This window comes from Pan paniscus, chromosome 12 (assembly GCF_029289425.2).
Source record: "Pan paniscus chromosome 12, NHGRI_mPanPan1-v2.0_pri, whole genome shotgun sequence".
Taxonomy (NCBI): Eukaryota; Metazoa; Chordata; class Mammalia; order Primates; family Hominidae; genus Pan; species Pan paniscus.
This window is the reverse complement of record NC_073261.2, coordinates 78280022-78352110: the sequence shown is the minus strand read 5'-3', so window position 1 is coordinate 78352110 and position 72089 is coordinate 78280022. Positions and strand designations below refer to the sequence as shown.

At 40.4% G+C, this 72089-nt stretch overlaps 1 long non-coding RNA gene across 1 annotated transcript; it reads left to right on the top strand.

Annotated features, from left to right (window-relative positions):
- Positions 1-18497: 18497 nt before the first annotated feature.
- Positions 18498-68652, top strand: LOC106634454 (uncharacterized). The gene is made up of 5 exons (XR_008624361.1): positions 18498-20224; positions 20342-20413; positions 20839-20927; positions 23996-24121; positions 66398-68652. It is a non-coding gene; the product is annotated as an uncharacterized LOC106634454 (long non-coding RNA).
- The last annotated feature ends 3437 nt before the right edge of the window (positions 68653-72089 follow it).

The window sequence follows — 72089 nt, the reverse complement described above, 5'->3', positions numbered from 1 at the left end:
AAAAGAAAATCTTAAAGCTTTATGATGGAAAACACAGATTATCTATTCAGTTAAGCGATACAAAATATAGATCAATTGTAATTTAAAAATGATTGAGTAGGACTTGCACTTATGCGTATGAAGGATTAACTGCTATGGGAATTGCCCTCCCTATGTAAATAGCTAGAAAACCAGATAAAATGTATTAACCCAAATGTTCACTAATTTGTGAACAAATAAACAGATTGTGATTTATCCACACAGTGGAATAATAGTCTGCAATTAAAAGGCACTAAATAACATGAACGAACCTCAAAAGCATTATGCTAAACGAAAGGAACAAGATACAAAAGAGCATATGCTGTATGAGTCCATGTACGTGAAATTCCAGAAAATTCAATCTAATCTTTAGTGACTAAAAGAAGATTAGTGGTTGCCAGGAGTCAGAGGGGAGAAGAGGGACTAGAATATAAAGGGTCAGGAGGGAATATTTTTGGATGATGGAAATATTTTATACCTTGATTATGATGATGGTTACTTTACTGTACATTTATCAAAACTCACTGAATTTTGGCTGGGCGTGGTGGCTCATGCCTGTTGTAATCCCAGCACTTTGGGAGGCCGAGGTGGGTGGATCACTTGAGGCCAGGAGTTGGAGACCACCTTGGCCAACTTGGTGAAACCCTGTCTCTACTAAAATTAGTCGGGCATGATGGTGCACATCTGTAATTGCAGCTACTCAGGAGGCTGAAGCACATTAATTGCTTGAACCCAGGAGGCAGGGGCTGCAGTGAGCCAAGATCCCAGCACTGCACACCAGCCTGGGTGACAGAACGAGACTCCGTCTCAAAAAAAAAGGTAGATTTTATTGTTTGTAAATTTACCTCAATAAAACATGGTCAAATACTAGAAATTTTATATGGTTCAACTGGCTAGAAACACAGAATGACAGCAGACTTTTCATCTGTAACAATAGATGCTGAGAGACCATAAATAATATTTTCAAAGCCCTAAGAAAAAAAATAGTATCCATGTACGAGTCTTTAGCTAGTTAAATGAGGAGTTTTCCAACATTAGTGATTTTGCATCAAAATCATCTGGAGGGTTTATAAAAATGCAGATTGCAGAGGCAATCCCTGGAATTTCTGCTTCAGTAGGTCTTGGGTGGGCTGAGAATATACCTGTCTAATAAGTTCCCATGTATTTCAGATTCTGCTATGAAAGGAACTATACTTGAGAACCACCAAGATAAACCATCACGTGAGGGGGCTAAAAAAGAAAAACTTCAGCCTTACAACAGCTAAGAGAGTTTAGCACCTACACACCCTCTCTGAAAAAACTAGTAAGAGCTTCTTCAGTATAAAAAAGACCAAATCAGAGCCAGTGAAAGGGAGGTAAGAAGCCCTTCTTTAAATATTACCGACACATCTCTCCCACCAAATTGCCGAAACAGCATTCTCTGGAGGAAAGAGAGTCTCTTTTATTCCATCCCGTAGAAGGTTCCCTCCCACTTGCCAAGAATACGTTGAATCACTTCTTATGGCAATAAAAAAGCAGAAAGGAACGGAAGATTTGTTCTCTTACCCTTAATAGACTGAGAATTATCTTCTTGCTATAAATGTAAGAAGCAGTTAGCCATCAGTAGGAGAGACCAATCAGGGTACACGTTATAGAAGCCAGACCTTTTATGTAGTGGCAAAACAAGTGTGGCGTGGTGGGAGTGATCCCTGGGTGCAGGCCATAAAAGGTGCATTTTCTCTAGGGAATCTAAAAACAATAATAGAGTCAAGCTAAAGTAGATATACTTACTATTATCACTACATGTCATCAATTCTAAATAACGTCAGTGATAAAATACCCTTCCCCAATAAAATATTTTGTTTGGTCTAAGTTCTAAACAATTGCTGAAGTTATCTGTTAAATTTTAATAATATATGCAAACTTCAAATTAACACATTTTTATTACTTATCCTTTATCAATATTATATTATACATGATAGCTAATATGGAGAGTTGCCAGTTATACAGTTGGCTCCAAATATATTCAGACTTAGATACGTGCTTTTGTTTTAAGAGTAAGTTAGTAATGGTTCAAAATCATGTGAACTTGCTTTGTGTCTCCAACTCAAGAGATATTACACATTCCTACATTTAAGTAGTAGATTAGAAATAAATGGTCATACCAAAGTGATTATAAAAACAAAGAAACAAACTTGAGTTACTAAAATTGCATCTTTCTATGTAACCATTTAGACTTCTAAATTATTTTGGAAATTTAAATCAGTGGAACGAGATATAAAATTTGGGGTGATATATTTTGTTTAATAAGTGAAAATTTAGTTTACTCATTTTTTTACCAACTAATGTCTTTAAAATGAAAATTTCTGCCTTTTGAATTTTTCTGTTGTTTTAAACTGTGTCATTATTCATTATTGTAAAACACCAATATGTAAGTATAAATTTTTCCAAATCTTTGACTCCAAAAATGTGTTATAATCAAAAAGAGTTAATCTATTACTGATTTCCTTTTATGCATTACAATATTTATATGCAGTATTTACTTTTTTACTGGGATGTATGTGCATACATACATACATATATCCATACACATTTAAATAAAATAAACCCCCGTTATCTGTTTTTTTTTTTCTAGTCATCATGATTATTTGTTCAATTTCATGATTACTACTGAAAGCAATTTTGTCATATAGAGGAGATGTTAAAAATGACCTGCTCTGGTGTGGGCAGACAGGAGTAGGTGTATGTGCCTTCCAGTAATGATCTCCTGGACACTGGGCCCAACTCCTTCAACAAAAAGGACAGAAAAATGGAAATAAATTTAATTTTGTGGTTTTAACTCACTGCATTAAGTGAGAAAGCATCCCTTTAACTCCAGGGAATATGGGGTGGTGGCAGTGATGGGTTGGAAATGGGGAGCTGATACTATAGCAACGGTGGTGAGGTACTGGCCGCTGCACAGGGAGGCTATGCACAGAGAACAGCAACAGGAAACTCGCAAAAACTGAACGAACACCATTTTTACGATGGGGAATTGACTAGATGAGGGCATACGCCACCTATAATCTCTGGAAGAGAAGAGACAGGGAAGTTTGGAGGGAAATCAAAGCCAAATGTTATTTCACTTGTCCTTCAAGCCTATAAATGCCACTAAAGCAGATGAGGCTTCAGTAAACAAAAGGTTATCTTGGCTTGAAAGTAGTCTTCTCTGAGTATAGTCCTATGACAAGAATCAATTATATTTTGAGGAGCAGTAGCATGAAAGATATATTGTATTTAAAAGTATATATGTGTTGACCTATTAAGAAATTATGCAGGCCGGGTGCAGTGGCTTACACCTGTAATCCCAGCACTTTGGGAGGCCGAAGTGGGTGGATCACTTGAGGTTGGGAGTTTGAGACCAGCCTGGCCAATGCGGTGGAACCTTGTCTCTACTAAAAATACAAAAATTAGCCGGGTGTGGTAGCGGGCACCTATAATCCCAGCTACTTGAGAGGCTGAGGCAGGAGAATTGCCTGAACCTGGGAGGCGCAAGTTGTGGTGAGCCGAGATCATGCCACTGTACTCCATACAGCCTGGGAGACAGAGCAAGACTCCAGAAAAAAAAAAAAAAAAAAAAGAAAGAAAGAGAAATTATGCAAAGGAAACTGCCAAAGGCAGCTCTCAACTTAATTTAAAAGTTGGTGAAGTTCAGCTTCTGTATCTGGCCTCATTCTGGTGCTTTTAACCTCTGTTGTGCGTCCACTTTCTTTTCACAAGGCACCCAGGGTCATCCTGTTCTCCCTGAAGGATCGTCCGTCAAAATATTTTTTACACTAAGGTCTAAAAGACTAAAAACAGCCAAATATGATCTCATCTGGTGTATTCATTTTTTTAAAAATAAGCTTTTTATTTTGCAATAATTGTACTTTCACACACAGTTGTAAGAAATAAAACAGAGATCGGGTGTGCCCTCTACTCAATTTCTTGCAAAACTAGAGAACAATATTACAACCAGGTTATTGAAATTGATTATCAAGATACAGAACATTTCCATCAACAAAAATATCCTTCATGCTTGTCCTTTGAGAGCTTCACCCCCTTCCCTCCTGCCCCATCCCTTCCTTAACACCTGGCAACCACAGATCTGTTCTCCATTTCTGTAATTTTTTCACATCAGGAATGTTATATGAATAGAATTATATGGTATGTAGCCTGTGGGGATTGGCTTTTTTCACTCAGTATAATTCTCTGGAGATTCATCCAGGTTGTGTGTGTCAGTAGTTTACTCCTTTTTATTGCTGAGTAGTATCCATGGTATGGATATATCACATTTGGTTGGACTTTTTAAAAAATTTATTTTACTTTAAGTTCTGGGTACATGTGCAGAACGTACAGTTTTGTTAAATAGGTATACATGTGCCATGGTGGTTTGCTGCACCTATCAACCCGTTATCTAGGTTTTAAGCCCCACATGCATTAGGTATTTGTCCTAATGCTCTCCCTTCCCTTGTCCCCTACCCCCCGGCAGGCCCCCATGTGTAATTCTCCCCTCCCTGTGTCCATGTGTTCTCACTGTTTAACTCTCACTTACGAGTGAGAACATGCAGTGTTTGGTTTTCTGTTCCTCTGTTAGTTTGCTGAGAATGATGGTTTCCAGCTTCATCCATGTCCCTAAAAAGGACATGAACTTATTCTTTTTTACAGCTGCACAGTATTCCATGGCATATATGTGCCACATTTTCTTTATCCAGTCTATCATTGATGGGCATTTGGGTGGGTTCCAAGTCTTTGCTATTGTAAATAGTGCTGCAATAAACATACGTGTGTATGTGTCTTTATAGTAGAACGATTTATAATCCTTTGGGTATATACCCAATAATGAGATTGCTGGGTCAAATAATATTTCTGGTTCTAGATCCTTGAGGAATTGCCACACTGTCTCCCACAACGGTTGAACTAATTTACACTCCCACCAACAGTGTAAAAGCATTCCGATTTCTCCACAGCCTCACCAGCATCTGTTGTTGTTGAACTACTTACTTGTTGAAAGACATTTGTGTTCTTCCAGTTTTTGACCATTATGAATACAGTTGTTAGAAACTTTCATGTGCCAGTTTTTATGTAGACATACATTTTCATTTCACCGGAACAAATGAGTAAGAGTTCAGTTTTTTGGTCATGTAACATTTGGGTGTTTTGGTTTTTTTTTTAAGAAACTGCCAAATTATTTTCCAGAGTGGCTGTATCATTGTGCTTTCTCACCAGCAATGTACGAGTAATCCAGTTTCTCCACATTTTTAGCAGAATTTAGTGTTGTCACTTTTTTGTTCCAGACATTCTGATAGATGTGCAATGGTATTTCATTGTGGTTTTAAAATGCACTTAATGGCTAATGTAGTAGAGCATCTTTTCATGCATTTATGTGCCATCTGTATATCCTCTTCTGTGAAATGTCCGTTCAAGTCTTCTCTTCTTTTTTTTTTTTTTTTTTTCTTTTTTTGAGACAGAGTCTCGCTCTGTCGCCCAGGCTGGAGTCCAGTGGTGTGATTTCGGCTCACTGCAACCTCTACCTCCCGGGTTCAAGCGATTATCCTCCTGTCTCAGCCTCCCAAGTAGCTGGAATTACAGGCACCCACCACAATGTCCAGCTAAATTTTGCATTTTTGGTAGAGACGTGGTTTCACCATTGGCCAGGCTGGTCTCAAACTCCTGAGTTGAGATGATCCACCTGCCTTGGCCTCCCAAAGTACCGAGATTACAGGCGTGAGCCACCGCACCCGGCCTCTCCTGCTCATTTTCTGATCAGATTGTTGGTTTATTTACTGTTCAGTTTTGAGAGTTTTTTTTTTATTTTTATTTTTTTGAGGCAGATTTTCCTTCTGTCGCCCAGGCTGGAGTGCAATGGCGCGATCTTGGCTCACTGCAACCTCTGCTTCCGGGGTTCAAGCAATTCTTGTGCCTCAGCCTCCTGAGTAGCTGGGATTACAGGCATGTGCCATGATGCCTGGAAAATTTTTGTATTGTTTTGAGAGTTCTTTATAGTTCTAGATATTAGTCTCTTGTCAGGTATGTGGTTTGCAAATATATTCTCCCAGCATGAGGCCTGCCTTTTCATCCTCGTAACCGTCTTTCACAGAACATATGTGTTAAAATTTTTATGAATTTCAATTTATCACCTTTTCTTTTTATGGATTGTGCTGGTGGGCGCTCTAAGATAGGGCCAAGGTTTTGTTTTTTTCTGAGGTGTTTGGCTGCAGCACAGCAGTTATTGTCTAAAAGTTTTCTGTCTTCCTAGTCCTTAGCTAGGTTTTTCTCCGCACGTCTTAGGTCTGTGCTCATTGGCATTTCCATGTTGCCATTGTCTTTAGTACCCAATCTGGGACATATAAGGCAAAAAGAAAACTGAGGGAACTCACCCCCATGTCACTCCTTGGGTCTTGAGCTCCCTAGTCTCTACCTTCTTCTCTCTACCACTCAGAGTTCTTTTGTTTTTTTATACACTATCTAGAGTTTTAGTTGTACTTAATGGGAAGAATAGGGAAAAGTGTATCTACTCCATCTTCCCCAAAGAAAAAATTCTGCATTTAATTTTTATTAGGAATTTAGAAATAAAGTCAGATATAGGAATTTGGGATGTCAGATTTTTAAAAATAATAAGGCCAGTCTTAGTAAACTCTAAGAACACAGTTCCTTTGAAGTCAAAGTCAGGTTCATGGAGATGGATGTACACACAGAGGATTCACAGATCTAACTTAACACATTAAGACAAGCCACAGATAAGTAGGGAAATGTGTATGTTAATACAGGTCAAGAATAGTTGCTTTTAAGGCAGGCTGAACCAAGTCAAAATAGAGGAAGTAACTATAGGAGTGTCATGAGCAGAGCTCTTTCTTTGCATCAATCTGGGAAGGCTATCTAGAGGAAATAATGTTTCAAGAGTTGCTTTACAGTATGGGAAAAGGATTTGCCAACTGGATGATTAAAAAATCTGCAAGATGTGATATTTTCTAGTGCATTTCAAATTTCAGATATTTTGGGTTTTTGTCTCTTAAAGTTTCACTTATTTTTTTTTCCGTTTTCCACTACTCTTCATTTTATGCATGTTTTCAACTACCTTATTAAATGAATGGAACATATTTATCACAGTGTTTCTCTGTGGAAAAAGCACTGAGTAGAAAATGGGTTGTGGAGGAGCTTTGAGATAAGTTGAAGAAGGTGATTGGGATGTAAAAGGTGAGAGAAAAAAGGTAAAATTAGACTCAGAAGTTTTCAGATGAAAATCCATGTGCATGCACACCTATACATACATTTTTTTGCAGAACGATTTGAGAACATATTATAGACAGCGCCCTTTATCCCTAAATATTTCAGCCTGTCTTTTCTCAGCAAAATGTATAATTACTATCCAATAATCAAATTCAGCAATTTAACACTGATAACAATACTATTATCCAATATTCAGTATATATTCAAAAGTTGAACATTCAAATTTTGCAAATTTCTCCAATAATGCCCTTTATAGTAATTTCCTTTTCCCTCTAATTTACCATCCAATCTATGATTGTGTATTGCATTTAATTATCAGGTTTCTCTAGTCTTTAATCTGTAACAGCTTCTTAACCTTTCTTTGTCTTTTACGACATTAATATTTTTGAAGACTATGAGCAAGTTGTTTTGTAGAGTGTCTTTCAGTTGAGGTTTTATTCCATATGATTACATTCAAGTAATATATCTTTGGCATGAATACTACATAAGTGATGTGTGTCCTTTTTAGTATCAAGAAATGCATAATGTCAATTTATCTCATTATTGGTGATAACTTTGATTACTTGGTTAAGATAATGTCCCCCAGAGGTTTCTCAGCTGTAAAGTTATCATTTCTCTCTTTATAATTAATGAGTACTCATTTCTGGCATGCTTTTCTCTCTTGTGTAAATCCAAATTTCCACCTCTTACCATTTTCCATCTGCCTGAAAATTTTTGTTTATCATTTTTTATAGGAAAGATCTGCTGTAAATAAATTGTCTCAACTTTGTGTAAAAATGTCTTTATTGGCTGGGTGCAGTGGCTCATGCCTGTAATCCCAGCACTTTGGGAGGCTGAGGCAGGTGGATCACTTGAGGTCAAAAGTTCAAGACCAGCCTGGCCAACATGGCGAAATCCTGTCTCTACTAAAAATACAAACATTAGCCAGCTATGGTGGTGCACACCTCTAATTCCAGCTACTTGGGAGGCTGAAGCATGAGAATTGGTTGAACCTGGAAGTGGAGGTTACAGTGAGCTGAGATCGCATGACTGCACTGCAGCCTAGGTGATGGAGTGAGACTCTGTCTCAAAAAAATAAAAATAAAAATAAATTTTAAAACTAAAAATGTCTTTACTTTACCTTCATTTTTGAAATGCAGTTTTGTTGGAGAAAGAATTCTAGGTTTTTAGTTTTCTTCTTTCAGTAAAGATGCTTCTCCATTGTCTTCTGGATTGCATAGTTTCTGATGAGAAATATGTTGTAATTCTTAGTGTGTATCATGCCTTTCCTTTTATTCCTTTTTTTTGAGATGGAGTCTTACTCTGCCACTCAGGCTGGAGTGCGGTAGTGCAATCTCGGCTCACTGCAACCTCCAGTTCTTGGGTTCTTGGGATTACAGGTGTGTGCCACCACACCTGGCAAATTTTTGTATTTTTAGTAGAGACAGGGTTTTGCTGTCTTGGCCAGGCTGGTCTCAAACTTCTGACCTAAAGTGATCTTCTCACCTCTGCCTCCCAAAGTGCTGGAATTATAGGCATGAGCCACCGTTCCTGGCCATATCATGCCTTTTCTTAATTCATTTGAAATTTTCTCTTTATTTCTAGTTTTCAGAAATTTGATTATAATGTTCTTTGGCATGGTTTTCTTTAGGTTTATACTGCTTCTGGAGGTGGTGGCTTAGATTATTTTAGATTTTTCTGCCTTCTAACATAAGTAATGAAAGCCACGAATTTCTCTCTAAGCATTGCTTTGCCTTCATACCATAAATTTTGATATGTTGTGTTTAATTTTCATCAAAACCAAGATGTTTTTGAAGTTCCCTTGTGATTTCTTCAATCACCCATGGGTTATTTAGAAGTATGCTGTTTATTTTCTAACAATTTGAGATTTTCACAATTTCTTTCTGTTGACTTCTAATTGAATTCTGTTGTGATCAAAGAACATACTTCAAATAATTTCAGCCTTTTTAAATTTATTGAAACTTGTTTTATGGCCTAACATATTGTCTATCCTGGAGAATGTTCTATAGGCACTTGAAAAAAAATGTGTTAAAAGATTGAGAAATCGGATGGTTGCTGTGTCTGTGTAGAAAGAGGTAGACATGGGAGACTTTTCATTTTGTTCTGTACTAAGAAAAATTCTTCTGCCTTGGGATCCTGTTGATCTGTGACCTTACCCCCAACCCTGTGCTCTCTGAAACATGTGCTGTATCCACTCAGGGTTGAATGGATTAAGGGCGGTGCAAGATGTGCTTTGTTAAACAGATGCTTGAAGGCAGCATGTTCGTTAAGAGTCATCACCACTCCTTAATCTCAAGTACCCAGGGACACAAACACTGCGGAAGGCCGCAGGGTCCTCTGCCTAGGAAAACCAGAGAACTTTGTTCACTTGTTTATCTGCTGACCTTCCCTCCACTATTGTCCTGTGACCCTGCCAAATCCCCCTCTGCGAGAAACACCCAAGAATGATCAATAAAAAAGAAAAAAAATAAAAAAGAAAAAAAAAATAAAAAATAAAAAATAAAAAAATAAGAAAAAAAGACCAACCTGGCCAAAAAAAAAAAAAAAAAAAAAAAAAAAAAAAAAATGTGTATTCTGCTGTTGTTGGGGTTGTGTTCCACAAATGTCCGTTAGGTAAATTGGTTGATAGTGTTGTTCAAGTATTCTATATTCTTACTTGTTTACTGTTTAGCTCTATCAATTACTGAGAAGGGAGTATTGAAGTCTCTAACTGTAACTGCTGAACTATTTTTCTTTCAATTCTGTTAGTTTTTGCTTCAAGTATTTTAGAGCTCTATTATTAGGTGCATTTATACTTTTATAATTCTTGTATCTTCTTACTGATGTATTTTATCCTAATACAATCTCTTTTCTAGTAATATTTCTTGTCTGAGTGTTTGTTTTGTCTGATATTGATTTGACCACTTAAGTTTCTTGTGTTTACTGTAAGTATGATATGCCTTTCATCATCTGTATTAGCTGGGTTCTCCAGAAAACAGGATATGTATACACATACATATACCTAGATATATGTGCTATATAATACATCTTAATTATCACAATCTACTTCAGATTAATACTGATTAAATTTCAGGAAAATATAACAACTATGCTCAAATATAACTCAATTTTCACCTCTTTTCTTTGTGCTAGTATTGTCATACATTTTAATTTATATGTGTTATAAACCCAGTAATAGTGTTATAATTATTGTTTTATACAATCTTGTATTTTCAAAGAAATTTAGAAAGAGAAAATATATTTATGTAAGTTTTATATTTTATATATTTATATATATTTATTGTAGATTATATTTCTTTATCTTTTTAATTTGTGCACATGTTTACTATTGCTGTGCTCTTTGCCCTGTGGATTTAATTTATCACCTGGTATCATTTTCTTTTAGCCTGAAGGACTTCCTTTGGTATTTCTTGTATGAAAGGTCAGTTAGCAACACATTCCCTGAGTTTTTGATAATCTGGAAATATCCTTATTTTTAGTTTTGATGGATAGAGAATTCTTGATTAAAAAGTTTTTCTTTCAGCATTTTGAATATGTCAGTCTACTGCCTTCTGTCCTCCATTATGTCTGACGAGAAGTCAACTATTAATCATACCTTTTTTCCCATGTAAAAGATGAGTCATTTTGCTATTACTTATTTCAAGATTTGTTTTCTTTGGTTTCAATTTTTTTTTTTTTTTTTTTTTTTTGAGACGGAGTCTCTCTCTGTAGCCCAGGCTGGAGTGCAGTGGTGCGGTCTCGGCTCACTGCAAGCTCCGCCTCCCGGGTTCACGGCATTCTCCTGTCTCAGCCTCCCGAGTACCTGGGACTACAGGCACGTGCCACCATGCCCGGCTAATTTTTTGTATTTTTTTTTTTTTAGTAGAAACGGGGTTTCACCGTGTTAGCCAGGATGGTCTCGATCTCCTGACCTCGTGATCCACCCGCCTCGGCCTCCCAAAGTGCTGGGATTACAGGCGTGAGCCACTGTGCCCGGCGGTTTCAACTTTTTTTACTATGATGTTTCTAGTGGTGGATCTTTTTTATTTTATTGTACGTGGGGTTTGTTGAACTTCTTGGATTTGAAGATTAATATTTATAATCAATCCTGGAGAATTCAGAGTATTGTTAGTTATTTCTTTAAAAGTTTTTTCTGAATATTTCTCTCTCTCCTTACCTTCTGGTGCTCCTATCACAGGTACATGGGTATGCTTGATGCTATCCCACAGGTCTTTGAGACTGGTAATTTTTCATCAATTTTTTTTCTTTTTATTCTTCAGATTAAAAAATTTCTATTAATCTGTCTTCAAGTTGCTCATCGGCTAATTCAATTTTGTTGTTGAGCCCATTTAGGGAATTTTTCATTTTAATTATTGTACTTCTCAACTCTAGAATTTCCATTTGATTCCTTTTTTAATAGATACTATTCTTTAATTGAGAGTTATTTTTAGACATTTTCATATTTTCTTTTAATTTTTTAAATATGTTTTCTTTAATTACTTGAATATATTTACAAAGTCTTCTTAGAAGGCTTTACTCAATACAATATCTGGGCCTATAAAGTTAGTTTCTACTGATTGATTATTTTTCCCCTGAATGTGGGCCACATTTTCTCATTCCCTTGTCTTGTCTTTTTCTTTTTTCTTTCCTTTCCTTTTCTTTCTTTCTTTTCTTCTTCTTTCTTTTTTCTTCTCTTTTCTTTTTCTTTCTTTCCTCTTTCTCTTTCTTTCTCTCTTTCTTTCTTTTTCTTTCTTTCTTCTTTCATCTTCTTCCTCTTTCTTCCTTTCTTCTTTCTTTCTCCCTTCCTTTCTTCCTTTTTTTCCTCCTTTCTTCCTTTCCTCCCCTCCTCCCTTCCTCCCTTTTTCCCTTTCTCTCTTTCCTTTTTTTTGAGACTGGATCTTGCTCTGTCACCCAGGCTGAAGTGCAGTGGCATGATCAGGGCTCACTGCAGCCTTAACCTCCCAGACTCAATTGATCCTCCTGCCTCCGCCTCCCGAGTAGCTGGGACTACAGGTGCATGCCACCATGCCCAGGTCATTTTTGTATTTTCTGTAGAGACGGGGTTTCACCATATTGTCCAGGCCGGGCTCAAGTGATCCAGCCACCTTGGCCTCCCAAAGTGTTGGGATTATAGGTGTGAGCCACCAAGCCCAGTCTTCTTGCATTCTTCTAATTCTTGTCAATGCTATACTGTAGCAACTCTGCATTCTGATTTTTTCCCCTGATTAAAAAGAAATTTGTTTGAACTTAAATGGTGGAATCTTTTTTCCCTGTGGGTTTCAGGCCACTCAGGCTGATGTCTCTGCTCAGATTTTTTATTCTGATTTTTATTCTTTATCGAGGCTAACTAGAGTTCATCACTGTATCAGCATAGCTTAGTGGTCAGCCAATGATTTGAGCAGAGATTTTGCTTAAACACCTTGAGTCCACAGGCATTCACTTACCCTTCTGCTGGCCTATCTATCTGTAGATTGACGAGTGGGTACATTCAAAGTTCAGCTAGTTCTCAAGTGTGCCTTGACTTTTTTCTTTCCCCTGGGGCTCGCTTGGGTTTTCCCTGTGTATGTGTATTGTTTTCTAGTCAGTCAGGGATGGGTGGAGGGCTAATCTAGATCATCTGTGGCTATGGCATTTCTAGGATCTCCTTGTCTACCTTTTCTCACTGATTGACCCAACTGTGATCAGAAACTCAGGCTAACAGGGTTGTGAGTTTTACCTCTTCATTTCCTACCAAACTTGCTTTTTTTTTTTTTTTTTGACTGACAATGCTGCCATGCTTCCAATGCCTTTTGCTTCCTGTCCCAAGTCTAGTCTGCCCTCTCTGGCAGCAAAGCTTCTGATTTTTACAATCTGCCTCACCTTTTTAAGGTTATCATTCTCAGCAACTAAACTGGGAATGGGAGAATGGGAGTGGACCCAGGCAGGAAGACCACAGATTCCTGAGGTTCTGATCTGAGGTCCCAGCAATTAAAAAAAAAATCAATAAATGCCTCATAATTTATTTCCCTTTGGTCATTTTTCAGGGTCCTGAAATAGTTGTTTTTGACAATTTTGTCCAGATTATACTTGTTTTGTGAAAAGAGGACTTACCTACCTCTTAATTCTGCTATAGCCAGAAGCCCTGTCTACATGTTTGACAATTTTTTAATTGGATGCCAGACATTGTGTATTTACCTTGTTTGTTGCTGGATTTTGTTTTATCTCTGTAACTAACAATGGATTTTGTTCTGGTGCACAGCTGTTACTTGGCTTCATTTGGCTTATTTTGAGGCTTACCTTTAAGCTTTGTTAAGGCAGATCTAGAGCAGCCTTTAGGCGAGAGCTAATTTAACGTTACTATTAAGGTGTTGCCCTTTCAAGAACTCTACTCAAGTCCTCACGTACTATGAGTTCTTTTTTTTTTTTTCTTTCAACTTTTAAGTTCCACGGTATATATGCAGGATGTGCAGGTTTGTTACATAGTAGGTAAACATGTGCCATGGTGGTTTGCTCCACAGATCAACCATCACCTAGGTATTAAGCACAGCATCCATTAGCTATTCTTCCCGATGCTCTCCCTCCACCCACCCCTCCAACAGGCCCCTCCATCTGTTCATGTGTTCTCATCGTTCAGCTCCCACTTATGAGTGAGAACATGCAGTGTTTGGTTTTCTGTTCCTGCGTTAGTTTGCTGAGGATAACAACTTCCAGCTCTACCCATGTCCCTGTAAAGGCCATGATCGCATTCCTTTTTATATCTGCAGAGCATTCCATGCTGTTTATGTACCACATTTTCTCTATCTAGTCTTCATCAGTAGGCACTGGGGTGATTCCACGTCTTTGCTATTGTTAATAGTGCTGCAGTGAAGATATGCATGCATGTATCTTTATAATAGAATGATTTATATTCCTTTGGGTATATATACTCAGTAATGGGATTACTTCTAGATCTTTGAGGAATCGCCACAGCGTCTTCCACAATGGTTGAAGTAATTTACATTCCCACCAACAGTGTAAAAGCATTCCTTTTTCTCCTCACCCTCGCCAGCATCTGTTCTTTCTTGACTTTTTAATAATTGCCATTCTGACTGGGTAAGATGGTATCTCATTGTGGTTTGGGGTTGCATTTCTCTAATGATCAGTGATGTTGAGCTTTTTTTCAGTTTTGTTGGCTGCATGAATGTCTTCTTTTGAGAAGTGTCTGTTCATGTCCTTTGCCTATTTTTTAATGCGGTTGTTTTCTTGTAAATTTGTTTAGGTCCCTTGCAGACTCTGGATATCAGACCTTTGTCAGTTGGATAGATTGCAAAAATTATCTCCCATTCTATGGGGTGTTTGTTTGCTCTAGTGATAGTTTCTTTTGCTGCTGAGTTCTTTTTACTCTGAGTAGTAGGAGCATGAACTATTTTAAGATCTATGAATTGTTCTGCCTACTCCTTTCAGTTGGTTCTTTCTCTGGCTTAGGGTAGATTCTCTACACATGTTATAGATCAATACTCAGCGAGAGACTTGATGAGATTTCTCTGCAGACTTTCGGAGCGCACTCTCTCCCTATGCTGCTCACATCTTCTCCAATACTCTACTCCACAAATTCTAGTGATCTTAATCTTGCCTAGCTAGATCTCTATCTGTGAAATTCATGGAGATCTGTTTGGTTTACCCCTCCCAGTAATATGAACTAGAAACTGCCTCCAATTGTAGGGCTCACCTTGTTTGTTTCCCTTCTTCCAGGGACTACAGTCTTGTACTACCTGTCTGAAATAGTTATTTTATATATTTTGTTCATTTTTCTCATCTCTTAGGGAAGGAGAGTAGATCTTATCTCTGTTACTCCATTTTGGCTGAAAATAAAAGCTAAAGATTTTAATTAGGGAAGAGAAGTCAGTTTCTTCATGATTTGAGATTACTGTGGTTGCTTTGTAGATAATGAATTATATGGAAGTAAGATTTGTCAGTTAGGAGGTTTTAAGTAGTAGTCCAGGGCAGAGATGAATGGTTGCCTGGTCTAAAGAAGTTGTGGTTAATGAAAAGTAAAAAAAAAAAGGAAAAAGAACATAGATTGTGAGCAGAAAAGGATGACTCCTGACTAGCCTGAAGCCCAGCCAATTTTTATTTCCTTTAGCCTCTTTTAAACCTGTAACTTGACTTCTTATTCCGCCTTTACCATTCTGTTCTTTGAGCCCAATTTCCTTCCTTATTTCTTGCTTCCTTCTCTGACAACAGAAAATGCTGAATGGTCAATCCTGTAAATATGGAAGAGAATGTATTAGTTATGTATTTGATGGGCATTGAAGCCCCAGTAGAGACAACTGATTCAGTGGCCCATGTCAAATGGCCCCAAAGAGTAGACGAGGACTCAATAGAACCAAATCAGGTAGGACATATAGGATCCACTATTATAATCCAATCAGCAAGATTTCAGGCAAGCAAACAAACATTTAAAATAGGTCCCACTTTAAGGAGTGTTCCAAAAAAGGGAAGCGTTCTTCCATTGATTGAGGCTTTAGCTGGGGAAAGCTCAGAGCCATGTGGTTGGCCCTATCCTGGGGCTGACAGTCATAGCAAGCATAACTTCCCTAGATATGAGGGGTTTTCTTGTTTATCCCAGTAGTCTGTGGCATTTGTGCTCAAAACAAGAGTCACTTCCCCTAAGAAGCCTGGCCTTTAATTACAGGCTTTGTATTGGGAGATCCCAGAGCATGGAGTACAAGAGGCCAGGGAGATATTTTAAACTTTGTGTCAATGCAATGAACAAAAACCAGTCACCCTTGAGGACTGGGCGTGAGTCTGGAGATGGAAATCATGCTGTTCCTGGGAGTCTCTGGAATTCCTCTGCAGGTCTTAGTGCCACATAGTTTAACATGGCATTATTTTGTGCATTATTCTATAACTGCTTTGTTATGTCTCAGTTTTTAAATCCTCAGTTAGTTTCTGAGGGCTGCCAGAACAAAGTACCACAAACTGCGTGGCTTAACATAAATTTATTGTCTCACAGTTCTGGAGGCTGGAAGTTCAAAATCAAGGTGTCAACAGGGCTATATTTTTCTTCCATCAGCAAGAAAGACTACTCAGGGACCGGCATATTTACTTTATTGGACCAGTTATGTCAAGTCTAAAGCTACATTTTCCTATGAAACCTATGGGGAAGAAATCTGCTTTGACTCATTTAGCTTCTGTGTTTGCTGGAATCCTTGGCATTCCTTGGCTGATACCTACGTCATTCCAAACTCTTCCTCTGTTGTCACATAGCTATCTTCTTCCTCTTTGTCTCTGCACCTTTTCTCCTCTTCTTATAAGGACACCAGTTGGTTATATTGGATTAGGGACTCACCCTACTCCAGTATGACTTGTTCTTAACTAACACATCTTCAGTAACCCTATTCTTAAATAAGGTCACATTCCGAGGCACTGGGAGTTAGGACTTTTTTTTTTTTTTTTTTTTTTTTTTTTTTTGAGACGAAGTCTCGCTCTGTCGCCCAGGCTGGAGTGCAGTGGCGCGATCTCGGCTCGCTGCAAGCTCCGCCTCCCGGGTTCACGCCATTCTCCTGCCTCAGCCTCCCGAGTAGGTGGGCTACAGGCGCCAGCCACCACGCCCAGCTAATTTTTTTTTTTGTATTTTTAGTAGAGATAGGGTTTCGCCGTGTTAGCCAGGATGGTCTCGATCTCCTGACCTCGTGATCCGCCCGCCTTGGCCTCCCAAAGTGCTGGGATTACAGGGGTGAGCCACCGCGCCCGGCCGGGAGTTAGGACTTTCACATTTCTTTCTGGGAGACACAATTCAACCTATAAGGTTGAGGACCGTGTCTCGGACTTTCTTCACATCATGGAAACTTAGAGCACTGCTAGGCAGTTTTCTGCTTTGGGTAGAACTGAAGGAAAATTAAGGACTATGATTTCTTTTAAATCAACAGATTTCGGCTGGGCACAGTGGCTCACACCTATAATCCCAGCACTTTGGAAGGTCGAGCTGGGAGGATCTCTTGAGCCCTGGAGTATGAGGTTACAGTAAACTATGATCAACTCCACTGCACTCCAGTCTGGACAACAGAGTGAGACCCTGTCTCTAAAAAATTAAAATAAATTAAAATAAAATGAAACAAATTTTATATAAGGATATCATATGTTTAATTGTAACAGAATAGTACTTTGATATTAACTGATATAAGTTCCCTATGATTCTTTTTATTTATCTTACAGCCCTTCCCTCATTCTTGAGATATAGATTGTCTTAGGAAAGGTTGTTGCAGAAAAATCGGAGAACAAAAGAGTGAAATTTTACCTTTTGAGTTTTAAAAGCTTAGGTCCAGAAAGAAGGCAAAAACATTAAGAATAATACTTGATTAACCAAAGATAGTTCTTTCTCCCTGCTTTCTATCTGAGATTAGATAAAGTGTCCAGAACTGGGGGAGGAATAAGAGGAGCATCTGAGAGAAAGCAGGACCAGTTTTTTGTTCCTCAGCAGGGGTCATGTGGCTTGCCCCCAGGTCAATTCCTGAGGAGTATGAAGGAAGCAAGATCTTCCCCAGATGGGAATAGGGATTTAGAAGAAGAGGAAGATTATATCTTGCTTTCAGGGAAGTTTTAATACTTGTAGAATTTTCCTGTCCAGGTAGGATAGAAGCAGAGTTGAGTGTTTCCTCTATCTCTGAGAGGGGCACAGAAGTACTCAAGGTAGAGCCAGCCTGAAGAGACCTAGTGGTCAGGAGCAAGAGGCTGAGAAGGGCTCTGGGACCAAGGCCCAGCTAAATGATGGACATCTCAACACATGCAGTTACAGAGAGATGACGGTGCCTCCCTTCCTATGCCATAAACTCATGTAATCCCAAAGATAGGTCCCTGGATTGACTCACTAGGTTTCTACTACTATATGGAATGAGGCTCATAAAGTAAATTATGTTTGGTTATTAAAAAATAAAGTTAATTTCTTTCAATCCTTAATTTGTGACCTGAGATTTATTTCAACTCCATAAAGAAAATGATCATTCTACACTTGCAAGCTGCCTCATATTTGTAGGTGGCCAGTGGGAACTGAAACTGTTCTCTGGGCAGCCAAGTGTAACATCAGCATTTTCCCAGACTACAGAAGTTATTTCTGAGATCTCACCGATTCAGTCTCCAGGAAAGAGGGAAAGAGAAAAGCAAGGAGTGGGAGGGGATAAGGGTATGTGATTAAACAACTTAAATCATGTTTTAAAGTTTTGACTTATCGTTCTGAAAGGGACTCTGGCCCTTTTAGAGACGAAGTTCTAAGAAGCTCTGAAACTTGAGGTACCTGCAAAGATAACTTAGCTGTTGTTGCTAAGGAACAAGTGTGTTTGAATTGTAGTATCAATGTCACCAGCTCCTGCTCAAATGGCAAAAAGTAAAGGAAAGATGTAAAATCAGCAGTGGGGAAGGAACAGTTCAGTGTAATAGGCCATGGGTTATTATTTAAAATTGTCTCTTCTCTGAAAAAGTATGGCCTCACATTTGAGGATGTCTCATAATTGTTCCCATAAAGTAAATATACCAGTCTCTGAATAGTTTCTCTTTGATGGAAGAGGAGAGAAAAGTAGGAAGACAGGGAAAGGAGTGGAAGCCAAGCGGCATAACTGACCTAATTAAAGGACATTTTGGAAGAAAGAGGTCATAGTCAGAATGAGCCTTTGGAATTTGACTGAGTTTTAAGTATTGGTTTTGCTATTAACTAAATGACCTGAATGACCTGGGGCAAATAATTTTTAACTATTCCCCCACCTTGAGTTTCCAATCTGTAAAATAGGATGTGTTGTATTAAGATGTCATGAATTTTGCTATTTTGGCTCTTGATATTTATTTCTAAATCATTCATGATTTTTTTTTTTTTTTGAAACAGGGTCTTGCTCTGTGGCCCAGGCTGGAGAGCAGTGGTATGATCATAACTCACCACAGCCTCCAACTCCTGGGCTCAAGTGATCCGTCCACCTCAGCCTCCTGAGTAGCTGGGACTATAGGCATGCACCACCACACCTGGCTAATTTTTAAAAAATTTTTTGGTGGCGTCTTGCTATGTTGCCCAGGTTGGTCTCAAACTTTTGAGCTCAAGTGATCCTCTTGCCTCAACTTCCCAAAGTGCTGGGATTACAAGTGTGAGCCACTGCACTTGACAACTTTCAATTTTATTTCAATAACCCAAGGTGGTAGGCAGCCTCTGAAGTGGTCCCTAAAGATCCCCATTTCCTGGTATTCATGCCTTGTGTAATCTCTTCTCCTTGAGTATGGGGTGGGCCTAATGACTTGCTTCTAATGAACAGACTATGGCAGAAATAATGCAGAAATAATGGGACAACACTTCCTATATTAGGTTTTAAAATGACTATGACTTCTCTGTTTGTTTCATTCTCTTTTTCTTTCTTTCCTTCTCTTGGATCACTTGCACTGAGGGAAGCATGTTGTCATATTGAGAGCAATTCTGTGGAGATACCCATGTGGTATGGTGAGGGACTGAGGCCCTCACACAAACAGAAAGACATTGTGGATCCTTCATCCACAATCACGTTTTGAGAAAACTGCAGCCTCAGGCAACAGCTTAGCTACAATCCTGTCTTTGAGCCAGAGGTACCCAAGTAAGCCACTCCCAGACTCTTGACCCATAGAAACTGGGAGATAATAAATGTTTGGTTTTTTAGCTTCTAAGTTTCAGGATAATTTGTTATACAGCAATAGAGAACTAATACCTGGCTCCGGTCCATCTCACAGTGGGCCCAATGTGTCCTGAAATCATTGTGTGTTTATTTTCCCAGTTCCAGAATGCATAATTAGAATAGACATACTCAGTAACTAGCAGAATCCCCGTAGTGGTTTCCTGACACCTGGAATGAGGGCTATAATGGTAGGAAACACCAAGTGGAAGCCATTTTGTAAGCTGTCTCTACTTACAAAAACACTAAACTAAAAGCAATGCTGCATTCTTGGAGGAATAGCAGAGATTGGTGGCACTAAAAGGAATTGAAAGATGCAGAGGCTATGATTCAGCCAGATTGACAATGGACTACTCAATCAGGTAGTGACTCCCATTGTAGTTGTTTTTCTAGATGTAGTTTTGTTGCTGGAGCAAATTAACAAATCCCTGGTATGCAGCTATTAATCTGGCACATGCTTTTATCTTTATACCTGTTAGTACAGACCATCAAAAGAAGTTGACTTTCATCTGGCAAGATAGCAATAATATGTCTTCACAGTCTTACCTCAGGTATATCAACTTTTTAGCCCGTTGTCATAAACTGGTCTGCAGAGACCTTGATTTACTTTTCCATGGGACATCATTAAATTGATGATACTATGCTTATTGGACATAGTGAGCAGAAGGTAGCAACTACTTACTTTAGACACATCAGTGAGACATTTGGGTGCCAAAGAGTGCAGAAGATAAATCCCAGAGAAATTTGAGGATCTGCTACTTTGGTGAAATTTCTAGGGGTCCAATTATCTGATATATGAAGGGATTTCTCTTCGTCAGTGAAGGTCGAATTGCTGCATCAAGCTTCGGTTACTATTAAGAAAGAGGCGTGATGCCTACTGGGTCTCTTTGGCATTTGAAGGCAATATATTTCTCATTTGCACATATTACTTTTACTCATTTACTCAGTCACCTGAAAAGCTTTCTGTTTTTTGTAGGTTCCAGAGTAAGAGTAAGCTCTACAATGGCCCAACCTGGCATGCAAGCTGTTCTGCCAACTGGACCATGTGATTCAGAAGACCTGAAGGTACTTTTGTAGTATTAGTGGTTCACAGAGATTCTGCTGGGAGCCTTTGGCCGGCTGCTATAGGTGAATCCCAGGAGAGACCCTTAGAAATTTTTAGCAAAGCCATACCATTCTCTGGGGGTGACTATTTTCCTTTTGAGAAACAGCTTTTGACTTGCTACTGGGCCTCAGAGGCTGAACCTATGACCCTGAGCTACAAAGTTACCATGGGGCCTGAGCTGCCTATTGTGGGTACTGTCTGCCCTACTAAGCCATAAAGTTGGACATGGACAGCAGCACTCCATTATCAAATGGAAGTGGTATCAATAAGATCGAATTTAAGCAGGTCTTGGAGGCACAAGTATTTTGCATGAGGAAGTAGCTCAGATGTCCATGTCTTCTATTGATGCTACATTTACTTCTTTCCTTCAACCACACTTATGGCCTCATGAGGATTTCCCCACGATCAGCTGACTGAGGAAGAAAACACTTGAGGTTTGCTTACAGCTCATTCTTCATGATATTCAGGTACCACCTGGAAGTGGATAGCTGTAACACTATAATCCCACTTTGGGACAGCCCTGAAAGACTGTCTTAAAGGGAAATCTTTCCTGTAGGTGGGATTTTGAACAGGATATGTGTTGTTCATTTTGCCTAGGATGATAGATGGCTAGACATATGGGTCTACATTAGTTCATGGGCGTGGCTAATGGTTTGGCTGGATGTTCGGGGACTTGGAAGGCACAATTGGAAAACTGATATGTGGAGAAGAGATACGTGAATAGATCTCTGCAACCGGACACAGAATATGAAGATATTTGTGTCCCACATGAGTGCTCATGAAAAGGTGACTCAGTAAAGGAGGATTTTGATAATCTGTTCTGTGGATGTCAGTCATCCTTCTCCAGTCACTCTTGTTATCGCCCACAGGGTTCATGAACAAATGAAGGTTATTCTGGGCTTCAGCATCATGAACTTTCACTCACCAGGGCCTATTTGCACACAATCTCTGTTAAAGGCAGAGACCAACGCCAGCCCCCAATATGGCACTATTCTTTGGGGCGATCAGCCAGCTACCTGGTGGCTGGTTGATTACATTGGTCTGTTTCCATCACAGAAGGGACAGCACTTTGTTCTTACTCAATATGGAATTGCCTTTTCTGCTTGAAATGCTTCTGCCAAAACTACCATTTTGAACTGTCATAATACTTTATATAAATAGCATCACCATTAACCAAGAAGCTCACTTCACAGCAAATGAAGTGAGGCAATGGACTCATGCTCATGGAATTCACTAGTCGTACCATGTTACCCATTATTCTGAAGCAATCGATGTGTTAAAATGGTAGAATAGTCTTTGAAAGGCTCAGTTATCACACTAGCTGGGGGGCAACACCTTATGGGACTGGGTCAAGGTCCTTGAGGTTGTGGTTAATGTTCTAAATCAATATCCATTCTATAGTGCTATTTCTACCATGGCAAGCTTTACAAGTCTAGGAAGCAAAAGGTGGAAATGGAAGTTGTTGTTCTCATGATCATCCCTAGTGATCCACTAGCACAATTTTATTTTCATCCCCAAAATTTTAGGCTCTACTGCTCTAGAAGTCTTAGTTCCAAAGGAAGAAATGCTTCCACCAGGGACACAATGATTCCATTGAACACTCAGTTGAGAAGACTGCCACTTGGCCACTCTGAGCTCCTAATGCCACTGAATCAATGGCATATCAAGAAAGGGGTTACTACACTGGCTGTGTTGACTGATCTTGACTATCAAGGGAAAATTAAATTGTTACCATGGAATGAATGGCTATGTCTAGAATGCAGGAGACCCTCTAGGGAAACTTTTAGTATACTCATATTTTGTGATTATTAAGTCAGTGTAAAACTACAACAACCTCTAATTCAAGCAGAACTGTCAATGGTCAGACCTTTTAGGAATAAATTTGGAAACAGATAAGGAACTGTGACTAGTTACAGGGCTTGATAAGGAAATATGAATGCTTAGTAGAAGAAGGCAGTTATAAATACCAGCTATGACCACATGAACATTGCAGAAAAGAGGACTACGATAGTTGTGAATACTTACTTCGATGTGCATATTATGTATATATTAACCAAATATTTTTGTTTTCTTCCTTCCTTCTCATCTCCTTATCTAATATAACATATGCTAAGTTAACTTTTTTCTCAATACTTAAGTTACAAGATATCAAAAAGTGACATGTGAATCAATTAGGAGAAGAATAAAAGATCACCCAAATCAAAAAGAGGACTTTTTATTCTCTTTTCATAAAAGAATTAACGCAGGGCTCAACAAACTATGGCTCATGAGCTGGTCATCTATTTTTATAAAAAAGTTTTTCTTGGAACACAGTCATATTCATTCACTTATGCATTTTCTGTGGCTGCTTTCATGATACAATGCTAGCATTGAATAGTTGCAACAGAAACTATGTGACCTATAAAACCTAAAATATTTGCTATCTGGCTCTTTAAGAAAAAGTCTCTGACCCCTGAGTGACCATATTTTTGGTTGCATGGTGATAATTGTATTATGTTAGGCAGAAGCATGACTTTATTATTTCCTTTATTTGGAGGTTAACTATGGAGATATGTATGCCTGCAAACTTGGCAAAGGACAGACTGAAGTGGCTTTGTAACGTGTTGCCTTGACTAGGCTGAACTACATTTCCCAGAATTCCCTTTCTTGAATGTTTCCAGTTAGGCTGTATTACAAGAGAGATTCCCCTGGGGGATTTGGAGACTGTAAATGAAGCAACAGCCATTTTGAAACTCACATACCTTGTCTGTTTCCTTGTTGGTGTGGGCAGTGGCCAGGACTGGAACTGCTCCATCTTCCCCTGGATCCTCCTTCAGCTTCTCTGACTCTTGGGCCAGGAGTGTGTGTGTGTGTGTATCTGTGTGTGTGTGTGTGTGTGTGTGTGTGTGTGTGTGTGTGTGTGTGCGTGCGTGTGCCTAGTTTCATGACAAAGGGCCCTGGCTTCTGCATGACCAAGGTCAGAGGCAACAAGTACAAACACAGGTTTTTGCCTGTCTTATTGGCTCAAGCTTGTGCTTATGGGTTCCAGCTTGTTCTTGCTCTCCCTATTTTACATCTTGACTGCCTGCCCTGAGGACTTCCAGCTCCAGCATCAGATGCAATGACAATACCCTTACAGAGACTAGTATTCAACCAGCAACCACAACTGCATAAGGTAAAATCTCTATAACACATTTATATATTTCTTAAGGGGTGAATATCTTTGATTAAACCCTGACTGATACATGCAATAAACATTTATAAAAAGGCATTTAAATGTTCTAATTAGATCAATTTTTTTTGCTATCCTTTTGTTGTTAATTTCTAAGTTTTTTGCATTTTTTCAATAAATATACTTGTATGAATGCTGCTTTTTGTTTATGAACATTTTCTTTATGGCCTAATACATGGTTAGTTGTAACTCTTTCCACATGTTTCTGAACAATGTGTAATCTCTGTTGAGTGCAAATTTCTATAACTTGTTACCATGTTATTAACTCTTGCTATGCTTAATTTTGTGTTTTCGATATCTTTTATCGAGAAGTGTGTTAACTTTTAACATGATAGTCATTCTGTCGATTTCTCCTTGTAAAATGCTAGAATCTTTTCTCTTCATATTTTTTTGAAACTATATTGTTAGGTGCATGGAAGTTCATGACTAATATAGTTTCTTGGTGGATTGTACATTTTATCAATATGAAATACCATTTTTACCCCTTTTAATGTTTTTATACTGCATTAATATTTGCCATTTCTATTACATAATAATTGAGATAATATATAATGTGCTTGGTCTCCCATGTCTGACAATAGGAAGCAGGCAATAAATAGAGGCTGCTATTATTATTGTCATCCTTGTAATAAACATTATTCTATGTCCCACAGTGTGCAGATTGGTTTCTTTGGGAGACAAAGAGGGAAAGAAAGGACTAAAGGAATTCAGATTAAGAAAGAGAGCAACTGCCTCTCAGGCACTGCATAATGATGCTTAGAGTTTCTTCTCCTCTAAACAAGGTGATGGAAACTCCAGGGAAGAGAGGCCCCAGGCTTGGACAGATCACCAGAAAGCCTGCCAAAAGAGTCTTCCTAGGCAGCCAAGAGAATACAGCAGAAACAGATTTTCTTGTTGGATCTTGGCCTTTTTGCTTTTGAGGCCCAGCTGAAACTAGGAACGGTAAAAGCAAAACAAGGTCAGACCTAATAGTAAACGTGCTCCTGTGGTTGGAAGGTTAGAATTATCTCTTCAGAGATTCCCTTGAATTTACATATATTTATTCTAATTCTGATAATAACCCTCTGACGTAGGACCGATGCACTTCATTTCCAGATGAGGAAACTGGTGTTCACAGAGGCGAGAGATGTGGTCAAAGTCTCAGAGCCAGTAAATGCAGAGCCAGGGTTTGAGTGCAGCTATAGCTCCAGAATCCACTCTTTCCACCCTGTCATGCTGCTCCTCAGAGCAGCTCTCAGTGAGTCATCTTGGTGAGGGGCAATGAATTTGGGGTCAGGGGCAACCTTCAGCAAGAGCTGAGATAAAAGTGCAAAATAGAGAGTAAGCCACAAAAGAAATAGAAGTGTTTGGAAATGTTGGAGAAAGGCTCAGGCCCATGTTGAAGCTACTCCCTGAACTCTGTGCCCTTTTCCAAATGGACAGAACTGTGATGAGAGACACAGCGATAATTCCTCTGAATGATGTTTCTCAGGTCTGAAGAGATGGAATGCACTGAGGATTCTCTCAGCCTTGCCATTTGAGAATGGAGAGTCAGGGAGAAAGCGAAGGGCTGGAATTAGAAATTCAAATGCAATCTGATGAAACCACTTTCGACTCCACAGTTAGTAACTCCAAGCTGGCTCATTCCTTTAAATCTTGAGCCCGTCTCAAATGTAGTATACATTAAGCACCAGAAATTACTGATCTCTCTTTCCATATGGCCAGTGCATCTCCCCACCTCTGGAATGGAAGAAGCAGTAAATGCTGAATAAGACATTTCTTCAGGAAAGACCAAGAGCAAACACATTCTAAAGATGAGGAACTTTGCGAAAAATGTAGACCCAGTGCAGGAAAGAAACAGGTTGCTTGGAAGTATCTGCTAGGGATTTTTTTTTTTAAAACTAGGTAAGTTTGCCCCAGGCACATTCATTCAAATAATAAAATGAGAATGGTGTTTGCAAGAATTTAAAAAGGTGCTTCAACTCCTTTCTAGTTAGAATAGATTATTACAAAATGTTCAAGATAGCTCTTCAGAATTTCATTTGATGACCTTGACATGAATTTAAAGCAAATCTCTGCCTTAAAAGTTGTATTGGTAGAGTAATTAAAAATATGTGATGTTCTTTGCAGAGAGGTGTTCATTTGATGAGAAACTGGAGAAAAGCTTTTTCCTAACAATGTTATTGCAGCTCTTTGCAAGAACTTTAGTAAATTCTGGCTTCTGTCCTAGGTTAAGTTAATTAGTAGTAAGTAATTAGTAGTATAGGTAAAGATAATTAGTGTATATAAGATAATGATTGAAGTTAAATCAACCAAGGATGGGGATGGAAAGGTGCGGGGGGATGGCACAGGCCAAGTTCTGGAATTAATTGCCAGAGGCAAAGTGAGTGAGGCTTCTGAATAGGCTCTGGGCCATATGGTAATCAGAAGGATCTGCTCTAAAGAGATCTTTGATGTTGGTTTATTCTTCATGAGATTCCTGGGATTGAAAGACAAGGGCAGCCTTCTAAAGCCCTACTTGATTTGCAATTTTTTTATAAAATAGGTCTGGTGAATAATACCTAATTTTCATTACTCCCAAATTAAGTTACAGCATTTCACCCAATTCCTACCTGGATGAATTCAGTCCATGAAAAGAGTCAAACTCTGTAAAATATTTGAAGAGAGTTATTCTGAGCCAAGTATGAGTAACTATGGCTGGTGACACAGCCCTCAGGAGATCCTGAGAACACGTGCTCAAGTTGGTAGGGGTGCAGCTTGGCTTTATACATTTTAGGGAGACAGGAGACATCAATCAAATACATTTAAGATATACATTGGTTCAGTCCAGAAAGGCAGCACAACTCCAAACTTCCAGGTTATAGGTAGATTTAAAACTTTTCTGATTGGCAATTGGTTGAGTTATTATCCATAGAAAGGAATTGTCTAGGTTATGATAAGAGGTTGTGGAGATCAAACTTTTATCATGCAGATGAAGCCTCCAGATAGCAGGTTTCAGAGAGAATAAATTGTAAATATTTCTTATCAGACTTAAGGTCTGCCTTGATGTTAATGCTGGAGGGTATAAAAAGGCACGTCAGACCCTCACTTCCCATCAAGGCCTGAACCAGTCTTTCAGGTTAAATTTTAGAGCACACCAGCAGATGAGGAAGTCCATTCAGATGGCTGGGGGTGGCTTAGAATTTTGTTTTTGGTTTTCAATTCACAATGCAGAACTCTTTCATTGAAGAAGTGGTTACACGAATGGGGCCCCGATCCGGACCCCAAGAGAGGGTTCTTGGATCTCATGCAAGAAAGAATTCAGGGTGAGTCCATAGAGTAAAGGGAAAGCAAGTTTATTAAGAAAGTAAAGGAATAAAACAATGGCTACTCTAGACAGAGCCACCCCGAGGGCATCTGGTTGCCCATTTTTATGGTTATTTCTTGATGATATGCTAAACAAGGGGTAGATTATTTATGCCTCTCCTTTTTAGACCATATAGGGCAACTTCCTGATGTTGCCATGGCGTTTGTAAACTGTCATGGCACCAGTGGGAGTGTAGCAGTGAGGACGACCAGAGGACACTCTCATCACCATCTTGGTTTTGGTGGGTTTTAGCTGGCTTCTTTACTGCCGCCTATTTTATCAGCAAGGTCTTTATGATCTGACCTTGTGTTGACCTTCAGTCTCATCCTGTGATTTAGAATGCCTTAACCATCTGGGAATGCAGCCCAGTAGGTTTCAGCCTTAGTTTAGCCAGCTCCTATTTAAGATGGAGTTGTTCTGGTTTACACGCCTCTGACATTTCCCCCATCCCTTTTATAGGAGACCCCTTAATCCTAAGGGTTGCAGAGGGATGAAGATGCATCTTCTGCAACTTCTTCAGGCTGAACAGGGGCAATTATGTTCCTGCCTAACTATTAGGGTCTTTTGTGTTTAGGGTAGAGAGGAGCTCAGTCAGAAAGTGTTGGTATGGCGAGGGCCATTCAAAACTCCGAATTCTGACAAAAGGTGATATCTGGAAGATTAATAAGTGTTCAACTTAAGAAAACATTCAGTAAACTTATCCTGCATCCCTACACAAAGAGTACAACAGCAATATATTTCACAACAGTAAAGCAAAATAAGTAAAATTATTCCAGGTAAACTAAATTAGAAGGCTTTCCATGAACTAGGCAACTGTTGGAACCAAGCTGATATGGGGTTGCTAGAAGATTCCACTGTGTGCCCAGGATTAGAATATTGATCCAGATTTTTACATCACCCATCTGAGCAGCAGCCAGAGATCACTGGTTGGTTCACAGGAATAAACAAGGTTAGTCTAAATTGCAGAAACAATCTTAAAAACAATTGATGATACTAGAATCTAATAACAAGTGTACCATAGTTTTTGAAACATAATTTTTCTCTCCAGTTTCCCATATTTACTAAAGACAAATTATGGTAAGACTGATTTGCTTTCTTATGCTTTGTCTGATTATTTGTATAAAGTGCAGCAGGAATAATTATTTTTTCACATAGGCTTTTTGTAAATTGGCTTTGATGGAACTGTTTCATAGAAGGAATCTCAGATAAGACTTTTTTAAAGCCAAGGCCAGCCATGGGTTTGTGCCCTCAAATACCTAAGAGTTGAGTAAATTCCTCTCCTCTTGGGGTCCCAAGATAACCTGGGGCTCCTGGACCTGTTCAAAAGTGACATTCTTTACTTACAACAGGTCAGAAACCTTGAACAGGGACTGTTGTAGGCGAGGTATGAGGCTAGTTCCCCAAGGGGCTTTTATTGGCTCTATAAGTCAAATTTGAGTTCTTAAAGGAAAGCATGCCATTCCGGACAGTCTTGGTAAAATAACCAATTTTTCCGACTGTGTCCTGTTGCAAAAGAAAACAGATTCTTATTGCACTTATGCAAATAACTATATTGCCATAAATTTAGAATAGTTAGAAATAGTTTCCAAATTCTGGAGAAATCAGGTAGGAGAAACAAATAGGCTCCAAATTTTGTCCACAGGGGTATACTTTACTCAATTGTTGAAAGCTATAAATAGCTTAAAAGAAAAGTTTTCTTAACTCTGCAAAACAAAACAAAGGATCAGTAACTTTTTTATTTTTTATTTTACTTTAAGTTATAGGGTACATGTGCACAACGTGCAGGTTTGTTACATATGTACACATGTGCCATGTTGGTGTGCTGCACTCATTGACTTGTCATTTATATTAGGTATATCTCCTAATGCTATCCCTCCCCCTCCCCCAATCCCACGACAGACCCTGGTGTGTGATGTTCCCCATCCTGTGTCCAAGTGTTCTCATTGTTCAATTCCCACCTATGAGTGAGAACATGCGGTGTTTGGTTTTCTGTCCTTGCGATAGTTTGCTGAGAATGATGGTTTCCAGCTTCATCCATGTCCCTACAAAGGACATGAACTCATCCTTTTTTATGGCTGCATAGTATTCCATGGTGTATATGTGCCACATTTTCTTAATCCAGTCTATCATTGATGGACATTTGGGTTGGTTCCAAGTCTTTGCTATTGTGAATAGTGCCACAATAAATGTACACGTGCATGTGTCTTTATAGCAGTGTGATTTAAAATCCTTTGGGTATATACCCAGTAATGGGATGGCTGGGTCAAATGGTATTTCTAGTTCTAGATCCTTGAGGAATTGCCACACTGTCTTCCACAATGGTTGAACTAGTTTACACTCCCACTAACAGTGTAAAAGTGTTCCTATTTCTCCACATCCTCTCCAGCACCTGTTGTTTCCTGACTTTTTAATGATTGCCATTCTAACTTGTGTGAGATGGTATCTCATTGTGGTTTTGATTTGCATTTCTCTGATGGCCAGTGATGATGAGCATTTTTTCATGTGTCTGTTGGCTGCAATAAATGTCTTCTTTTGAGAAGTGTCTGTTCATATCCTTTGCCCACTTTTTGATGGCGTTATTTGATTTTTTCTTGTAAATTTGTTTAAGTTCTTTGTAGATTCTGGATATTAGCCCTTTGTCAGATGGGTAGATTGCAAAAATGTTCTCCCATTCTGTAGGTTGCCTGTTCACTCTGATGGTAGTTTCTTTTGCTGTGCAGAAGCTGTTTAGTTTAATTAGATCCCATTTGTCAGTGTTGGCTCTTGTTGCCATTGCTTTTGGTGTTTTAGTCATGAAGTCCTTGCCCATGCCTATGTCCTGAATGGTATTGCCTAGGTTTTCTTCTAGGGTTTTTATGGTGTTAGGTCTAACATTTAAGTCTTTAATCCATCTTGAATTAATTTTTGTATAAGGTGTTAGGAAGGGATCCAGTTTCAGCTTTCTACATATGGCTAGTCAGTTTTCCCAGCACCATTTATTAAATAGGGAATCCTTTCCCCATTTCTTGTTTTTGTCAGGTTTGTCAAAGATCAGATGGTTGTAGATGTGTGGTATTATTTCTGAGGGCTCTGTTCTGTTCCATTGCTCTATATCTCTGTTTTGGTAGCAGTACCATGCTGTTTTGGTTACTGTAGCCTTGTAGTACAGATTGAAGTCAGGTAGTGTGATGCCTCCAGCTTTGTTCTTTTGGCTTAGGATTGTCTTGGCAATGTGGGCTCTTTTTTGGTTCCATATGAACTTTAAAGTAGTTTTTTCCAATTGTGTGAAGAAAGTCATTGGTAGCTTGATGGGGATGGCATTGAATGTATAAATTACCTTGGGCAGTATGGCCACTTTCTTGATATTGATTCTTCCTATCCATGAGCATGGAATGTTCTTCCATTTGTTTGTGTCCTCTTTTATTTCATTGAGCAGTGGTTTGTAGTTCTCTTTGAAGAGGTCCTTCACATTCCTTGTAAGTTGGATTCCTAGGTATTTTATTCTCTTTGAAACAATTGTGAATGGGAGTTCACTCATGATATGGCTCTCTGTTTGTCTGTTATTGGTGTATAGGAATGCTTATGATTTTTGCACATTGATTTTGTATCCTGAGACTTTGCTGAAGTTGCTTATCAGCTTAAGGAGATTTTGGGCTGAGATGATGGGGTTTTCTAAATATACAATCATGTCATCTGCAAACAGGGACAATTTGACTTCCTCTTTTCCTAATTGAATACCCTTTATTTCTTTCTCCTGCCTGATTGCCCTGGCCAGAACTTCCAACACTATGTTGAATAGGAGTGGTGAGAGAGGGCATCCCTGTCTTGTGCCAGTTTTCAAAGGCAATGCTTCCAGTTTTTGCCCATTCAGTATGATACTGGCTGTGGGTTTGTCATAAATAGCTCTTATTATTTTGAGATATGTCCCATCTATACCTAATTTATTGAGAGTTTTTAGCATGAAGGGCTGTTGAATTTTGTCGAAGGCCTTTTCTGCATCTATTGAGATAATCATGTGGTTCTTGTCTTTGGTTCTGTTTATGTGATGGATTACGTTTGTTGATTTGCGCATGTTGAACCAGCCTTGCATCCCAGGGATGAAGCCCACTTGATCATGGTGGATAAGCTTTTTGATGTGCTGCTGGATTCAGTTTGCCAGTATTTTATTGAGGATTTTTGCATCAATGTTCATCAGGGATATTGGTCTAAAATTCTCTTTTTTTGTTGTGTCTCTGCCAGGCCTTGGTAGCAGGATGATGCTGGCCTCATAAAATGAGTTAAGGAGGATTCCCTCTTTTTCTATTGATTGGAATAGTTTCAGAAGGAATAGTACCAGCTCCTCCTTGTACCTCTGGTAGAATTCGGCTGTGAATCCGTCCGGTCCTGGCCTTTTTTTGGTTGGTAGGCTATTAATTACTGCCTCAATTTCAGAGCCTGTTATTGGTCTATTCAGAGATTCAACATCTTCCTGGTTTAGTATTGGGAGGGTGTATGTGTCGAGGAATTTATCCATTTCTTCTAGATTTTCTAGTTTATCTGCTTAGAGGTGTTTATAGTATTTTCTGATGGTAGTTTGTATTTCTGTGGGATCAGTGGTGATGTCCCCTTTATCATTTTTTATTGCGTCTATTTGATTCTTCTCTCTTTTCTTCTTTATTAGTCTTGCTAGTGGTCTATGAATTTTGTTGATCTTTTCAAAAACCAGCTCCTGAATTCATTGATTTTTTGAAGGGTTTTTTGTGTCTCTATCTCCTTCAGTTTTGCTCTGATCTTAGTTATTTCTTGCCTTCTGCTAGCTTTTGAATATGTTTGCTCTTACTTCTCTAGTTCTTTTAATTGTGATGTTAGGGTGTCAATTTTGGATCTTTCCTGCTTTCTCTTGTGGGCATTTAGTGCTATAAATTTCCCTCTACACACTGCTTTAAATGTGTCCCAGAGATTCTGGTATGTTGTGTCTTTGTTCTCACTGGTTTCAAAGAACATCTTTATTTCTGCCTTCATTTCATTATGTACCCAGTAGTCATTCAGGAGCAGGTTGTTCAGTTTCCATGCAGTTGAGTGGTTTTGAGTGAGTTTCTTAATCCTGAGTTCTAGTTTGATTGCACTGTGGTCTGAGATACAGTTTGTTATAATTTCTGTTCTTTTCCATTTGCTGAGGAGTGCTTTACTTTCAACTATGTGGTCAATTTTGGAATAAGTGTGATGTGGTGCTGAGAAGAATGTATATTCTGTTGATTTGGGGTGGAGAGTTCTGTAGATATCTATTAGGTCCGCTTGGTGCAGAGCTGAGTTCAAGTCCTGGGTACCCTTGTTAACTTTCTGTCTCATTGATCTAATATTGACAGTGGGGTATTAAAGTCTCCCATTATTATTGTGTGGGAGTCTAGGTCTCTTTGTAGACTTAGACTAAGTACTTGCTTTATGAATCTGGGTGCTCCTGTATTGGGTGCATATATATTTAGGATAGTTAGCTCTTCTTGTTGAATTGATCCCTTTACCATTATGTAATGGCCTTGTCTCTTTTGATCTTTGTTGTTTTAAAGTCTGTTTTATCAGAGACTAGGATTGCAACCCCTGATTTTTTTTTTTTTCCATTTGCTTGGTAGATCTTCCTCCATCCCTTTATTTTGAGCCTATGTGTGTCTCTGCACATAAGATGGGTCTCCTGAATACAGCACACTGATGGGTCTTGACTCTTTATCCAATTTGCCAGTCTGTGTCTTTTAATTGGAGCATTCGGCCCATTTACATTTAAGGTTAATATTGTTATGTGTGAATTTGATGCTGTCATTATGATGTTAGCTGGTTATTTGCTCATTAGTTGATGCAGTTTCTTCCTAGCATCAATGGTCTTTACAATTTGGCATGTTTTTGCAGTGGCTGGTACCAATTGTTCCTTTCCATGTTTAGCACTTCCTTCAGGAGCTCTTGTAAGGCAGGCCTGGTGGTGACAAAATCTCTCAGCATTTGCTTGTCTGTAAAGTATTTTATTTCTCCTTCACTTATGAAGCTTAGTTTGGCTGGATATGAAATTCTGGGTTGAAAATTCTTTTCTTTAAGAATGTTGAATATTGGCCCCCACTCTCTTCTGGCTTGTAGAGTTTCTGCCAAGAGATCTGCTGTTAGTCTGATGGGCTTCCCTTTGTGGGTAACCCGACCTTTCTCTCTGGCTGCCCTTAACATTTTTTCCTTCATTTCAACTTTGGTGAATTTGACAATTATGTGTCTTGGAATTGCTCTTCTCGAGGAGCATCTTTATCGAGGAGTGGCGTTCTCTGTATTTCCTGAATTTGAATGTTGGCCTGCCTTGCTAAGTTAGGGAAGTTCCCCTGGATAACATCCTGAAGAGTGTTTTCCAGCTTGGTTCCATTCTCCCCATCACTTTCAGGTCCACCAATCAGATGTAGATTTGGTCTTTTCACATAGTCCCATATTTCTTGGAGGCTTTGTTCATTTCTTGTTACTCTTTTTTTCCTAAACTTCTCTTCTTACTTCATTTCACTCATTTGATCTTCAATCACTGACACCCTTTCTCCCACTTGATTGAATCGGTTACTGAAGCTTTTGCATGCGTCACGTAGTTCTTGTGCCATGGTTTTCAGCTCCTTCAGGTCATTTAAGGTCTTCTCTACACTGGTTATTCTAGTTAGCCATTCATCTAATCTTTTTTCAAGGTTTTTAGCTTCTTTGCGATGGGTTTGAACATCCTCCTTTAGCTCGGATAAGTTTGATCCTCTGAAGCCCTCTCTCAACTCGTCAAAGTCATTCTCCCTCCAGCTTTGTTCTGTTGCTGGCGAGGAGCTGCATTCCTTTGGAGGAGAAGAAGTGCTCTGATTTTTAGAATTTTCAGCTTTTCTACTGTGGTTTCTCCTCATCTTTGTGGTTTTATCTACCTTTGGTCTTTGATGATGGTGATGTACAGATGGGATTTTGGTGTGGATGTCCTTTCTGTTTGTTAGTTTTCCTTCTAACAGTCAGGACCCTCAGCTGCAGGTCTGTTGGAGTTTGCTGGAGGTCCACTCCAGACCCTGTTTGCCTGGGTATCACCAGTGAAGGCTGCAGAACAGCTAATATTGCAGAACAGCCATTGTTGCTGCCTGATCGTTCCTCTGGAAGCTTTGTCTCAGGGGGCACCCAGCCGTGTGAAGTGTCAGTCAGCCCGTACTGGGAGATGCCTTCCAGTTAGGCTACTCAGGGGTCAGAGACCTGCCTGAGGACGCAGTCTGTCCCTTCTCAGATCTCAAACTCCGTGCTGGGAGAACCACTACTCTCTTCAAAGCTCAGTTGGAAATGCAGAAATCACCCGTCTTCTGTGTTGCTCATGCTGGGAGCTGTAGACGACCTATTCCTATTTGGCCATCTTGGAACCTCCACCACCAATTTTTTTTTTTTTTTTGAGACGGAGTCTCACTCTGTCACCCAGGCTGGAGTGCAGTGGTACGATCTTGGCTCACTGCAAACTCCACCTCCTGGGTTCACGCAATTCTCCTGCCTCTGCCTCCCGAGTAGCTGGGACTACAGGTGCCCGCCACCATGTCAGGCTAATTTTTTGTATTTTTAGTAGAGACAGGGTTTTACCATGTTAGCCAGGATGGTCTCGATCTCCTGACCTTGTGATCCTCCCTCCTTGGCCTCCCAAAGTGCTGGGATTACAGAAGTGAGCCACCACGCCCAGCCTAAGATCAGCATCGTTTTAAGCAAAAAGTTAAAAAGACTACTTCAATTTTTTTATTGGTTCAGTTAATTTAGTTAACTCCTGTTCTGCTTGATATTTATGAACACTTCAGCTCTCTATGAGAGTCCTGAAAGTTTTTTCCTCTATCTTGATGTCACAGTTTCTAAAGTTATCAGAAAACCTGCATTTAAGTGCACTTGTTGAAGTCCTACAGTTGATTTTAAAACCATCTTCGAAAGAGGACTAAATCAAGACAACAATTGTCTGTGGATGAGAAAATGTCTTAGGACAGCCACAGTCAAAAACACAATTGACAAATTTGGTTGTTTCTGTGGCATACAAAATTTTATGTAACAATTATAATTATTAATAACACTAAATCATATTAGAATTATAGTTTTTAAAATAATTTTGGAACACATACCAGTAACATATTTATACAAATACAGCCCAAAGAAAACCAACACCATTTCATATTTGACAATGCTTCCTGTAAGACTTTTAAACCAAATACACCAAATTTCACCTTCACATTAGTATCTTATTGATGTCAAACCCAATTCTTAATGCAACCTTATAGACAAATGTATTCAATCTTAATCAGTTTGATAAGGTAAGATTTTCATAAACCTTTTATAACGCTTTACACATTTTTGTTAAAGAGCAGATAATAAGCAGGTTTTTGCTTTAAGAAAAACCTGTTGTGCTTTTATCCCAATGTCCAAGTTACTGAATTTACTGAATTGAGTGCAAAAACTGAATAATACCCCTTTAATTTTTAATTTTTTTTTTTTTTTTTTGTGATGGAGTCTCGCTGTGTCGCCCAGGCTGGAGTGCAGTGGCACAATCTTGGCTCACTGCAAGCTCTGCCTCCTGGGTTCAAGCCATTCTCCTGCCTCAGCCTCCCGAGTAGCTGTGAATACAGACACCTGCCACCACACCCAGCTAATTTTTTGTATTTTTAGTAGACAGGGTTTCACTGCGTTAGCCAGGATGGTATTACCCCTTTAATTTTAGCCAATATGTTCACACACAGAATTTCTTTTACAATTAATTTTTCACAAACCTTCCACAATTTGTTCAAACCTTTAGATTTTTTTCCTATCTCACTTAAAAAAAATCCTTTAACCCTTTAAACTTAGGCAAGAAATCCACATTCCCATGAGTTCTTATAATTGTGTTTGCCAAAAACACATTCTAGTTTCCTCACACACCTTGCATGTAGAGCTGTTTCTTTGGTAGTCTCATTACAATGTTAACTCTTAGTGACTTTTACTTTTGTTGAAAACCTTGGTAAGCTCAGGATTTTAATTATGTACTAGGTATGGAGCCTAGCATAGGACACACTAGGCAGAAGTGCAGATAAGGGCTGACTGCAGCATAGCTAGGGGCATGGCTAACTCCACATGTCCTAAGCCTTATCTAGAATCTAATGCTCAAAAGTTAAAGAAGCAGTTTGTGGCCTTAAAGCATTTAGCACATTTAATATCTTACCTGCATAATTTAGACCAAGTATTTACACTTTTGAAGACATTTTTATTTTACCAATAATCTTTAAAACTATCTTTATTTCCCAAAGATTACTTAAGTCACATGAACTAAAAGGCATTAAATTTTTAACTTTTCTGACAAAATATTTGGTTTAAGCTCGTATTATTAAACCAATTAATCAAAGTTCTTTTGTGTTACACACACAACACATATAAATACACAGACAGTGGAAGATAAAGAACTCATCCCCTAAGCCAGGAATTGAAGTCTGAACCTCGGTCACCATTGTGATGGTAGAGACCAAGAGAAACGATTGCCACGTGGTTACAAGGTCAAACTCCCAAAGACATGACTGACCAGTTTCCGGGGCCATCTTGAACAGCGGGCTTGCAGGTGTCCTAGGCCCACATTCTATCCTAAGGTACTCCTCTCCATTATAGAACACGGAAAGAAAGACACACAAAGCACACCAGATTCGCTACAGTTTAAGATTAGCCTCACAAGTCCTTTCTTCCTCGAATCAAAACTTTACAGGAGATAAACAATGATATTTACCATTCATTCAACAAGTTTAAGAGAGAGAGGAAAGCACTGCCTGAGGCAGGGTGGGGAAGGCAAGGCACTCAGGGAGGCCAGAGAAAGAACCACCCATTGCAGCTGACACTGAAAAGTTCAGGTGGCCACTTGTCGTCATGAAAGGATCTTTTCCAGCAGTCCCATCAACTCTCAAGTTTCCCCTTTGTGGGGAGGAGAAATCTCCCCATGTCCCATGATCCTGTACATGCCTAATCCTGTCACCCACAGCTGTCAGCAAAGCGTGCAAGGCAGATTAATCCAAAGAGAATAGCAGTTAACATCCCACAGTGCCAAATTCGTTCTTAGCCAAAAGGGACTTTAATGAGAGGGGCCTTTAACCCCTTAAGTCTTAGAAGAGACTCTAACCCTCCTAAGTTGGGCCTCTAACCCAAGGTCAGTCAAGCGTCCTTGCTTTTTATTAAGAGGGTCCTCTAACCCACTCTGTCTTAGGAGAGACTCTAACTCCCCTAAGTTGGGCATCTACCCCAGTCCCATTCTTTACCCAGGTATACGCACCCCACTTACACAAAGTTGTCCAATCAGTGCTGTAGTCTATTTCCTTTGGGTTGGGGGTCACCTCAGTATCACTCATTCAGGTTTCACCAGAAAGATGTTAACAGACCCCACCACTTACCCAAAGTTAGCCTTTGGGTCAGGGGTTTCCACACTATAGTCTCTTCCGTGGTTGCCAGAAAGATGTTAGAGCAAAGGGGTCCTGATCCGGACCCCAAGAGAGGGCTCTTGGATCTCGTGCCAGAAAGAATTCAGGGTGAGTCCATAGAGTAAAGTGAAAGCAAGTTTATTAAGAAAGTAAAGGAATAAAAGAATGGTTACTCCATAGACAGAGCAGCCCTGAGGGTGGCTGGTTGCCCATTTTTATGGTTATTTCTTGATGATATGCTAAACAAGGGGTGGATTATTTATGCCTCCCCTTTTTAGACCGTATAGGGCAACTTCCTGATGTTGCCATGGCATTTGTAAACTGTCATGGCGCCAGTGGGAGTGTAGCAGTGAGGACGACCAGAGGACGCTCTTGTCACCATCTTGCTTTTGTTGGGTTTTAGCTGGCTTGTTTACTGCAGCCTGCTTTATCAGCAAGGTCTTTATGACCTGTATCTTGTGCTGACCTTCAATTTCATCCTGTGACTTAGAATGCTGGGGAATGCAGCCCAGTAGGTTTCAGCCTCATTTTAGCCAGCTCCTATTCAAGTTGGAGTTGTCCTGGTTCACACGCCTCTGACAGAGTGGCTCACTATGCCTTAGGAAGGAGTTTATACCCACATCACAAGAACATACTGTGACTCTTCCTCCTCAGTCTTCTCCAAGGGATCTGAAGCCACTTACTTGATAAGTGTGATTGAGAGAAAGGGAAATATTCAAAACATTTAGGGGCATTTCAACAATGACCATAGACGTACACTAATTTTTTGAAGTCCAGAACCACGTTAATATTGACGCTTGTAAGGAAGAGGTATTAAGTGGAATTTTGACCCAATGCCCTCATGATAGGTCATGTGAGAGCCCAAACTCTCATCTCATGGTTATCTCCCCTTACCTAAGACATACAGAACACAGTCAGAACTAGACAACCTCAGCAACTAGAAGAATCCTTACATTGACTCCTTGACTCATAGAGTAAGTACTATAATAGGAAGGGTCAAGTATAAGTTCTTGGGGCATCTCCTTATTAGCAAAATACTTACAGAAAAGCAGTATTACCTCATGGTACCTATCATACCTGGCAATAGATTGTTCAATTATTTGTTTGTATATGGTCTGTTTCCCTCCCTAGAATGCAGTCTCATTGGGAGCAGATATTTTGTTTGCCTGTTTATTGCTCTATCCCCAGCTCCTAGAACAATGACTGGCACATAATAAGTGCTCAATAAGTATTTATTGCATAGACCGATGAATATGTTTCTGAGGGAAATATCAGAAATCAGTGCCATCCTCAAAGATGTGAAAGATACAGATGTGGCAGTTCCTACCATATTCCTATTCTATTTTCCATTTTAGCCAGTGAATAACATGGTTGAGTCTTGGAGTATGAAAGTGGACTGTCATAAACTTAATCAACTGGTATTTCCCACTGCAACTTTTTTTCCAAATGCAGTGTTCTTACAGGAGCAGATCAATACCACTGACACCTGGAACACAGCTAATAACATGTTAAATGCTTTCATTATTTTCTCCAGCCCAACAAATATAAACACTTTAGACAAGGTGCTTTCACTTGGCAATGATAACAGTACAACACTGGTGTCCTAACTCAGCTATATATAAACCTTTGTCACTGCACCATATTTGCTACACTGGACCTTGACCATCTCATTATCTCTCAGGACATTATTCTGGTTTGCTCTATTGATGAAATCATGCTTATAAGACTGTGTATTTGTTAACTATTCTTGCATATCAAATTACCCCAAAATTTAGTGGCTTAAAGAAAAAGTAATTATTTACTTCTCATGGCTTTTGTGGGTAAAAAATTAAGACAGGGAAAAATGGGAAAGGCTTATCTCTGTTCCCTGATAAATGAGGCCTCAGCTGCAAGACACCAAGCCTGGCTTCTGGAATAATCTGAAGGTTTATTCACTCATATGTCTGGCAATTGATGCTCCCTCTTGGCTAGCTGGGTTCCAAGGGCATGTGGAGGAGAGAGAGAGAAAGACAGAAAGAGAGAGAGAGCATCCTTCTTATGAGTTAGTCTTGGAAGTCACATAGCATCACTTTGCTTATACTTCATTGGTTGGAGGAATCATAAACTCCCACCCAGAATAAAGGAGTGAAAACCTAGATTACATCTATTAGTGGAAGGAGTGACAATAACATTGTAAGAATAGTATGTGGGATGGGATAAATATAAGGTTTGAGTATCTTTGAAAATATACTGAAGCCTCTATCCATACTTCTTTAGTTGTTGTGTATAAAACAAATTCCCAGTTCTTTCTTCTCTTTTCTTCCCACTGTTCTATATAGGTGTATCTGTGGTGTTTAACTTTAAAATTTAGTCCCTAGATTGTGGAATATCAACATGGGATTGTATTGAACCAAAGAAGAAATTAAATTGCCCCAAAATCCTGCATGCAGTGTCTGATGAAACAGTGGATTGTCTCATTTCGGCAAGGATATGAGAACATTTTTGGTTACTATGAAGAAAAGCTGTATTATATTTAGTGGTGTGTGTGTATGTGTGTAAAAGTATAAAAATAAGGGAGCATGGTGTATGTGAATACTGAATACTCAAAGGGCTGGGTGGTGGTACCTGGTATTTTACAGATAAATTTATTTGCAGTTTAAAATAATCTGAATTCATTTCTGTTGCTTGCAACCATGAAACCCAACTGATATTCCTCCCTATGTCAGAGAGACTAACAGCCACCACAGGAATAGAAGCAAACTCCATCAGCCAGACCAATAGCTGTGATAGAAGCAGCAATGGCAGTGGTGACAGAAGTTTTTGCTGCCAACTGAAAACACCAGGAAAATGGCACAGTGGCTATAATAAGGATTAAATGAGCCAACCTTTGAAAAGCACTTAAAGCAGTGACTAGGTAGTGAGAAGCATATTAAGCATTGTTGAACAAAAACAAATTAAGTAGTGCTAGCAAAAAAAGTTAAAGCTAAACAACATACAAGACATTTGGGATTTCTACAAGGAAAGAGAGGGAATCCAGAAGGTAAAATGTCCCAGTTCTTCTATGATGGTGGTTCAGAGACAAAGATGCTTTTGTTACCTTTGACATGGTTATTTGTGTCTAGGTGGCCTTCTGGCAGACAAAGATTCCTCACTCCCACTCTATTGCCACCATCTTAGTCCAACCTACCATTATCTCCTGCCTGGACTGCTGCAATACCCTACTAATTGGTTTCCCCATTTCCATTCTTAACCTGTCTATAATTTATTTTTCACATTGTAATCAGAATTATGAATGGGAAATATGATCCAAATGAAAATCCTCCATTTTCTTTCCATTGCCAATGCCTGTTAATATCTCAGTGTTTATTCAATGTTCCCCCTAATTTTGTAAAGTTTTCCTCAGGTGACCATGCTAAAAGCGTAGCAAGCTCTCAATATCATACATATATCTAGAGAGTTGACTGTTTCTAGTGAAAAATAACATCAACAAAATTAATGTTAAACCAATTTAATGAAATATACAATAGTTACCATGCAGTACGGCAATGAAATATAATCAGTGCATGAGTATATCAGGGTATCAGAGTGTAATCAGGGAAGCCAACCACCTCAAGTATTATGGAATAAAGGATTTGTTATAGAAACAAGACCCTTTACAATTATGGGGAAATTTCAGGATGTAAAGTCCACAACAAGGAAGTTGGAGGATGAGAGAAAATCACTAATCAACCCTCCTGACACACTGGCATGATTGGACAAGTCAGAGCCTGCTAGGGAATTGGGGAAGCCAGGCACATCCAGATACTGAAGTCAGACAATGATGGAGGCCTGGTGGAGAAAACCATGGTGAGCTATTGCCTTTGCATCTGATAGTGGGTGTGGGGTCACTGTCAGTGAACAGATCCAACAATTGGAAAGAAGAGTTAGACACAGAGTGGAAAAAGCCAGGCTAATTTAGGACACATCAGCACCTCTGCATATCTGTCTCTCACTGCACCTAACCACAACAACCTTTAGAGATTGGTAGTCCTGCTTCATTTCTGCCTTCTAAGTCTTTCGTAAATTTTTCTTTTGAATAACTCGAACACAGACGCATACAGGGAAGGAGGTTTTGGGAAAAGGTGTTCTACAACAAATATTTAGAGAAATCACTAATGTGTATTTCTTTTAAACCATTTAACCAAATTGCTAGGTTTTGCCTTCTCACTTTATTGATTCATGGATTCTTTAAGCAAGATTAATTTTTATTTTTTTCTCATTTTACATATTTTTTCTTGATCATCATCACAATCACACAAACATGCAAAGACACACACACAATACACACTGACATACAAATATCAGAAACTATGGGATGCCTTTAAGATGTGTTATAGATTGGGATTCCTAGAAACATCTCCTGAAATGGGGATTCTTGTTCAAGTGATTTATTGCAGGAGCACTCTTGGGAAAGAGGAGTGAGGGTTGCTGGAAAGAGCAGAGGAAGAACATGGTCTCAGCTGGAAATTACCTTAAGTCTAATTCCATGAGAAGCTCTGTAGCATAAATTGCACCAACATTAGTCCCACCTCAAGGCAAAGGCACCAGCTCTTCATACCCCTCTGCCAGTTAGTCATTGACCCAGGTCTGCTGTGGGGGAGGTGGGTGGTTACAGTCCAGTTCTCCAGAGAGAGCAGGCAGCTGTGAGTGTTATCAGCCAACACTCAGATGGTAAAGGGGATAGGGTGGGGCCCAGCAGCATTCATTCTACCATGCTTTAGGAGAAGAAATCTTCATATATGGAGTGTGTGGAAATTCAGTCAGCTGGGGCAGAAGGCCCACAGCGGAACCCCGTTTCTACTTCCTCTCTTTCTGCCGTGATCTCAGACATATCTCTGATTCTGTAGCAGTTTGGTCTTCTGGCGCCCACTTCTAGATATCCTTCTGTAGTTCAGTGTTTGGTTATGGATGCTACATTTGCATACCACCATTGGCCTTATAGTTCTTGCCTCCACTCTTCCGTTACTGGCCTTGGGTTGTCTGGGGCTCATATTTGGGAGCCCACTTCGAATTCAGGCTCCTTTCTGCCCTGGTACCCCCCCTCTCACCTCAGCATTGTCATGTGCAACATAATCACATCCATAAAAAGATAAAGGGTTTCTACACAATAGCTGTTCTTTCCCCCTGTTCCCCATGATCCCATTATATCTCTTTCTTATTCTGTATTAGTTATTTACTGCTGTGTAACAAATTACTGCTCCCCCCCCAAACTTAGCAGCTTAAAACAACAAGCATTAGTTCATAGTTTCTGTGGGTTGGGAACTTGGAAGCACCCTAGCAGGGTGGTTGTGGCCCAGAGTTCTTTCATGGGAGTGCAGTCAAGATGTCAGTTGTGGCTGCAGTCATTTGAAGGCTCAACTGGGCTACAAGATCTCATTCTGAGATGGCTCACTCACATGGCTTGTTGCTAGAAGGCCTCAGTGTCTGGCTGGCTGTTTTGGTAGGAGGAGGCCCCTGTTTCTCACCATGTGGTCCTCTCTTCATAGAGCTACTTAAATGTCCTCATGACATGGCTGCTGACTTCCCCAGAGTGAGGTGATCCAAGTGAGAGTGACAGGTACAGGAGGCAGAGAAATTCAAGGCTGAAAAAGGCAGGGTCCCTGACGAAGCCCCACCCTTAAGTAGAAAAGCCTGAGACTGTGGCCCAAATCACTTACTTCCCTGTTTTCCCGCTTGAATGTCGCCTTTTCCTAAACCACCCTGGCCCACCATGCTTCCCATCCTGTACCCATAAAAACCCCAAACTCCACTGGCAGAAGAGCAGAGCAGCACAGCAGAGTGGTAGAGCGTCTGAACGACGAAGAGGCAGGGACCAGGGAACTCTCCCATCTCAAGAGCAAAGTGGAAGCTCCTATGTCCTTATGATCTAGTCTCGGAAGTTACAGCGGGTCACTTGTGCCAAAATTACTCCTTAGATTTGAGTCACTAAATCCCGTCCACACTCGAGGAAGGGGCTTAAGCTCCATTTCTCACAGAGAGGAGTATCAAAGAATTTGTGGACACACATTAGAGCAAACGCATACCCCACCACACTAGGGGGCCCTTGAGCAGCTCTTCCCTGGTCTTCACATTTGCCTGGGATGCTTGAGGATTGATATAGGGGATTCTCAACCAAAAGGCTGAGATTTACCTCCTCTAAGGGATGACCACATGACTGCCATTTCAGGACATCTAAGAAGTGGTGGGAGGAGGGGAATACACAGTGATGGAAAAAGGTGTAGGGAAAATGGCCTTTGGAGTCAGGCAGATTGGGGCTCAAGTCTTTACTTTGACATTTCCAACCTGGCTTGGACAAACCACTTAATTCAACACAAAACAAAGCATGTGTTAGACACTGCACTGGATACTGAAGATAGAGTGCTGAAAATAATTCACTCTTGGGGTGCTTACAGTCTGGATAAGCAGACGGACATTAAACACGTCATTTTCATAGTGATGAGGATTGTGTGCCATCAGAGCACATCCCAAAGGGAGTTAGCCTTATCTAAAGAATTAGGGAAGATCTCCTTGAGGAAGTGACATTTAAGTTGAGATTCTGAGGATGATTAAGAGTTAGTTGGATGAGAAGAACAGATGATGTAAAGGTCATGGGGTACCAAGACCCTTGAACTTCCAAGAAGTTGAAAGGAAGCCAGAGAAGCAGGAGTGTTGGTGAAAGAGACAGTGGGGTGAGATAAGGCTGGAAAGCTGGGCAGGGACTCATACTGCCCTGAGTCTCAGAGGCCATATTAAAGCTGGGGAGCCATATCTATAGGGCCATGGCCAACTATTGACTGTTATAGCAGGGGTGTGGCTTGATGAGATTTGTATTTTAAAAAAACTTCTCAGGTTATTCTACAGGGAGTGGGTTAAAGAAGGACACAGTGGATGTGGCAGAACCATTTAGGGAGTACTGCAGGAGTCCTAGTGAGGAGGTGATGGTAGCGGTGGAAGTGAGAGGCCATGAGGAGGGGAACAGCAGACAGGGCTTGACCATTGACTGTGGGCTGGGGACAGAGAAATTAAGGACCAAGAGCCAGATTTTTCAGTGGTAATGGCGAGTGGTGGGTGGGTGGGGGTAGAGAAGGCATTCAGCTTTAGACATATGGTATTTCAGGGACCTTTGAGATATCCAAGCACAAGTGTTGTAAAGGCTTGGCTCTCCAAGAGAGGATTGGGCTCAGAAGGTCTTGGTGAGCCTAGACATGCATGCTGCAATTAAAGTTCCTGGATGAATGAGATGGCCTAGGATTCGTGTAGCACAACTCCAGGGCATGTCCTAAGGAACATCAGTATTAAAGGGGCAGGGAGAAATGGAGCCAGCAAAGGTCCTGAGAAGGAGCAGTGAGGGAGGAGGAGGAAAACCTGGAGAGTATAATGTCACTGAGCCAAGGCAATGATGTTTCTAGGGAAAGCAGTAAATGGAATTACTTTTAATTGGGATAATTATAATCTTCTCTCATAGGACTCTTGGGAGGATTAAGTGAGATAACATATAAAAACCATCTCAGTACTTCATAAAGTATTTTCAATGTGAGGTGTTCTCTTTAGCAGGGGAATGGGAGTGTAGGGGGTAAAGGTTGAGGGAGGGGAGAAGTCCAGGATGCCCCTTCTGAAGTAGCTTCTTAGCACCTGACACATCCAAGCCCCTTCTAAAGTAACTAACCAGCATCTAACACATCTAAAGCCAACTTTCAGTCATTTATTGATATTTGGAGCCAGCCAGCCTTTGATATAGTACAGTATAATTTTTAGAAACCAGAAAAGACTCCTGGTTTTTTGTTTGTTTGTTTGTTTGCTTTTGTTTTTGTTTTTGAGTTGGAGTCTCACTCTGTCACCCAGGCTGGAGTGCAGTGGCGCAATCTTGGCTTGCTGCAACCTCCACTTCCTGGATTCAAGTGGTTCTCCTGCCTCAGCCTCCTGAGTAGCTGGGACCACAGGCATGCACCAGCATGCCCAGCTAGTTTTCGTATTTTTAGTAGAGACGAGGCCTCACCATGTTGGACAGGCTGGTGTTGAACTCCTGACCTCAAGTAATCCACCCACCTTGGCCTCCCAAAGTGCTGGGATTACAGGCATGAACCACTGTGCCCAGTCTTTCCCCTGTTAGTAAAAAGAAAAAAAAAATTAACCCTCAAAACAAAAAAACAAATTCTACCTGTTTAATATTGCCTAAAAATTCCTTCCAGGGAAGACCTAAGAAACCATTTTATTCCATAATAAAAGGTTTTAAATAAAAATACCTGGGGCAGTTACTACTGTAATGTGAAAGAGACAGGTATAATGATGTGATCAGATCCTGTGTGTGTGTGTGTGTGTGTGTGTGTGTGTGTGTGTGTTTTAAGGCTCAGGAAGGCATCCAGAATGAGGAAGGAGCAGGGAACAGAGGGGAGGGGAGGCCAGGGTGTGGCCACTGAGGGGAAACAGGAGGGGTTGGAGATACCCAAGGCAAATTTCACTGACTTCCCAGTTTTACAATTTTGCTTCAGGCAGTATTGGTTTCTCTTTACATCTGTACAGAAAAAAATACAACTTTTGTGCAAATGTACATTATGTCCATCTGGGGTGGCTGGTGGCAACCCTTACCTCAGTAGAAACTATGCGCCTCTCCCACGTGTGCCACAGGAATGTATTCCTCTCTGATGGGTGTAGGTGACCTAACGTCTAGAGTCTAAATACAGCAGATTCCCAACCCTGTCCCCGTTAGGGTATGGGTGGTTTGGGTAGACCAGTGAGTTAATGCACTGAACTACTGTGGGAATCACTAAAGCTGGGCCTTTTATATGGTGCACCTGGGTAAATGGTCCTGGGAAACTGACCTCCCATTCACCTTCCCAGTAGGCACTCAGGAATATGCAGGGGTTGTTACTAGTTACTTATACCTAATGAGCAGGCAGGTCCCAAGCTAGAGTCTCCAGAAAAGAATGAAGGGCTAAGAAGGTGATGATCCTTTCTCCCCTTCCATGAGAAAAGTAAAGGGAGCTTCTGATGACTGGCGGCCTTCACAGCCCAGTGTGGTTGCATCATAGCAAGGGCAGCAGTGCTGCTCTTGGACACTGAGGGCTGCTGAGTCTCCATCTGTGTGTAATCGGCTGTGTCAGGGCCTCTGAGGCTATTTCTGTCAATCACTGTAATCTGCACAATCAGGCTTTTATTGTATGAAACTGTTCCTTTTCTGGGTGCCATCTATGCCCTTGCGGTACATTAAACCCGTGAAGTTATCTGCTATAATGGGTTTTGAATGATTAACTGAAGGTGGCCTTTTAATTCACTGAATTTGCACTTACTAAGCACTCACTATGTGCACTCCTATTGGAGGCCAGAGAGGTGGAACAGTCCTTGTTCTCGGGGGCTCATCACAATGACGACTCCTCTCCCAAGGCCATAGTTATCTCCCCTTATTCCTCTCTCCCCATTCCCTCCCTACTCCGCAGCTCCTGGCCTGGAGGCAGAACTGTTGAAGAAGCTCCAAGGGGTCTCAGGCTCACCCTGGCTGGTCTGCTTTCTGTCTGAGCCTTCTTCTGGTAACCAGAGGCTGTCGCCATCTTCTCTGTGTCTTATTATGACCTTCCTTGGATGTTAGCAAGTATCTGCAGGACCAGCCTCTGAGTCTTCCTTGTCAGAAGCAATGCCATCATCTCCCCATACCATTCTGGTACGAACTCCACTCCCCACACCCTACACACATTATATCCTCTGGTCCAATGTCACCCTGCCGCATCATCCTTCCTTTGCCTGCAGACTGAACTTCCAACATCTATAGCTAGGTCTAGACTTCTAGTATATGTGCCTGCCCTCTTTCCCCTAATTCTAGTGAACAGACCTAATTCCAGAATTTTCTGCCCTAATAATCAGTCCTATTCTACTTCAATTAATCATAGATGGGCAGCTGTTTCTCGAGTTATGACACAAGAAAGGAAGTAAGAAAAAAGAAATACAAGACAACATGCATACAACTGTGCAATGGTGTGGTACAGGGGACACACTTACAAAGACAACTGAACAAATTCAAAATAAGAATACAATGGGCATTCTGCTAGACCAGACCTGTGCAGTTGAGTAGAAGAGTTAATGAAGGCATATTGCTTCTCATGATGCAGCAGTAAGGTTAGAAATAAGGGAGGAAGAACAGCAAAAAGCTGATACTCAAGCCAAAGAACAAAAACAAAGTGGCTGGCAAGCTGTACACTAAATTTCAACAAGTAAAAGAAATAGTTTCACCCATTGGTTGGAGGAATTTTGGTCCTATGGACATTTAAAACACAAGGTTAAAGTAAAATTTATTAGCCTTTCTCCAAGTTTCCTTACTTGATTGACTACACTACCCAGTCAGTCAGACCAGAGATCTTGGTATGAAAGCAAAAATGAAGACTAAGAGTCCAAATATTGAGCATGAAATAGAAGGCATTATTTTCAAGCAGAGTGGCTAATCTGGCAGAAAATCTAAGCTCTAGGGAATGAAGTTCCAACAGGTCACAGACCATCCTGTATCATGAATGCACTCTGAGAGTTATGGATCAGTCAGCAGCCGCTGAGCTTATCAAGTGGGGCTGGGCAGAGGCGGATTCTGCCATGTGCATGAAATACCCCCTTTGGGATAATGGCACTGGCTGCTTCTGTTATGTGCATGAGATGCCAAGGGGGGACCATGACCAGCAGGAGCCTGCACTGCTGTCAGCTGTCTAGGCATCTGTTCAAGATGTGTCACTGGGAATCAACATATTGCCTCCCTCTTCCAGAAACCCTACATCCAACTGATTGCCAAGTCATTTGCTCACCTGTGTCTTTTCATTTCTCATATTTGACTTTTCCTGTCCATCCACTTTTACATAGTTTAGTCCTAATCTCTTTAAATTTAATCTCATGCACCTCCTCTTTTAACTCTTAGCCCCCTACCTACTTTTACTCCAGGTGCCTCTGGTAGCTCATTGTCTATACATTATCCCGTCATAGTGCTTGATGTGCTTGTGGCTTGATAATGCTCGTGGTTGTCATTTGTTTATTAGTCTGTCCTCCTCTCTTGGACTGCGAGAGCATGAAGGGTAGTTCTCGTATCTTATTTTTTATATGTCTTTAATAGTATATCAAGATTATACTATTATAATCCTGACCTGCAGCAGGTACTTTAATAAACGAAAGTGAAAAAATGAAGACCTATTAATATTTTTTCAAAAGTTACATCATCTTCATGTCATTCATACATGTGAATAAATGGAGTGTATGTTTTAAACTGAGATCACCTCAAAGCAGTGATCTCAAGTATATGACTCAGCTCGTCAATAATCCTGGATGGCAGTGGTGGGAAGATTTTGCTATAGTGTGAATAAAGATTTTTGTCCCCTCTTTAGCCCTATTTCAGCCTGTCCTTTTTATCAAATAATTGGGCATTCAGTTCTTATAACTCATGAGTTTCTGTATATTCATCTTCTGGGAAAATTCAGAGAACATATTTGCAAATGGAAAATAATTTGCCTGTATTCTTTCTCCTTTTTTTGCACATGAATAAACTAACTGTTCTGAACAACTCAGTATCTCTTGCTTTGCTGACTTCCTTGCCCAATATATTTGTCTTCAGCAATTTCACTGCGGTTATTATTATTATTATTTTTTTGCACAAAGAAATACGTTTCTTCACATTTAAGGGGCACAAACTGTTGATCCCACTTTCAAAAGAGATGTGGTGTTTCTTGATTTTGGAAGATACTTCCAGCTGCCAAGCTCTGTCAGACCCTGCCTTGGCTTAACAAGGAATGTTTCTGTTTTTCTTAGGCACAGAAAAAAATAAAGCCCCCAAATTATTTAAGTATCTTTCAGTTTAATTTAGGGGCCCAAGAGAAGCAGTTATGTGAAAATCTAGAGGAAAGAGCTTGGGTTGAGGACTTGGACTCAACTACCAAATGCTGAGCATGGCTTTGTGTAGATTAGTGAAGCCTCTGGGCCTCTGCTTTTTTGACAGAGGAGGTTTAACAATGTGGTCTTTGGAGTCTGTTCTAGCTCTCAAGTTCTATGACTGCACGTTTTCTTCTCTGCTGTTGCTACCTAATTCTGTTTGTGCATGCCCTCTCTAAGAGCAAGACACTTTGTTTTATTATACTGAAGTGGCCGTGGACAATGGGAATGTATTGTTAGACAGTTTTTGACTTTCTGTTGAGGCCATGGTGGATGACAAGTGGTTAATCCTGGGGCAGGAGATGAAGCAGGCTTGGGCTTGGGAGGGAGGGACTTTCTCTTCTCTCTGGAAACCTGATCTGCCTGCTCATGGAAAAGGTCTGGTTTGGGGTATAGCTTGTGGCTACTGTGAAACCTCTACTGCCTGGTCACCAAGTTTCCATGGCATACCAAGGCAGGAGAACATTTTCAGGTACACAGATGTTTCCCTAAAGATCTTTGGGTCTGAAGTGCCCAAAATTGACGAGGCATTGGGAGGGAAGGGTGTGCTCATCCTCCCTGAACTCTCAGAAACCACTGCCAAACTGGCAGTGAGACACACATTCAGTGGTGATTCCTACAATGCACAAGGCCGGCACTGGACTGTTGGCCGTGGGGGCAAGGTAGGCACAATAACCTCAAGTCTTTCTGCCACGTACCTCTGCCACCATAGCGCTTCTTTTGGCTAAAGAGTCTGATGGACTTCCTGTTTCAGCAGCTCTATAGTGAAGCTGTGCTGCAACAATGGTGGCAGAGGGTAGTTTCTTTGGCAGACAGAATGGGCTTTCTTTGAAGTCATTTGGATAATCACCTGTGGGCTTCTAGAATGTATCACAGGCAGGACACTCCAGGACCAGAGAAGGCCTTTGGAATGGGGGTATAGAATTGTATTAATTTGATTATGAAAAGAGATATCATCTTCTTTTCAGTCTCAAATGGGTGAAGTAGATGTTTCAATTATACCACATTTTTTAGTTTTTCCCACAGAAAACACTGATTCAATAAATGCCTGTGGACTGAATGAATGAATATAAAATAGAAAGTGATGTTAAATAGAAGCTGAGAATACAGGAATTCTATGGCTGTTAGCCATTTGTCTTGATTCCTTCTCTAAGGTGGGGTTGGTGTGGAACAATGGGCGGGGTTTCCAAAAGGTGGGCAAGGATTAGGGCCTTTCTTCATTTGGAGGTTTTAATTTTATTTCTTCCTTTCTGAGTAGATGCTAACCAACCTGAGACCCCTCCATCTTTTTCTTTTTATTTTCTCCCTTTCCCATACTCCATCCTTTCTCTTTCTCCTCTGTACAATCTTATTGTTCCAAATTTTAAAACAATAATCAAGGGGAAAAAATTACAGTTGAAGGAGACTAATCAATTTCAATATTGAGTCTGGTACATTCCTTTGAATATCTCCCATAAACACACCTGGAGACCTGAAATGGTAAGCAGGCAACAAGTTCCAAGATATGCCAAACCTCAGTCTAATAAAGTGTTCAGGGTTCCAAGTCATTTCAAGTCTGTAGGGTTGCCTGGGTACTATACAAAGGGAAGTTCAAGTGCAGATACTTTCTTCAGGGTTATCTACTGCCACATAACAAATGACTACCAAATTTAGTGGCTTAAAACAATCATTTTGCTATATTTCACTATTTGGGGAGTCAGGAATTTGGCAGCTCTCAGATAGGTGATTCTTTTGTTCTACCTGGTGCTGCCTGGGATTGTTCAGTAGAATTCAGCTGCAACTGGTCTGATCTGGAGGGTCCACGATGACTTTCTTCACATTCCTGGAACCTTCACGGTAATGGCTCTGGCTGCAAGGCTGGCTTGGCTGGTCTCTCTCTCCATGTAGTTTCATGCCTCTCCATGTGATCTTTCTAGCAGGACAGCCTGGCTTTCCATGTGGCTACTCAGGGCTCTAAAAGAACAAGGAGGAAGCTGCCTGTTCTCTTAAAGGCTAGTCTTAGAACTAGCAGAGCTTCCCTTCCACTGTATTCTAGTGGACCAGCTCAGAATCAAGGGGAGGGCAAATGAAGCCCACATCTCTATGGGAGGAATGTCGAAGCATTTGCAGCCATTTTTAACCCACTATAGAGGTTTATAGGTACACACAACTGGGATTGCCCTCTGCCAGGAATCAGGAGAGTGAGGGTCTATCACTTTCTGTGCCAAGGGATACCTGGCATGGAAACATCTTGGTCCACTGATCCAATATTTTGACTACCCTGATAGAGCACAGCAGAGGTTTGTGTGCCATGAGATCGTATACTAACATCTGCCAAAGGTTCTGGTTCTAATAGCTGAAGTTAAAAAGAATTTTAAAAGTGCAATCTCTAGTATTGGCTGTTGGATGGTTTCCCTTTGGATCCCTGAACTGTTTCCTCTTGTTGGCAGTGACTGAGAGAACACTGGATCCTTAGCCTGAGTGTTCTTCGATGTCACCTCAACTCCATTTCATTTTATACTGCTAAATTCCGCCTAACTTTTTGATAAAACTAACACAAAAACTCCCAATTATAGAGCGGCTGGCACTCTATACATTTTCTCTAATTTTCCCTGTAACTACACAAGTTCCATATGCTAGCCCAATTTTCAGATGAGGGAACAGCAGCTCAGAAAGGTTAAGGAACCTAAGGTGGAGGTTACATAGAAAGCGATATATTTGCAAATTTGAACCAAGACCTTCTGGGCTCCAAAACCTGTTTCCACTACTCCATGTGATCTTTGGAAAATCACAGAACCTTAGAAAACATCTTTAGTGTACGGTCTGAGAAATCACAGAGCCAGTGAGGCCAGCAGGAACATCCCCAGCTCGGTTTTGCACTCCCCAGTGTTGTCCGCTCCCACTGAGGCTACGGCTGGCCTACAAACTTGTTTTGACATCAGCTGCATTCCTTTTGAGAAATTTTGATATGCATACAAAAAAGTGCAGAGTGATTTGTCCTTTCTCAAAAAAATCTTCTTTTTATAAAATATTGCTCTGCTAAATTCCTTACGACAGATAGCCTTCACATGATATTTAAGGAATGATTCAACATGCAAAGAAGTGTGAAAAAGAATCACCTTGATATTAATTCCCCTCATAATACCTGAGTTAGCCTGGGTCCTCAGAAAAGCCTGTGTGATAGAAACTGAGGTGAGCCAGTAAGGCTGGGATCAGACCCTGAGGGAAGGTGACAGTGAAGGGAGATTGGGTGGAGGTGTCCTAGACCACGGTGCAGTCTAGCGAAGATTTGGCAAGGCTACCAGGAGTCTTCGAGCCAAAACTGTCCAGCCAAAACCATATCATCTAGGAATGGGCCTGCCCAAGAATTCCTGTCCTGCTCAGTCACTGGCCGAGAGTGGCCTCTGGAGTGAGAGTGGCCTCAGCGCCAGGGAAATGGTGGATTTCAGCAGATGTTGGCTTCTTGGACATCTGAGCTCCCTGTAGTAGGTCTCATGGCTGCCACACTGCCACTGTACTGGGCATACATAAAGTGCTGAATAAATGTCTATTCGTAAATGGTCTTCAAAGTAATCTACTACTCTGCATTTCCAACTTCTGTGACTTTGCTCAAATTTTTATCTGCTTTGCTTGCTCTGCTCTCCTGTACCAACATTCAGAAAGCAGTGCAGATCCCACCTCCAAGCAGTTTTCTCCAATCTCCACAGTCAGAACTAATCTTACAAATCCTTTTTCTAGGCATCTGCAGCACACGCTATACTTTTATCATTGAATCCAGTACAGACTAATACATACGGGAATTACTCGTTGCATAGACGTGGTCCTGGGGACTTAGGGTAGTGGCTTATTCACTTTTTGTGCCCCACCAGTACCCCTATAGCATTCTGCACAGGGCTTTGCACATAGTAGGTGCTTAATAACCAGTTGTTGAATTTGTTGAGATTCTTGCAACAAGATGTACTCAAATAAATCTTTAGGGGAAAGGGTAGTACGGTTCTGCCCAGAATCTCTTACAAGAACTTCCAACTCAGCATGTCCCAAGCTGAACCCCATATCTTCTCCCCAAACCTACTTCACATCTGCTCTACCAGTGCCCACCACCCATGCTCCAGTCCCTAAGCCAGAGAACCTCCGCGTCCCCCTGGACTGCTGCTCTGCATCACCTGAATCTTGCTGGTGCTGCTTTGGAAGGGCCCCCCTGATCTTCTCTCCTTCCCTGAAGCCATCATCCTCTTTCACCAGAACTATTGTACTGGCCTCCTTATGGCCTGCTCTGATATATGTCCCCCTCTTCCTCCAGGCCTCTGTATTGTCCTCAGAGTTATGGCTGAGATAGGGTGGGGTAAGTGAGGTGCCAAGGGCACACAATTTAAGGAGGCCCTACTTCCAGGATTGCGCAAGCGCTGAAAGTGAAGGCCTTACATTTTGTTTCTTAAGGCTGGCGCAGTGGCTCACGCCTGTAATCCCAGAACTTTGGGAGGCCTAGGTGGGCAGATCACCTAAGGTCAGGAGTTCAAGACCCGCCTGGCCAATATGGTAAAACCCCATCTCTACTAGAAATAAAAAAAATTAGCCAGGTATGGTGGCATATGCCCGTAATCCCAGCTACTCAAGAGGCTGAGGCAGGAGAATCGCTTGAACCTGGAAGGCAGAGGTTGCAGTGAGCTGAGATCAGGCACTGCACTCCAGCCTGGACGACAGAGCGAGACTCGATCTCAAAAAAAAATGTGCTTCTTAAGTGCCTGTCTAATCACCTGGGTTCCCACGCTGCCCAGAGCCCAACTGCGATAATGACTTTCCTTTACTGGAACTCCTAGCAATCTTTGTTTCAGTGGGTCCCAACCATGGCTGTGCATTAGCGGTACCTGAAGAGCTTGGTGAAAATACAGACTCCTAGGTCCCACCCAGATTGAATCAGATCGGAAGTGGATAGGGCTTAAGAATCTGCACAGTTGCACAGTCAGGTTTGGGAACTGCTGGCTCATAGGACCAAGTTCAGACTCCAGAATAACATTCAAGGTTCCTCTCAATCCAGCACCTGCTTGAGTTTCTGGCTTCATTTTCAGCTGGTTTCCTCCTGGCAGGCACCCCACAGGCAGATCACACCAGACCACTCATTGGACCTCACATATGCCTGGCATCTTTATGTCTCTGTGCCTTTTTTTTGTTTTTGAGACGGAGTTTTGATCTGTCACCAGGCTGGAGAGCAGTGGCACGATCTCGGCTCACTGCAACCTCTGCCTCCCATGTTCAAGCTATTATCCTGCCTCATCCTCCCAAGTAGCTGGGACTACAGGCGCCCGCCACCACAACCAGCTAATTTTTGTATTTTTAGTACAGATGGGGTTTCACCGTGTTGGCCAGGATGGTCTCGATCTCTTGACCTCGTGATCCACCCACCTCAACCTCCGAAACTGCTGGGATTACAGGCATGAGCCACCACGCCCGGCCTGTCTCTGTGCCTTTTCTTGGGCTGCTCCCTCTGAAAGAATGCTCTTCTTCTCCCTGCTCCTTCCAAGAGGCAAGATTCCACTAAGGACCTACTTCAAATGCCATCTCATTTCCGAAACCCTTTTGAATCTTCATTTCTACCCTTCGATATAACTCTTTCCCCATCTAGACTCTGCTGTATTTTATTCATAACATCAGCAGCACTTCTCATGCTGTGTCACATTGGTTCTATGAGGGTCCTCCTCCCTGCTCAGCTCAGAAACTAATAGTCAGAAACTATTAGGTTGGTGCAAAAGTAATTGCACAATTAGTACCTATTCACATTGGATCTGCGGCACCTTGTGCGTTGCCTAGAAAACTGTGAGAATGGATTAACTGTGAATTGAATAGAAATAAGTGCTAACTAGTTAAATTTAACTTTTCACAGCACCTAACACAATGCCTTGAGCACAAAATCTTTAAAATTATTTGTTGAGTGAGTAAATGAACAAAGGAGTGAGTATGGGCCAGAGTTTGTCATCACCACTTAGCCACTTCCCGGGAACTTGTATGTGTTTGGGGTTACCTGGTAGAACTCAAACGTCAGTGTGCATAAATAAGAATCACCTGAGACATTATTAAACATGCAGACTCCCAGCCACCCTCCCAGAGATGCTGATTCAGTAGTTCTGGGTGGGGTCTAGAAATTTGCATTTTTAACAAGCATCTTGGGTAATTCTGAGACAGGTGGTCCACAGACAGAGTCTGAAAAGTACTTCAGGAGGCATTTGGTGTTCAGCAGGTGGTGTTTACTCTGTGGATGGATTCTTAGACCAGCTGCCTAGGAGTTCAACCCTTAAAGTCAAAGATATTGTGTAGTCCTATCAGGAGGAGCTGGTAAAAGTAGCAGGTCTAATGTGGCATCTGATGGGCCTTCAGATTCTGGGAAGCCCATTCCTGGGAAAGCCACAGTGTCCTGCAACAGCAGGAAGAATGAAAGAATGACAAGCCAGGCAAGCTTCACCTTGGATACAGAGTCTCTTGCTTCTAGCTCATTTCTGCTGCTAGGCTGCCCTGGTCTGACAAATGGCCTTGTTTGAAGCCCCGATTCCTGATACTCACTGGGCCTGGGTGACTCCTTGGCTTACTCCTATTCTTTAGGCTTAGCTTCTGGTGGTTCCCATGGGGCCACTGTTTTCATCACTATCATTCTTTGTCCAGCCTCACCTCCATTGGGGTGAATTGGTGTTGGTCGGGTGGAAGGAGTCCAGGTGGATGAGCCTGCAACCCTACATCCTGGTCGGAACTCTGCCACTAACTGCTCACCAGACTTGCCAAAGGCCACTTACACAAAGTAAGCAGGCATTTACTAAATACTTGCGTTATTTGTCTGGGTTCTGCAGAGAAACAAAGCCAGCTAGAAAGAGATTTACTATAAAGATTGGCTTACAAGATATGCAGGCTGAGAAGTCTATGATCTGAAGTTATTAAGCTGGAGACCCTGGGGATCTGATGGTGTGGTTCCAGTCTGATTCTGAAGGCCTGAGAACTGGGTGAGTTGATGGTGTAAATTCAAGCCTGAGTCTCAGTATGAAGGCAAGAGAAGACTTATGTCCCAGCTTGAAGACAGTCAGGCAGAAAAAGAGAATTCTTTCTTACTCAGCTTTATATTTTTTTTTAATTCAGAACTTCAGTGGATTGGATGAAACGGATCCAACCTGCTTTACTGAGTCTACCAATTAATTCAAACATTAATGCCATTCAGGGACCCTCCCAGACACACCCAGAGTAATGTTTAACCAAAGAGCTAGGCTCCCTGTGGCCCAGTGAAGTTGACACATAAAATGGAACTATCACAATCTGCTATGTGCACAGCACCGTCAGCTGAACCTCTGGGGCCCCAGATTCCTCAAGTGTGGTGTCTCTTGCAGTTCTAATTGTGCCAATTGAAGGCAAAGCCAACCAAATAAAACCTATTTCCTTTGAGGAGCAGGAACAGAAACATTCTCTCAGAATAAAAACAGGAACTAGAAGGTCAATATTGAGAGTGGAGAGTCTGTTTCCCTCTGAAAGATCGCTTGAGGGAGTTAACGATGGGTCTTCATCTTCCCTTCTGTCCCTAGTGTTCTTCTAGGTTCTATATGGTGATGGAAGAAGCAGCTGACTGGACTAGAGAGAGGAACTTCTGGGTGTTGGAGCCCAGGAGCAGAGCTGCATTCTGGGAAAACTTCAGCCACAGAAGCGGCATCTGGAAACTGAGGAGTCAGCACCCTTAGGGAGTGGAAAAGGGGTTGGGGAGGCTGGAGACAGAATGCTTGTACACCTCTGCAGTTCAGCTACATGTCTCTAGGCCATCTAACTGAGCATGCTAACTTAGCACCCTCTTCTCAAGTCTAGGTGGAAAGAAGGGAAGTGGGTACAAACACAGATAAGCTTCCAGTAAGGACAAGAGCCCGTGAACAACACCATGGGTCACTCCAGCTTGGTACATCGTAACCAAGTCTCACTAGTCTCAGAGCCTGCACTTTCCACGCCAGCAGGCATGTCCCTCGACCCAGGGTTTTGATCCTTGCCTGCACTTCTTACTGAGAGTCAGTGGCTGCAGGTGCCCACTGCTGGAGCTTCCGTCTGACCCATAAGTGTCCTAGCAGGCCTCTCCCTAAAATGCTTTTGGTATTTTCCTCAAGGGCTACCACATTTGGAAGAATTTAGTCCACTGATTACATTTATTTTGTAGGTATTAAGTTGGTGCAAAAGTAATTGAGGTTAAAAGTAATAGCAAAAGTTAAAAGTAGTAGCAAAAACCTCAATTACTTTTGCACCAACCTAATATTTATTTACTACTTATCTAGTCATGGTAAATAAGTCAGTCACGCATTTCTCCATTTTTATTACTCAAAGATGATCCAGCTCAGAGGCAGTCTGTCTTTCCCTCTTGGCTATCCCTGTAGTGTTCTTTGTGCCAAAATGACTTCTCAACTGCTCTTATTTTTCTTTTCATACTAAATGTCAGAAAAGCTTTAGAATTAGACTGAGCTATTATTTGATGTCATATCCAAAATAGCTATTTCTCTATTCTCTAATAAATGGAAATGAATGGATGATTTTCAAAGAAATTCTTATCAAAATAGACTCAGAGATCTTCCAAAAACCAAGCCATGGAAAAAGTGGATAATGCTACCACAAGCTTCCAAGGCCCAGGTCATTTAACAAGTTGCTCATTTTAAACCTTTAAGGGAGAGATGATTTTGTTGCTATTTAACTCATCCAGAGCTTAAAGGAAAAATTCTCCTACCTATTTTAGGAAGCCAACGTATCATTGGTACCAAAACCTCATAGAGATAACACTTATGTACCACACACTATGCACAAACATTGTTCCCCCACCAGACACACACACACAAACACTACACGAATACAAACATCCACACAATTCATGCACACATCACACATACCACACTCTACCCAAATAAAAATGTGCCTCACATACATAAACACACAACACATATACCACACCACACAGATTCACCTTATATCCACACCACCCACACCCCAACAAACATGCACTGCACAGATACAAACATACTGCACACACACAGCCCATGCCACACACCTATACCCATCATACACACACACACATACACACATATCTCAGGGTAATCTTCCTTTTAAATACAATGTAAAAGCTCTAATAAAGATATTAGGAAATAGCCAGGCATGGTGGCTCATGCCTATAATCCCAGCACTTTGGGAGGCTGAGGCAGGCAGATCACTTGAGGTCAGGAGTTTGAGACCAGCCTGGCCAACAGGGTGAAACCTTGTTTCTACTAAAATTACAAAAATTAGCCAGGCATGGTGGTACACGCCTGTAGTCCCAGCTACACCAGAGGCTGAGGCACAAGAATCACTTGAACCCGGGAGGTGGAGGTTGCAGTGAGCCGAGATCATACCACTGCAGTCCAGCCTGGGTGACAGAGCGAGCTATCTCAAAAAAAAAAAAAAAAAAGGAAACTAGCAAATAGAATTCAGTAGTCCATTTTAAAATACCAAAGTGGGACTCATATCAGCTGGATTCAATTTTAGGAAATCTATTACTATAATTAACCCTGTTAATAGTCAAAGGAGAAAAGTCATGATTACTTTCAAAGGTATAGAAAATAAATGTAACAAATTTCAGTGTTCATTCACGTAAAAAAAATAATAAGAGCTAACATTTATTTTTCCTTTATTATGTATTGGGCACTATCTGATATGCTTTGTGTGCGTTTTCTTATTTAGTCCTCAACCATCACATAATGAGGGAGGTACTACCTTTCCCATTCCGTCTGTAGATAAGGACACTAAAGCCTAGCAAGGTTAAGAGTCTTGCCTCAGGTCACATATTAGGAAGTGGGTTGCATACAGCTAGTAAGTGGCATGTTCTTATGTTCTTAATGACTGTGTCAAAATAGGAATATAGGAATACTTCCATAATACAATAGACAGATGTATCCTAAATCATAAACCAACATCACAGTTGACAGACAAACAACAGAAAGGTTTCTGCTTAAATCAGGAATAAGACAAGCATGTTCACTATTACTGCTATTAACTAACATTTTTTCTGGAAAAACTTTATAATTAGATAAGATAACCAATAAAAAATATAAATATTGTAAGAGAGGGAACAAAATTATAGTTACTGCAGATGATGTGACAATACACTTGAAATCCCAAGAGAAACAACTGCAAAGCCATTAGAAACAATGTAATTCAGGGAAGTAACCAGTTACCTATTTAATATTTTAAAAACTCATAATTTTCCTGCATACTGAATAACAATCAGGTAGAAAATTAAACTGGAAGAAAAGATCTTATTCCTAGTAGTAATTTAAAAACACTTCAGGCCGGGCATGGTGGCTCACTCCTGTAATCCCAGCACTTTGGGAGGCCAAGGAAGGTGGATCACCTAAGGTCAGAAGTTTGAGACCAGCTGGGCCAACATAGCAAAACCCCAACTCTACCAAAAATACAAAAATTAGCCGGGCATGGTGGCACACACCTGTAGCCCCAGCTACTTGGGAGGCTGATGCAAGAGAATCACTTGAATCCAAGAGGCAGAGGTTACAGTGAGCTGAGATCATGCCATTGCACTCCAGCCTGAGTGACAGAGGGAGTGTGTGTGTTTCAAAACACACACAGACACACACACACACACACTTAAGAATAAGTTAACAAAACTATATAACCTGTGCTATATGAAGAAAAAAGGCATAATATTGAGAGACATAAAAGATTTGAATTCATAGAGAGGTCTATTTTTTGAGTAGAAAAAATATATGAAGTGCCAATTCTCTCCTCATTATAAATTTAATGCCATTCTATCAAAATATTTGCAGAAATTTTGTAAAGAACTTGCCAAAATTTAGACTTAATCTAGAGGAATAAACTCCTGAGAACAGTCAGGAAAACTATGGAAAGTAAGGGAGGGAAAAAAACCACATGGGATATTAGGCTGTATTACAAAGTTACAGTAACTCTAACACTGGTTCCAGCTCAGCAGGAGACTGGCAGGACAATGAAACAGAATAGGGTGGCCTAGAACTGGACCTCCAAGCTTCTGGCAATTTACACAGAAAGCAGGATATAATACAAGTGTTATTTCCAATCTATGGGGAAAATGCATCAATAAACAGCCTGTGACAACCATGTGATCACCATTTGGAAAAATAAGAATACTGGATTGTCACCTGACCCTTATACTAAAATACATATCAATGGGATAAAAAAATTAAATGTATAAATGAAGCCATAATTGTATTAGAAGAAAACATTGGCATCTATTTCTATAATTTGGGGGTGGATAAGGTCTTTCTAAGAATGAAAATTCCTGGTTTCTGAAAAGAGAAAGGTAACCACATAAAATAATAAGCTTCCAGCCTGGCCAACATGAAAACCTCGTCTCTACTAAAAACATGAAAATTAGTTGGGTATGGTGCTGCACGCCTATAATCCCAGCTACTCAGGAGGCTGAGGCACGAAAATCACTTGAATCCAGAGGTGGAAGCTGCAGTGAGCTGAGATCTCATCACTGCACTCCATCCTGGGCAACAGAGTGAGACGCTGTCTCAATAATAATAATAATAAGCTTCTATGGAGCAAGAACAGAAATAAAGGACAAATTGAGAGGAAAGTACAATATATATAATAAGCAAAGAGTTTATAGATTCCTCTAGTAAAGAAAAAGCCCTTATAAATCAATAAGAAAAAGATGAATAGTACAACAGAAAAATTGGGCAAAGGACATTAGAGGCAAATCACAAAAGAAATTAGTGAAGCGAGTGAAAAATTCTTAATGTTTTTTCCTTTTTTTTAGTTCTTTATAGTAGTCAGTACAGCAAGTGAAAATTTGCTCTATTTCACTAATAAAAAATACAAAATAAAATAACAATGAGTTATAAATTTTGCCTATCAGATTAGAAAATAATAGAAAATTTATAATATCCACTGTCCATGAGAAACTGGTACTCTCATAAATTGTTGATGAGAATATACATTGGCATAATGTTTTTGAAGAAAATGGCAGCATCTATTAAATGTTTAAAGCCTTTATCCTTTGAAAGATGTTATGAGTTAAACTGTGTCCCTTCCTTCCCCTACTTCACCTGCTCCCCACACAGAAAAGATATGTTGAAGTTCTAACTCTCAGTTCTCAGAATGTGACTTTATTTGGAAATAAGGTCATTGTGGATGTAATTAGTTCAGCTGATAGTGGAGTGGGGTTGGTCCCTAATCCAATGTGACTGGTGACCTTATAAGAAGATGGCCATGTGGAAACAGAGACACACAGGAAGAGACACCATGTGATGTAGAAGGCAGGGACTAGAGTTACACAGCTGCAAACTGAGATTGCCAGCAAACCACCAGAGGCTAGGAAGAAGCACATAAGAATTTCCCCACAGGTTTCAGAGGGAGTATGGCCCTGCTGACACCTCTATTTTGGACTTCTAGCCTCCAGAACTGTGAGAGAATGCATTTCCATAGTTTTGAACTCCCCTGGTTGTGGTATTTATATAACAGCTCTAAGTGCAAGTTCAAAGGTCAAATTCCATATCTATATTAGTCTATTTTCATACTGCTATGAAGAAATACCCAAGGCTGGGTAATTTATAAAAAAAGAGAGATTTAATGGATTCACAGTTCCACATGGTTGGGGAGGCCTCACAGTCATGATGGAAGGTGAAGGAGGAGCAAAGGCACATCTTACATGGTTGCAGGCAAGAGAGCAGGTGGAGGGGAGCTCCCCTTCATAAAATCATCAGATCTCGTGAGACTTCTTCATTATCATGAGAACAGCATGGGAAAACCTGCCTCCGTGATTCAATTACCTCCCACAGGGTCCTTCCCATGACACTATTATGGGAGCTACAATTCAAGATGAGATTTGAGTGGGGACACAGCAAAATCATATCAACATCTAAGAATTTATTCTACCCAAATACTCACTCAATTATACATATTCAAAGATGTTCACTTCACTATTGATTTTAATGTTGAAAAATTAAACACTATCTAAATATTCATCAGCAGAGAACTGTTTCAATACTTATGGGATATCCTTGTGATGGTTAATACTGAGTGTCAACTTGATAGGATTGAAGGATACAAAGTATTGATCCTGGGTATATCTGTCAGGGTGATTCCAAAAGAGATAAACGTTTGAGTCTGTGGGCTGGGGAAGGCAGATCCACTCTTAATCTGGCAGGCACAATCTAATCAGCTGTCAGCAAATATAAAGCAGGCAGTAAAACGTGAAAAAGAGACTGGCCTAGCCTCCCAGCCTACATCTTTTTCCTGTACTGGATGCTTCCTGCCCTCAAACATCAGATTCCAAGTTCTTCAGTTTTGGGACTCAAACTGGTTCGCCTTGCTCCTCAGCTTGCAGACAGCCTATTGTGGGACCTTGTGATCTTATAAGTTAGTAAACTCCTTTTGATATATCTATATCTATATCATCTGTATCTATATCTATATCTATAAATCTATATCTATATCTATATCTCCCATTAGTTCTGTCCCTCTAGAGAAATGTGACTAATACAATCCTTAATAGAATACTAAGGTGTGGTTAAAAAAGCAATGAAATAACTAAAAATGGACTAATTCATGAGACATTCAAGATAAATTAGTAAGTTCAAAGATCAAGTTGTAAGGTACAGATCTTAAATTTATGTTTTTAAAAATTCATAATAACATGCTAGTATGTAAACATAAAAAGCATTGATGTACTTTTCATAAGTAGTTATTTGGGGTTGGGGGATGGCGAGAAAATGAAGAACTTTTCTGTATTATATACATATATATTTATAAGATTTGACTATATTTTTAAAATTGGCATGCATTAGTTTTGTCATCAGAAAAGTAAAATCTTTCTTGTTTAATTTTGACATGGGGTCTTTCTGTGTCACCCAGATTAGAGTGTAGTGGTGAAATCATAGCTTACTGCAGCCTTGCACTCCTGGGCACAAGTGATCTTCCTACCTCAGCCTCTTGAGTAGCTGGGACTACAGGCATGTGCTGCCAAGCCCAGCTAATTTTCTTATTTTTTGTAGGGATAGGGTCTTGCTTATTGCTAAGTCTGGTCTCAAATTCCTGGTCTCAGATGATCCCCCCTACCTTGGCCTCTCAAAGTGCTGGGATTATAGGCATGAGCCACCGCACCTAGCCTAAAATCATTTTTATTATACATTCTATGAAGGGAGATTCACATCTCACCTTGCCTTCTTAGCCCATTTTGTGTTACCATAAAGAATACCACAGACTGGATAAACAACAGAAATTTATTTGGCTCACGGGTCTTGAGGCTGGGAAATCCAAGACTGAAGGATTATCTCTGGTAAGGACCTTCTTGCTGTGCCATCACATGGCAAGAGGCACCATGAGGCAAAGGGCATGCATGAGAGGCAAGAGATTGCAGACTCAAGCCCTTTTTATAATTGGCATTAATGCATTTATGAGAGTGGAGTCCTTGTGACATACACACTTCCCATAAGGCCCCACCTCCCAATACTATTGTATTGGGGATTAAATTTCTAACACAAGCATTTTGGGGGACACATTCAAACCATAGCACCCTCCTTCTGAGTTTTTGAGTCAGTTTCCTTAGAACAGCCACAATAATTTCTTAACTTTCCAGAATTCATCCTTCTGACAATCTCTCTATCCAGAAAGTTGGCAAGAACAAGGAAATTCAGCAGGACACATAAAAGTCCTATTTGCTCCCTCAGAGATACTCCCTTAGAAACTATTTATCTCTACTTTACACTCAATGTGGAGACCTGTTATTCTAATTTTTATGAATATTTTAATATTCATACTTATATTCATAGTTCTTATGAATATAGCAGTTTAAAAGAGGGAAATGGAATTGCTAGTGGTAGGTACACTGACAACAGAAAAGAATGTTTTCAGAAAAATTATAGATATAAAAAAACTAACATTGCAAACCAGCCTGGGCAACAGAGCAAGAGACCCTGTCTCCACAGAAAAAATTGTTTTAATTAGCTGGGCAAGATGGTGCATGCCTGTAGTCCTTGTTACTTGTGGGGTGGAGGCAGGAGGATTGCTTGAGCCCAGAACTCGGAGGCTGCAGGGAGCTGTGATTGTGCCACTGCACTCTAGCCTGGAGACCTTGTCTTTAAAAAACAAAACAAAACAAACAAACAAAAAACCATTACAAGGACTTACATGTATATAAGTCTGGATCATTTAATAGAATAAACATCTTACATGTCTCAACAACCTCTGAGGTGATTTTTCTATGTAATAAACTATCATTTTTTATAACTTGGTGAAGACAATTTTAAATTGTGTCTATTGTTTAAGAGCTCAGGGAAGAGTATGATATGTTTAATTTAGATTTCCATTTGAAATGGTTAAAATTAAAAGTCTGGAGCTTAAAGGAAAAACGCTCAGTTATCTGAGAAATTTTACTGCCCGGAAAGACTCATTATCCAAAAATTCCGGATAACCAGGATTTTTCTTCTCTCTTCTTTTCTTCCTAGAGCATTTAATCAAGGCCACCCACAGTCTAGAGATTTTAGAAATTCCCAGTTGAGTAATTTACTCACTAGCAAAGTGAACCGGGAGGAGAATGAGTCTGGGAGCATGGGGTGCTAGGTGCAGCTCCATTTGCAGCCCCTCTTCTGAGATAGGATAAACAGTGAGGGGGCAGCAGGGGTGGGGGCTTCACACTGGCATTTCTCTACCCTCTTTCAATCTTCCTTCCCTTAGCTAAGCTCAAAAATGGTTGGTTAGGCTGTAAAATAAATAATGCTTATTAAGCCTAATTATATGTAGCAAAAAAAAAAAAAAAAAACAATTATGCAAGTCATTAAAAGAGTCAGATCAACTTTGCTGTAAGTATTTCTTTAGAAATGGCTCTGCAGTTTACGTTTTCTCAGCTTTCAGAACTCATTGTTTTCTAGCAAGCTAGGCTGCTTTAACCACCTCCCATTAGGGAGGAGAGGAAGGGAGAGAAGGGAAGAGGAAAAGAGATACATAACACTTACACACATACTTAAACACACACACACACACACATACACACACACACACAGAGAGACAGAGAGAGAGACAGAGAGAATTGTCCATGAGAACATTTTAAAAATCAGGATAGATCTACACAAAGTAGGGCTGTGGCAGCATGGTTGCAATCACTGTACTTAGGAGAAAATGTATGTGCTACATTCACCAATTTCCCCTTGTTCTATAACTAGAGCTAAGATTTAAGTTAAGCTGAGATTTAATGTGCAATTCACTTTTGGTTTTCTTTCTCTCTCCTCTTTTAAAAAAGCTGGTAACCAACATTAAAGACATTGTGGTTGGTATCTTTATAACTAAAATATAGCTTCATTTCTGCTCATGGAAATATGTAGTCAATTAGCCACAATGTGGTCCAGACTCTCTTTGATATTCTAAAATAAAAACATTCCAAGTTATTTAGTTGAGAACAGTTGTTTCTAAGCACGCCCAGTAGCTGCTGTTTTTAATAATACTGCTTTTAATGGGTGTGGGGCATTCTGACTGAAAGGGGGTAGGGAATGTGTAGCTCAAAGTTCTGAACTATAATCACTGGATTTTTGGAATAATAACCATGAGGGGTTATATTTAGATTCAACTATTATTGAAGTTCATTCACAGACATTTAACAATTCTTGTACTCCTTTCTCTTTTCAGGCAAGTTGAATGGGGAGTGAGGAGTAACCAGGGAAAAGAAGCAGATGAGGACACCATTTACAAGGATGCCTTGCCCTGGGAATCCTCCCCACAGGAGTAAGAAGGGAGCTACACTTTACATAGCATGTCTGAAGAGTAGTTCCCAAATACTTGTTCTTGGACATGGCAGAGCTGGATGCCCAAGAATCTCCTGGGAAACATTAATTACAAAAACCAAGCAAAACAGAACCCCTGGCTCCACGTTGATTTGGAGGGGGTAAGATGGGATGCACCAAGGGTGTGGGTGGTAACCACCAATATGGAAAGCATTGGTTTGCATTGGTAGTTAGATCATTTGGGCTTTCTGGCAATTCCCTGCTGTGTGACCTCAAGCAAATCAATCAATTCCTCTGAGCTTCATGTTGATTATTTAGAAAGTGATGATGCTATCAATAAGTCCCACATTAAAGAGTTATCCTGAGAATCAAATGAGATTAGGTATGCAAAAGCACTTATCAATCTGTCAGTTGCTCTCCAATTTTGGCTAAGCTTAGATATTTAAATCCTAGTAATATTTGTGCTAAGTGGTGTGGGAGATTAAAAAAAGAATCAGAATCTAGTTTGGGAGAAGTTTTCAACCTAGCTGGAGAGAAAAGGTATAAATGAAATGGTATGCATACTAAGCCACTAAAAAGCATTTTCAGTGTGCACCATGGGCTCTGCACTAGGGTAGATTATGTGGGTGATTGAGAAGTATAGTATACAACATGGATACTCTTCTGAAAGGGCTCCCAGTTTTGGTGGAGAAAAGAGACTCCTCTATAACAGCAAATAACAAAAAGATAATATAATCAAAGTAACTGCTAAATGTTATGGTACAGCCTCTAAAAGGTTACTAAGGGAAGTTCTGAAGAAAGAACAATAGGAATTGCTGTAGTCCAGGAAAGGAGAGAACTTTAGCTGGGTCTAGAAGTTAAAACAGCAAAAGGAACAGAAAGAAGCTCATTTGTCAGGGGAACAGCAAAAGCCAAGCATAGAAGCAGGAATGATCAGGGTGTATGCAGTACCACAAAGGAGATCAAACTGGCTAGAATGGTGGGACAGACTACAGAGGGCCTTAAAAGCTCAGCTGAGAAGTTTGTACTTGATACATCAATGCATATTTTGTATGTTTGTTGCTAGAATTCCAGACAGTAGACTGTTTATACACTTACCCTTGAAACTCTAGAATTGTGTTGTCCAATATGACAGCAACTAGTCACTGTGGCTATGAAGCACTTGAAATGTGGCTAGTCTGAACTGAGATGTGCTATAAGTATAAAACACATACTAGATTTCAAAGATTTAGTGCAAAAAAAAATTTACATTATTTGTTGAAATGATACTATTTTGATATATTGAGCTAAATTTTAGATATTATTAAAATTAATTTATCTGTTTCTTTTCCTTTTTAAAATAAGGCTACTAAAAACTTAAAGTTACATAAGGGGCTTGCATTGCATTTCTTTCAACAGTACTGTTCTAGAATGTCAAGATGGGTATTAAAGAATTTTATTTGCACAAGGAGCCTGGGAGAAAGAAACAGATAGACATTTAGGTAGATAGCTATGAAGATGCCTAGGAGGCCAGAATTAACAGTATTGTATATTGTATCCCCCTCACCACACACAGACACACACCTGGGATATACATTGAAGTCAAGGCAGTGGAACCTGGTCCTGGGCCAATGAGTAAAGAATGATATAAAGCATTATTTTTGTGTGCAATACTGAGGGATATCCTTCCACGAGAAGAGCCACTAAGAAACTGAGAGAGCAAGTAATGTACAAGAACTGTAATAGGATTCATGTTTAAGCATCAGAGCAATAAAAGTCATAAATCTGAATGAGAGAAAGAGACCTGTCCCACTTCAGAAGAATATCACTAGTGGCTCCATGGGCCGCATGCTTTACCACTGGGTAGGGCCAGAGGAGCAGAATAGCCACGGCCAGAAGAAAAAGGGGGTAGAAATGGCTCCAGCTACTAGGCAGCTGAGTGGAGACCAGCAGTTCTGACAAAAGAAGAGCAACCTTCTCCAAGGAGAACAACGTGCCCACAAGAGACTTAGCCAGGAGGTTTCCTGGCTAAGAGGAAAAAGTGTTTGGGCTTAGAGTCAAAAGTGATTTCTATTGTTACCCACACATTTTGAGAGAAGTATATATTTCCTTATATCAGAGGGAAAGTTTTGTTTTCTGTAATATGACTAGGCTCTAAAGAGAATATATTACGTTAATGAAGAGGTTTTCTTCCCCCTGAGCATTGTGATGAACATGTTTAAGTAAATTTGGGTAGAATCTACACCCTACTGCCTTCCCAGCTTCCTTTCAACCACCCCACATCCTCATCCAGGCTCTGGATGTTAGTTGGCACTAAGGTTTCAGAGAGAGAGAAAAATTATTATGTTTAATCAAGTGAGAAAAATTTGGAGGGGACCGTGTGTAGAGGAAGGACAGCAGAGGGAAGGAAGGGCTGGGAAGACGGGAGAAGGCTTCTTATTCTGTGATGTGATCTTTTTCTTGTAACTTCACCAAAGCTAAAGTTAATTCTACTAAACTCACCCAAATTTGGCATGAGTGGATTGCTTGGAAAAACCAGCGAAGAGACTGAGTGTTGCCTCTGGGGTAATCTGGGGAGAAATATACAGCATATCCAAAGACCAAGCCTGACCTCAAAATATAAATCACTTGTGTTCCATCTCATATTAGGGAGACAGAGAAATATTTTTAAAAGAAGGAATTAAAAATATAGAATTGCAGTTTAGAGATATAAAAATTGTACTCAGAAATAGCATGTGGGGGAACTGGCCCTATTGACCCTGCCCCGTGTTTTGGTCAACAGGGTTTAAAGGGAGTCTCTGACTCTACAGGCTGTGCTGTTTTAAAGAACTACTTGTCTCTCCAGGAAGGAGTGCTGAGCTTTTCCAAAGCTCTTTATCTCATCCTCTTAGAAAATTGTCTTTCAGTTTTAGTAGAGCCTTAGTTGCCTCCAAGGCCAAAATGTTGAAAGACTGAGAAGTAAAAGATGCTGGGTCTCCAGACTTAAGCATTAGAGCTGCTTCAGATCCAAAAGTTGGGGGAAGAGGAGGAGGCTGGAATGGTCATGGGAGGGAGCCAGGGAAACAGGGAGGGGTGGGATCATGACACTTGCTTTCCTGTTCTCCTACTCATCTGTTAGTATTAGAATGAGTAGGCTTCTGGAATTCAGCTGAGCATTGAGGTTTTTTTTCCTGTTTCTTTTTGGGCTCCATGTGTTAAATGAGGCTTCCCACATAGAGCTCCTCAGACTTTGAGCCTGCTCCCCAGCTGGCAGTGTGTGTTTCTGCCTGGCATTGGGGAAGGAGTGAGCAGGAAGAGGCACCTCAGTAAAGGGGAGAGATTCTCAAGAGAGGATCTGATGTGTCTTCAATGAAGCTTTCTCTGTCTGAGTTGACCAGCAAAGCTGTATTTACTCCAGCAAGAATCACCTTAGCAACCAGCATAGCCAACGGAATCTATGGATGTGTATATAAATATGAATTCTGTATGTACATGTGTGCATATACAGATAATGCTGTGTGTACCTTTTTTCATGTGCTTGGCCATATTCATTTTCACACTAAAGAAGAACCCATCAGTCTGACATAATGAGATTTTCTCAGGCAATTTGCTTATATTGTAACCATGCTGTCAATCCTTTGATGGTACTTTGGGTAACATTGAAAATATGCTGAATACTGTATTTCACAATATGGTACTGTAGTCAATGTAGGGGAGTGGAGGGAGGGAGGTCTCTGCTGGCCAGCTATATTTTCCATTTTCACAGAGCATCAGATCTTCTGGGCTCATCATGGACCTGGGGCCTGGTCCTCAGCTCATTAGGTCAGCCAGATACAGTTCTCTTATGAGTGATCAAGTTCTAGGATTCCCAATCATCAGACTTATAAGCTATTTTTAAATAACAATTGCTAAGAGTACAACACAAATTCTTTCCAGAAGGAAGAAAAGCGAGAAGTAACATAATTCCAGGAAATTACTTGATAAGCACAGAAAGTCAGGATAAAAGGAGGTAAGTTATCCTAAGAAATACTGGTGCTTTGCTGTAACAACCATCTTTTTGCTAAAAGATGCCAGCCAAATGACCAGAAACACCTATATTGGGGTATGTTTTTGTCCCTGGTTAGTACAGGGACATACCAAGGCAAATGCTCACTTTAGAGCTTTTCTTTCTTAGATTATAAGCCCTTTCTACCCCAATCTTAGACAAAGTTAATCTGCTTCTGAGAGAAGAGTAGAAACAAAAAACATCTGTCCCTGGAGAAGGGCAGGAAACCTGGTCAGGCCCAGTATCCTGTAGTGACACAAACGACATATCTGCTCTCACTGGAAGTGAGGCAGGAAACCCTCTCTTGCCCAAGAATCCATACAGGTACAAGGCAGAAAATGGCTTCCATGGATGTGGGAGGGGCAGCAATGCCAAGCAAGTTTCACCCTCAAGGCCCAGGCACACAGAACCTAAGACTGAGGCTGAACTATGATAATAAAAAAGCCTTCCTTGCCCCAACCAAGAGCCTTGCACTGAGTAACAAGCCACTGCAGCCTTATCACTGAGGCAGAGGCAAGAGCATGGAGAGATGCCCCCATCCCCACCTGTAGCACAAGAATACAAAGTCCAAAGAGAGATGAGAGTGGAACAGGAACACTGAGAACACTCCTCCAGTGCTCCAGGCCCCACACTAGGAACAAGATAATAGCAGCTGATTATTTAAATTCTTTGGTGCACTAAAGATCATTGTAGCAAAAACAAAACCCAAACCCAGCTCAACTACTGAAAAATTTGACAGAACTTCCCACATGAATAGTTGAACTGAGGAAAGACTTCATTTCCAAGAGTAACTACTATCTACATCAGTCTCTACTATTCCTTTATCACAGGGTCCAACATTCAGTAAAAAATTATGAAACACGCATACATACAAACACCAGAAAAAAGACAACCCATTGTCCAAAGACAAAGCAATCAACAGAACCAGATCCAGAGGTGACCCAAATATTGGAATAATCAGGCAGTTGACTTTGAAATAATTATGAGTGTGGTATTATGGGATCTAGTGGAATGGATAGACAAGAGGCATAAACACTAGCTGGGCATAGCGGCATGCACCTGTAGTCCCCACTACTCGGGAGGCTGAGGCAGGAGGATCGCTTGAACCTGGGAGGCAGAGGCTGCAGTGAGCAGAGATGGTGCCATTGCATTCCAGCCAGGATGACAGAATGAGAACCTGTCTCAAAAATAAATAAATACATAAATAAAAATAAGCAAATAAAGAAATAAAAGACAAGAGGCATAAACATATACACAGACTTATCAGCAAATTGGATACAGTAGAAAGAGTCAACAAACCTATAGATAGGTGGATAAAAATGATGTAAAGTGAAATACAAATGAAAAAAAAGAATGAGGGAGATAAACAGAATATAGCAACCAAGAGCTGTAGGACAACATCAAAGAGTCTAATATACATATAGTTATAGAAGAAGTAAAGAAGAGAAATTTGAAGAGATAATAGCTGAGAATTTCCAAATTTGATGGGAAAAAAAAAAACAAACAACAAATCACAAATCCAAACTCAGAGAAATAACCTGATTACAGATTGTAGGAGGTTATAAACCTTGACAGCAACCGAAAGGAAAAAAAG